At 38.4% G+C, this 72,089-nt stretch overlaps 5 protein-coding genes across 8 annotated transcripts in view; 3 read left to right on the forward strand and 2 right to left on the reverse strand.

Moving 5' to 3' along the window:
* Positions 1–1,222, reverse strand: part of LOC121971832 (peroxidase P7-like) — a 6,408-nt gene extending 5,186 nt beyond the window's left edge. The window contains exon 1 of the mRNA XM_042523290.1: positions 1–1,222. This exon is cut by the window's left edge and continues 2,891 nt beyond it. The gene's annotated coding sequence lies outside the window, so the exon portion shown is untranslated.
* Positions 1,223–30,357: 29,135 nt separating this feature from the next.
* Positions 30,358–30,696, forward strand: LOC121972962 (protein GRIM REAPER-like). Its single transcript, XM_042524571.1, has one exon. The coding sequence runs from the start codon at positions 30,358–30,360 to the stop codon at positions 30,694–30,696; it is 339 nt and encodes a 112-aa protein (XP_042380505.1).
* Positions 30,697–32,441: 1,745 nt separating this feature from the next.
* Positions 32,442–38,741, forward strand: LOC121971834 (proton pump-interactor 1-like). Of its 2 annotated transcripts, none has more exons than XM_042523292.1 (8): positions 32,442–32,610; positions 34,760–35,135; positions 35,350–35,544; positions 35,640–35,819; positions 35,956–36,150; positions 37,368–37,466; positions 37,534–38,055; positions 38,142–38,741. In XM_042523292.1, the coding sequence occupies exons 2-8, from the start codon at positions 34,764–34,766 to the stop codon at positions 38,460–38,462; spliced, it is 1,884 nt and encodes a 627-aa protein (XP_042379226.1). In that variant the 5' UTR covers positions 32,442–32,610; positions 34,760–34,763; the 3' UTR covers positions 38,463–38,741. The 2 variants fall into 2 exon arrangements, with proteins under 2 accessions (XP_042379226.1, XP_042379227.1); XM_042523293.1 differs by having other exon boundaries at positions 32,444–32,600; positions 34,756–35,135.
* A 2,505-nt stretch (positions 38,742–41,246) lies between these two features.
* Positions 41,247–51,143, reverse strand: LOC121971835 (ABC transporter G family member 42-like). 3 transcript variants are annotated; one of them, XR_006109261.1, is made up of 23 exons: positions 50,605–51,143; positions 49,612–49,821; positions 49,284–49,528; positions 49,114–49,190; positions 48,998–49,051; positions 48,580–48,670; positions 48,015–48,316; positions 47,653–47,934; positions 47,249–47,565; positions 46,962–47,122; positions 46,687–46,796; positions 46,441–46,591; positions 45,769–45,924; positions 45,502–45,668; positions 44,784–45,116; positions 43,955–44,245; positions 43,780–43,863; positions 43,487–43,620; positions 43,119–43,346; positions 42,414–42,585; positions 41,980–42,234; positions 41,495–41,824; positions 41,247–41,376 (listed from the first exon to the last, which is right to left on the reverse strand). XR_006109261.1 is itself a non-coding variant. In XM_042523296.1 (22 exons), the coding sequence occupies exons 1-22, from the start codon at positions 51,012–51,014 to the stop codon at positions 41,546–41,548; spliced, it is 4,461 nt and encodes a 1,486-aa protein (XP_042379230.1). In that variant the 5' UTR covers positions 51,015–51,143; the 3' UTR covers positions 41,247–41,545. The 3 variants fall into 3 exon arrangements, 2 of the variants coding, with proteins under 2 accessions (XP_042379230.1, XP_042379229.1); XM_042523296.1 differs by having other exon boundaries at positions 41,247–41,824; positions 45,817–45,924; XM_042523295.1 differs by having other exon boundaries at positions 41,247–41,824.
* A 19,604-nt stretch (positions 51,144–70,747) lies between these two features.
* Positions 70,748–72,089, forward strand: part of LOC121971836 (clavaminate synthase-like protein At3g21360) — a 4,094-nt gene continuing 2,752 nt past the window's right edge. Inside the window, exons 1-2 of the mRNA XM_042523297.1 lie at positions 70,748–71,254; positions 71,349–71,602. Coding sequence (XP_042379231.1) covers positions 70,763–71,254; positions 71,349–71,602 — 746 coding nt within the window. The 5' untranslated portion in view covers positions 70,748–70,762. The remainder of the gene's footprint in view (positions 71,255–71,348; positions 71,603–72,089) is intronic.

A 72,089-nucleotide genomic window follows, 5' to 3' on the forward strand; every position in this document is an offset into this window, starting at 1 on the left:
AGAGTCGATCAATAATTGAGACATGCAACATCCACACGTATACATTTGTGACCTCACCGAGACTAACAAAGTGAAGATAATGGTAAGTAATCTATCAATGTGTTTCTATATCTCCCAGACATTCAAGGTGATTGGAAGGATATCTCTAAAGTTGCTCATGGTAGTTTGAAAATAAACAACATGAGTAGTCATTTTGTGTTTCCCTGGTGTATCTGAAATAGACTACCAATGACATCACAAGCAGTCATCACTGCCAAACAACTCACCTTAACTAACCAAACATGGGACCCAACAACCCTTAACATGAAATAATGATCACTAACATGGCTACCTGGCCAAAGGCCTTGTATTGTCTTATCAGTGCGATGAATATCTGCATGCATGTCTTATACACAATTATGAGTTAAACTTGTTCATACAAAGCTACAAGTTTTATGTACTTTGGATATTCTAGCATGTATCAACAGTACACAAGGTCTACATGAATATACTCATGACTTCATGTAAATAATGCTATTATCAATCACACGATATGTGTCAGCTAGCATAAAGAACATGTACAATCAATCTCTATGGTTATCATGTCAATTATTAATTTCACCCAATTAGCATATTTGATCACGAACTAGTTATGCATGCATAATCATGATCTTAACAAATTACAATAACATAACATGGTTTGGATTCACATGATCATATTTTTCACACTAATGACTTCCATTATTCAGACTCTTCCGTTCCATACCTGTGTTTAAGGAGGCTGGGCGGTGACCCATTGTCAAATGGCATGTAGAGAGTCAGACACAAAGCTTATAGCAAACAAAGGATGAGGCACACGAGAGTGGAAATCATGGCAAAAGAAACAAAAGAACCCAAAAATCCTTTCCAATGTGAACCAAACTGATTCAGTTTGGTTCAACTATAGAGTACTTGATTTGATACGATTCACACCTGATTTGAACCTAAGGCAAAATCAACTTAATCATCATCTATTGGGCCAACAAAACTCAAATGGAAAATAAATGGAGTTCGACACATCAAAATTAGACTCTAAAAACTCTAACTGACCTTATTAAACCCCCCTTTCTATTAAATTCCACTAAGCAACATCTCTAATTCCTCAATCAACCAATAATGTTTAGTATTAGCGAAATAATTTTAGTTGAATATTAATTAATTTATATTACAGATCCATCCATCTTTGCCCCCTGCATACCTATATCAGATATCAACACTGGAAAACCAATACTCCAATTGGGCATTCAATATCCCAATTGATCACAAGTAAAATATTTAGAAATAGCATCTTCGACATAGACATAAACCTGTCCCAATACTTAGCGAGCGAACTTCCACTGGTTGCGTTTCGCCGACGTAGCGTTGAGGCGGAGGCGGCGATGGGATGAGGAGAGACTAATCGGCGCCGTCGCGGAGGTGTAACGAGGCGAAAACAGAGAAGAAGAAGAAGAAGAAGAAGAAGAAGAAGGGCGGAGCTAGGGCACGACAGTGACGCCACATGCTGGCAATGCTTTTGGCGAAAAACCCCCGGAATTCTCCTTATTTTCCATTTCTTCAAAAGTTGGACAAAGAAATTCATCACCATATATATATATATATATATATATATATATATATATATATATATATATATATATATATATATATATATATATTGGTGGCAAAAGATGAATATGCTCATCCCAGCACCCCGCATATATATATATATATATATATATATATATATATATACATAGTGGTTCGAAGTTGGGTGATTAAAAAAAAAGATAGAGTAAGTTCGAGTTTGAATTTTTTTTTTTTTTTTTTTGACAGGACAAGTTATAAGATTGATTAAACCCAGTCTGAACCAATCCCGTTGCCATCTCTAATTTATTCCCTCATTGTTTTTCTTTCTGTCCAAGTAAACAAGCTCTAAATGGACTACCTATATTGGATCATATATGCTCTTGAAAAACAAAAAAAACTCCTTCTACCTTTTAGTTAACTTAGCGATCAGTTATAAAATAATTTTTTGATTTACTTTTCTCCATATAATTTAGCAATGGACTAAGAAAGACTTTGGGTGTGGTAATCATCTTTGTTTATATAATGACTAGGAGAGATCTTAATATAATTTTAAATTTTATAATAAAGATAAGTACTATCATAAATATATACATTAATTTGTTGTTCTCATAGTTTTTTAAATATTTTAATTAAAAATTTTAAAAAACATAATCCATGACAAGTTTATAAATAATTTTAATTTATTCATAAGTTATTTATTAATTTTATTTATAAATATTGATGAACTAAACTAATTAGCCCAAGTTTATTTTGTATATATGTTTTAATATGAAAAACATATAAGTAAATTATTATCAAGCTAATTATCATATAAATTCATAAATATTATATTCATTACTATAGTAACAAGGAGAAGTGTGAAGTAATTATTCATGATTTATTTCCTTTTATATAATATGGGAATGGACTACGAAGACGTTTAACATCGTTTAACATCAGCACTGTTACCTTATACCATTGGAAAAATGAGTAAGGGAATGATAGATAAGTAGCAACAATATTTGCCAATGAAAGGATAAGTCCAAGAAAATGATAAACAAAGTTCCCTTCTTTTAATTGAGAGACTATTGGTACGTAGTTCGATCCAATCCACAAGTTAATTGAATACTTGATGAATAGACTATTTTTATTCGAGTAATAATTGATTAAATATATCTTTAAGTCAGCTAGAGGATTGAGCATTCGATCGATTTGATAAGAATTCTAGTTAATTATATTGGTGATATATGATTATTAGCTTTCAACAATAATATTTGTCTTATGATCAGTTGATTCGAAGCCATTGGACTAGACTAGAGAAAGATAAAAGTGGTGGTTAGGAGTCATTATTAATTCTATATAAGGTATCGAGGAGCTTTGAGTAGCAAAGGTTACATTAAAACATTCCTAATTTTCCTTAAACAAAGTACTTGAGTTATTCAAAGTTGTCCCTTCGGATGGGTCTAGTGGCTAGTAAAAGAGGTGTTACCACCAATGAGGTCTGGGATTCGAATTTCGGCAAAGCCGAGATAAATGCCTCCCTTATGTGCTAGTCACTATTCCAAAGGCTAGTAGCCGCTCGTGATTTACCTCCTCCGTGTTGGCCCTGGGACGAATTGACAGGAGCGCTGGGGGCGAGCGTATTCACCTTTTGCCACCAATTGAGTTATTTAAAGTTGCCCCCGGGGTTATGGTGTAGTGGTAAGGTATCTAGATTGTCATCCAAACACTCGTGATTCGAGCTCCAGCTATGACGAATTTGCAGGAATTTTTCCTCCAAATGGAGTACGTAACTAAAGCATGCTAGGCTTCTGGGCTGCCCGCTACGAGTGCTTCTCGATTTATCCTAGTGGTCGATGGGAAACTTTCGTAGGATTTAACTGATTATCCCAAGCTCAACGTTACCCAGTCTGATTAACTTTTTTTTTTTTTTTTAAGTTGCTCAAGGTTTTTGAAGTCTTGGACAAGACAAAGGTTTTAACTCAAGTTGTTGGTAGTATCTGTTAAATTAGCTTTGCATTTCATTATATCTTGAGAGGAGAGTTTTACCATAAACATCTTATGTTATATGTTGAAATTGTACGAGATTAAGACTCCCAATGTCTCTTATGGTTAGAAATGCTTAGGTATTCAAATATTTCTATCCTTTATTCACTTAGAAATTACTGAAACAATCTTACGAAAGTTTTCCATCTGCCACCGGATAAATTCGGAAAGTGTAAATGGATCCAAGGGGGCAGTTCATCACCATAAGTGATTCGAGCGTTGTAGACGTTTATTCACGATGTGTGAGAATTGAACCCTCATTTGTACTATATCACACCATAAGTGTTGGCGCAGCGAGACCAACAAAAGAGGGGTGAATTATCTATAAAAAAAATCACTTTCTCGATCCTTTGATTAGATTAGCCTAACACAATAATAATAATGAATTAATTGAATAACTACATAAAAGAAAATAAAGAGGATAATTCTATTTACTTAGTTACAACCTAGGTGGTTATTAATCCAAGATGTTGAAGAAAGCTCTACTAGAATTCTCTTTTATTGTAGGCAGATAAGCCGTTTACAGAAGTTGATAGCTCAAAAGAAAGACTAGGAAAGTGTGTACAATACTTATTGTTCAAGTTGTTGAATATTTCTTAGCTCTAGGGGTCTTTTTATAGTCCCTGAAAAACTCTATCCGCAACTTGAATGTGCCTTCAAGATGGTCCAAGGCACCTTCCATTAGTTAAGTTATATTCGTTGAGGATAAAACTCTATCTGCAGCTAACGGTTATTGGAAGGGGCCTTCAAAAGTTGGAAGGCGTCTTCGCACTGTTCATCGAAGGAACTTTCTGCCATGGAAGGCGCCTTCCAAGTGGCAGATCAACTCCTTACTGGCTAATCTCTTCACGTGGGTAATTCTCTGGCTAATCGAAGTTAAGCTCCCTCGAACCCAACTCCGACATTCTCCTCGAACAGGCTTCCTCCCCGGATTCTTGTCCCTTGGACCGCCACGTACGTCCTTCTTATCCACCGATATACTTTTTCGCAACATCTTATCATTCGGATGCACCGAGCCCATTGACTTCCTTCCTGTGTCATCCTTCTCGCTAGCTATGTCTTCCGCTCGACTTCTTCTGTTCCTAAGTTCCTACACACTTAGACACAAGGATCAAACACAATAGGACCTAACTGAACTTGGTTGATCATATCAAAACTACCTCATGGTATTTACAATCTTCCCCTTTTTGATGTGCATCAACTCAAATTCAAGTTAGGACTAAAATTACAATAACATAACCAACATTGCCAACATTACCAATTAAGCCAACTTAAACAAATATTTTTAGGGATACATTATCAACATTACTAGTAGGCTAATATTTTTTAAAAATAATTTTTAAATATATTCTATTTTTAATAATTAAGCTTCCATTTGAACACAAATAATATAAAAAATTACTTTTCTATTTAAAAAAATCTTGAAAATATTTCTTGAATCTAAACGGAATAAGTTAGATTAGTAGAAAAATTTACACGTAGAAATACTTTGTATTTGAAAAGAAATAAATTATTTCAGTACGAAAACTAATTTTTAAAAATAAATCTTTAAAAATAGTTTTTCAACTCTAAAAATTCTATTATTTTTCTTGGATTTATGAGATACATTGTTTAACAGTAGAAAAATAAAATTTTTAAAATTTAAGTTTGTAAAATAAATTTAAATTTCAAAGTATGATTTTTGTTAATAATTTTATAAAAAAAATAATTCAACAGTAAACAAAATTTAAAAAAATATTTGTAGATTAAATCATCAGATAGAGTAGAAAAAAAATTTAACTTAAAATAAGAATAGAAAAACTTAAAAAAATATTTTTCTAATTGAGATAATTTCTATCCTAATAATTAAAAATTAGAGTTTAATCTAAAAAAGATTTTGAAATCCAATATAAGTTCCTACCTACTGGATTATTGGATTTACTAAAAATTTGGGAGGTACATGCATTTTAGAAATTTTCTTAATTTGTCCATGGTGATATCTAATATACCAATTTATTCTACCATAATTTCTAAATTTCATTTTTCGATTTCTATTTTTCATTTTTCATTTTCTATCTTTAAATTATTAAACATATCTAAGGGGCATGAATTTACTAAGTCTAATTTTAACCTAGCATTTTCTCATACTAATTGTACTATATTCTTAGATAACATTTTGATAAATTGGAAAGACTGTTTGGGAGAAAGTACGCGTACCTCACTTATCTCGTATTCTGATGCTCCCCCTTCATCGCAACTTTCCTCTAATAATCCACCCCCTTCATCGATACTTATCTCTGAGCTACTTTCATTTTCTCTTTAGTGGTCTGTCATTAGAGCTAGTCCGGCGTAAGTTTCGATCTCAAACTTGGAGGACAAAGATTTATCCCATGTGACCTTCAGATTCTTGTGCTTCGATATTGTTGGTCTTTTGTCCTTGTCCTTCTTCTTCAGTTCGCGGTAGTCATCCTTGATGTGCCTTTCTCCTTGGCAGTTATAGCATTGGACCTTCCTTTCACTCTAAGAATATTTCTTATCCTGCGCTTTATCAAATTTGTTAGATTTAATAAATTTGCTAAATTTTCTTACCAATAAGGCTGCTTCATCTTTGTAAATTGATAGTTGGCCTTTAGAGCTATGTTGTGGGCTGCCTTTTCTTCTTTATTTCGTAAACATACACATCTTGACTCATGAAGTTCAAAAGTGGAAAATAGATTTTTTAATGAACTAACTTCAACATCTTTAGATATATAAAACAAGTCGACTATATATGTCCACTTGGGTGTGTCCTAGGAAATGCATTTAAAGTGTATCTTAATGAATCTCGATTCGTTTTCTTTTCTCCAAGATTCATGAGTCCGGTGATGAGTTCTTTGATCCTCAAGTGCAAATGTGCGACTAGTTCATCTTCTTCTATCTGGAGTCCACCATTTGGTCTATCTTGGCCAGTGAATGGAAATCCTTCTGACACACCTTATTCAAATTGCGGAAGTCGATGCAGACCCACCACTTGTTGCCCAGCTTAGAGACCAATACAACATTAGCGAGCCAGCTCAGGAAGTGAACTTTCCGAATGTGACCAGCCTCCAGCAACTTTTCTATCTCTGCACGGATGACTAGATTTTGTTCCGTGCTGAAGTCCTTCTTCTTCTGCTTCACTGGCCAAGCGTCCGGTCGGACATGAAGCTCGTGCTGAGCCACGCTTGGCAAGATGCCCAGGAGCTCATGTGTCGACCAGGCGAACACATCTTGGGTTTGTCTAAGGCAAGCCACCAACTCTACCTTCTTCTTGCTTTCCAGGTTGGCGGCGACAAAGGTAATTGCCTCCGATCAGCTTGGGTAGATCTGAAGCTCCTTCTTTTCTTCATAGTGTTGGTACAATTGACCTCTAAGGTTTCGATGTTTGACAATATGACCAAGGGTTGACCCAAATAGGACTTGATGTTTGAGAGAGAGAAGCCTAGTCAGGACTAGATGACCCAAATATGACCAAAGGTTAGGCAAGGTGGAAGTCCCGGTGAGTGAAGCCGGACCCTAGTGAGTGAAACTAGGTGGTGGAAGTCCCGGTGAGTGAAGATGGGCCCTAGTGAGTGAAGCTAGGTGGTGGAAGTCTCGGTGAGTGAAGTCGAGCCCTAGTGAGTGAAGCTAGGTGGAGGAAGTCCTAGTGAGTGAAGCCAGACAATGGAAGTCCTAGTGAGTAAAGCTAGGCAACCCTAAGAGGTAACCCTAGGTTATATTTTATTAACACCGTTGTTATCTGTTGTGCTAACTCAGTGTTGCAGGGAAGTTCAGCGAAGTTGATGGGCTGACCGGATAGCTAGCACAAAGTTCAGACGGGTCGACGGGCTGACCGGAAGTCTGGCAGGTAAGTGAAGATAAGTCACTGGAGGGGAGTGACTGTGAGGACGTGTTTCCGGCAAGGGAACATTAGGCGTCGATCCGACTTAGATCCATTTCGGATACCTAAGTCGAGATCGTGACTAGATTCCAATCTCGAGAAGACAGAATCTAATTACTATTCTGTTTTATTATAAACTGTGTTAACACTCTGTTTTGCAGTATATATATAATTTACATTGTCTCGGACTAACGTTTTCTTGCAGGAAGGAGATTGCTAGAAAACAAGGGTTCGGGTGTCCGGAGACAACTTTTATCCATATCGTCGCTTCGCCACGTGGAGATCACTGACTGGCTCGGCTACATCATATTCAAGGCACCTTGAAGGGATCCGGGCACCCCGAACCTCCTATATAAGAAGGGTGAAGGCTGAAACAAAGGAACAACAACGACAAGATCTTTCAACGCCTTCCAACTCTTGTGTTGTCGTGCGCTTGCGACGCCTCTCCAACAAAGTGTTGTTGTTTTCATTTTCTTATTTGTTAGGATCTTAGATGGCTAGAGGGGGGGGGGGTGAATAGCCTCTTTGAAAAATACTAAACACAAATTTCTTCAAGAACTTTGTTAGCACAGCGGAATTAGAAAACTAAAACAAAGAGAGAACACAGCACACTAACTCAGAGATTTACGAGGTTCGGGGATAACTTGCCCCTACTCCTCGGCGTGTCCGTAAGGTGGACGATCCCTTGATCTTCCGGTAGATCACACCCCGGAAGCTATCCGGTTAAAGGATTCTCCTTCTCGGTGGAGTAACCTCTCCACAAAGTCTTTAACAGCAGTAAGAAATTAAGCACAAGACTTACAGTAGTGGCTCAAGTGAAATGATCAAAGGAAACTCACAGCCACAATCAGCGAAGAATAAGCACAAGCAGGAACACAAGAATACAGCCTCTCTTCAAGCACAAAGCACAGCACAGCTTATTTCACACAATCAACCGAGAGCACTATTCCTTGCTTCCTCGTCTCTCTTCTTATGCCTCTGCTCTTTTTCTGCAGAAACTCTGCGTCGAATCTCTGCTGTAAACACAAGCATCGCCAATCACTCTTCCTCCTCAGCTAGTTCTCTGAACTCACACCAATACCATCCTTGGTCTTGCTGGTGTCTTCTGAGCTCCAACCAACCCACAGGAGTCAAGCTGATCGCGAACAGAGATTGCAGTCTGTTAGCATCAGTATCCGTTGATGCTCAATCTTCCCTCATCGCAGTGATACACAGAAAAAAGTAAGCTCTGTCTTATTCCTTTGATGAGGCTTAATTTGAAATTAAGCACTGGAATGGAACCTGCAACCTGCACCACATAAAGCTCACAGCAGAAGTTGATTAGTTCAAACGAATCATAAACCAGCAGAACCTGACAGTGTGTGCATACAGTGTGGTGGATCGGTCAGCGGACCGATCCACACCTTTGAATTGATGTTTGATCGGTCGTGAAGACCGATCAGGGTATGGCCTGATCGGTCTGCAGACCGATCAGGGCTTAATGAGTGCGGTTCCTCGCACTCCTAAGATCGTCACCTGATCGGTCCCAAGACCGATCAGGATATGGCCTGATCGGTCCTACAGACCGATCAGAGTGCATATGGATCGGTCCACAGACCGATCCCCTGCCTTTTTCCTTCTCGCGACATCATCTCCTGATCGGTCTACAAACCGATCAGATTACACTCAGTGTGCTACTGAGTGTTTCCTGATCGGTCACGATCAAAACTAGTTTCATCGAGGCCGGTCATGCACCGATCGTGCAATCAATCTCACTGGATCGGTGCATTGACCGATCCAACGCCTATGTGATACTAGGATTGGTCCCGAGAATGAGCTACCGAGCCCTCTCGACCTAGGTCCAGAACGAGCTACCGAGCCCTCTCGACCTGGTGAGAACGAGCTACCGAGCCCTCTCCGACTTCGTCCGGTCTGAGAGAACGAGCTACCGAGCCCTCTCCGACCTAATCCGGAGAACGAGCTACCGAGCCCTCTCCGACTTCGTCAGGTCCGGAGAACGAGCTACCGAGCCCTCATGACATTTCGTGCCAAGTCACCATACTTGGACTTTTCGTGCCAAGCTCCTGCTTGGACTTTCCACAGATGTCTGGTCAAGCTTGACCCATCTGGATTTCCTCCTGCTTCACTCACCAGGACTTTCCTCCCAACCGATCAACCTCGATCAGTAGTCATTCTGAGTTTAATTAATATCTGATACAAACTTAAATCAGTGTCAACATCAAAACAATGTCAGACTGTATCAACAATCTCCCCCTTTTGTTGTTTGACAACACGATTTAAGTTTAGATCAGAATTGTTCAAATTTTCATAATTTTAGGGAATCAAGATCCTCCCCCTAAGACGGATACAACACCATGTAAGAATACAAAATCATTCATCTAAACTTAGTTATCTTCTCCCCCTTTGTCAAACACCGAAAAGGTGGGAATAAGTTAAGATAACTTAAAGAACTCCCCCTTAACCCTTACTGTCTGTTTCTTAAAGCACTTAGAATTCCCTCTAAGTGTATTATAAGACAGTAATAAAGAAATAAAGGACAAACAAGACATGCAAGTGAACAGCATATTAATAGCCGATAGAAAATGAAGCATAATAAAGAGCAAGCAAATATAAAAACTGAGTAGCATAAATACATGAGTAGCATCAGAAGTGCAAACATCCAGATCAGACATAAAAACTAACAAATAGCATCCAAAATACAGACAGTCAACAAACAAACTGTATCAATCAATATCCTCACACTGAGGAACATCACCATCATCGGCAGGAGGGGTGAAATCCTGAGGCGGTACGCTGGAGGATGGATAGCCTGGGTAAGACTGCGGAGGCGGGTAGCGCGCCATCCATCCGAGTAGCAACTGCTGTGTCACCACCTGATGACTGCGCAGATCATCGAAGCGTTGGTCAATCTGCCCGCGCAGGTCATCGTAGCGCTGGTCTATCCGAATACGCAGGCCATCCAGCTCAGCAGATATCATCTCATCGTGCTGATCAAAGCGGCTCTCCAGCTCTGCAATCTGCCAGCGCAGATCCGGATCCGCCTCTCCATACTCAGCAACAGCAGCCTATCGTGGAAGCGCCCGTGGTAGCTCACCAAGTGCTCTCCCATCCTTCCACCGTACTGCCCCATTCTGGCCTATGATACCAGACTTGGAAAATGCCCGTTTCCCAAGTCGGCAATCCTATCTTACCATCTTCACTATCCTACCCTTGGACACATCTACCTGAAGGGACGCGAGCCAATCTGTAATTATATGCCCATAAGGCATATAAACAGTGAAGCTGCTAGGCTGACTATATGAGATGATCGAAGTGTAAATGCTCGACATGATATCAAAATCGAGACGCCGACGTAATCCATAGAGCATCAGACAATGAAATGATCGGATCTCAGCCAGGGGTTTGGATGTGATTGGTAGGAGACAGTTCGTGACAATCTTAAAAAGAATATAATCGGAGGCAGAAAGTTTCAAAGCTGCAAAAGAAGGGAACTCAGAATCTAACTCATCTAGCCCATCCGGTCTAGGATGTCCAAAGAAATACTCATGGATGGTGTCAGATGATACATCAAGTGGGGGAAGTAATGGGACTGGTAAATCAGGATAAATAGAAAAAGGATTTCCTGAACTCCTTCGGCAATCTAGATACTCAAAGAATTCTGCAATGGAGAAATCGATAGATCTCTTAGCGACTCTAGTTCTATAGATACCATCACCGGGCTGATGAAGATTGTTGTAGAATTCAGATACTAGGTCAAAGTTGATGTCCCTTTCTAGAAAAACCAAAGAATCGAGCTTGTAATAGGCAATGGTTTCTAAAATAGATGGACAAGGGAGTAGCTTGAATGTCCTCTGGTTAAATGCTTGTTCAAACTGTTGGTTAGAAAATCTACTGGAACTAGTTGGTTGGGGTCGAGAGGGAGCAGGAGCTTTGGATTTGGATTTCTTGGTCGATTCCTTAGAGGTTCCCTCACCACCAGTGGGTTTCTTTCTAACAATTAGGACAATGGGAACAAGGAAAGAGCACCGGCCATGGGCAAACCACCGAGCACAAACCACAGTGACAGTAAGAACATGATAACATGACTTGCCAAAGACAATAAACAGTAGAGATCGAGAGATTACCTCGGTGCCATTTTGACCTTCGGCTTTTAGAAGACGATGGGTCGAGAAGACGGGAGGAAGAGAGGGGCGTCGACTAGGTTATGAGTCGGTCGGCTAGGGTTTTGAGAAGGAAGAAGATCGGGAAGAGAGGAGGTCGGGAGGATTTAATGAGGGGATAGTGCACAGTGTGATCTGATCGGACGGCTGTCCGATCAGGATCGATTTTAATGCACAAAGGGGTCTGATCGGTCCCCCGGACCGATCAGGAAACCCTCTGATCGGTGCTCGGACCGATCAGGGGGCCTTCCTGCGAACCATAGAGAGCTGATCGGTCCTTGGACCGATCAGTTAGTGAACAGAGAGTTATGGATTCGTTCTGGATCTGTCGACAGACCGATCCAGTATCTCCTGATCGGTCCCCGGACCGATCAAAGGTCGAACAGAGAGGTTGAAACGTGCCAGAACCTCTGATCGGTCTGCAGACCGATCAGATGTCGAATGGAGAGGTTGAAACTCTCCTGATCGGTCGTAGAGACCGATCAGAGAACATCCTGATCGGTCCCTGGACCGATCAGTTACTGAGATCCAGTGATTTCAATCTCTGTAATTCGTATCAAAGACTCTGAAACTTTGTTCAACAACTTCTAAGGTCAGAACCTAGGATTTGGAGAGCCCACAGACTATATTCAGTGATACCAATGAATATTTTCTAAGGATTTGTTCTCCTGGTTTGGAATCATCCAGGGCTCGAAAATTTCAGATACTTAAACTTCTTCTTGAATCTGAAAGTCTCAAAACCAGAGAACTTTCAAGACCTGAGAAGTTTGTGTTATTTATTTGCTGAAACTATAATCTATAGTGAACCAAGGTACCAAAACTAACTTAGGCTATCTATAACCTGGTTCAAAATTCGTCCTTTCTATGAATAGTTTTAAGTTTATCAAAATATGTCTAAATTGCTGATATTTCTTCACCAACTTGTCCTATTTTCAATCAAGGTCACGAAATGTATCAAGTAAAGGTATCAATCAACCACATCAACCATGTTAGATGTTTTTTTTTTATTAGGCAAATGTCCAACCAAGATTCCTTGGTTGGAATATATGAGTAAGATCTAGGAACCAAATACACATAAATTATGTAATGGTCTTCCCCATACTCAATTTATATCTCGTCAACCTCATTATTCAAGGGATGCATGATACATTTTGAACAATTTGGTTGATCCTAGCATCTCACCCCATTTCTAGCAAGCAAAAATATTTTGTTCAACCTTATAGTTTGTGTGAGATGTTCCCAAGTTGCCCAAAATCATTCTCAATTTCTCTTGTCATTTTAATTGTCCTTATTGATCATGATGAAGTCCTAAGGACCTAAGGAGCCAAACACATTCCCAACTCCCTCCTTAAATGACTAAATTCATTCTCCGGAAGGGGTTTGGTGAAAATATCAGCTAGGTTTGACTTTGACTCAACATATGTGAGTGCAATGTCTCCCCTAGCTACGTGATCTCTTATGAAGTGATGACGCACTTCAATGTGTTTGGTCCTCGAATGATGGACTGGATTTTTAGTTAGGTTGATCGTGCTAATGTTGTCACATAGCACTTGTACACCCTTATAAGAAAGTCCATAATCCTCTAGGGTGTGTATCATCCACATCAACTGTGATACACTCTCTCCCATGGCAATATATTCGGCCTCGGTCGTGGAGAGAGCAACACAATGTTGCTTCCGACTTGACCAACTAACTAAAGATGAACCTAAAAATTGGCAGCCCCCACTAGTACTTTTCCGATCCAATTTGCACCCAGCATAATCGGAGTCGGTATAACCTATCAAGTCAAAAGACTCAGTACGTGGGTACCAAAGACCTACTCTAATTGTGCCTTTAAGGTATCTCAGAATTCTCTTAACTGCAATTAAGTGAGATTCCTTGGCACAGACTTGATACCTAGCGCACATGCCCACAGCAAAGAGTATGCCCGGTCGACTAGCTATGAGATATAGAAGACTACCAATCATGCTTCTATATTGCGTTAGATCAATTGGTTTTCCACTCTCATCATTGTCAAGGCGAGTGTTTGTTGCCATTGGAGTGGACACTTCCTTAGACTCACTCATATTGAATTTTCTAAGCATCTCTTGAGTGTATTTTGTCTGATGAACATAAATTCCATCTCGAGTTTGTTTGATTTCAAGTCCGAGGAAGAATGTCAACTCTCCTACTAGACTCATCTCAAACTCACTTTCCATGTGAGAAATGAATTCATTCAAATAATCCTTGTTATTTGAGCCACAAATTATGTCATCGACATATACTTGGGCTACAAAAATGTTTTCACCATCTCTTCGGATAAATAGTGTTGGGTCTATTTGACCTCTTACAAATCCCTTCTCTAGTAAATAAGTTGACAGCCTTTCGTACCAAGCTCGAGGTGCTTGTTTAAGCCCATAAAGAGCTTTCTTGAGCTTGTATACGTGGTTTGGAGCTTCGATACTCACAAACCCCGGTGGTTGCTCAACATAGACCTCTTCTTTGATGAGACCGTTCAAGAAAGCCGATTTAACGTCCATTTGATAGAGCTTGAAACCTCTATGTGCAGCAAAAGCTAGCATCAGGCGAATGGACTCTAATCGGGCCACGGGAGCATATGTCTCATCATAATTAAGACCTTCGACTTGGCTATAGCCTTTGGCTACAAGTCTTGCCTTGTTTCTTACAACTTCACCCTTTTGATTTAATTTATTTTTGAAGACCCATTTGGTTCCAATAATGGTGGTCTTCCTAGGTCTAGGAACTAAATCACATACTTGGCTCCTTTCAAATTGACCTAATTCGTCTTGCATAGCTATGGTCCAATCAGGATCGTGCAATGCTTCATCAACTAGTCTTGGTTCAATTTCTGAGATTAAAGCAACCTCATTGGACTCATTTCTAAAGAATGATCTAGTCCTAACCCTTTGTTGGATGTCTCCCACAATCTGGTCTTGGGGATGACTAGAGGCTAACCTAGACTGCCTTGGTGTTGGTGGTGCCTCATGAATGGTCTCACTATGCACAGGCAGAGACTCAGTATCAGGCAAAGGATCAGATTGAGTTCTTTGTTGCCTTTGCTCATCAATATCAGAGTCAACTTCGACTCGTTCTTCATTTTGATCATTCAAACTTAGATTTCTAAGTTCAAATTGAATTTCTCCTATAGCTCTTGATTGATCATTTAAGTTAGGGATTTCTTCAAAAGCTACATCAGAGGACTCTTCAATCAATTTAGTCCTATTGTTGTAGACTCGATAGGCTTTGCTGGTGAGCGAGTACCCGACCAGTATCCCTTCATCAGCCTTGGCCGAAAATTTTCCAAGATGGTCCTTGGTGTTCAAAATAAACACCTTACAACCAAACACCCTAAGATGTTTAATTGTAGGTGGTTTCCCAAACCAAAATTCATGAGGAGTTTTTCCTAAAAACTTATGTATCAGGACTCGGTTTTGCACATAGCAAGCTGTATTTACAGCTTCAGCCCACAAGTAACTCGGTAGTGAGTACTCATTGAGCATGCTTCGTGCAGCCTCTTGTAAGACTCGGTTCTTTCTCTCCACAACCTCATTTTGCTGTGGGGTCCTTGGAGTAGAGAACTCATGCCTATATCCCTTTTCTTGACAGAATTCTAGAAACCTATGATTTTGAAATTCCCCACCATGATCACTTCTAATGGTTTTAATCGTTGTTGATTTTTCATTTTCAGTTCTTCTACAAAAAGAAATAAAAATATCTATGGTTTGGTCCTTATGTTTCAAGAAGAAAGTCCATATGAATCTAGTAAAATCATCAACGATTACCAAGCAATATCTACTTCCATTCAATGATATTACACTACTGCAATCAAATAGGTCCATGTGCAATAAATCTAAAGCAGCAGATGTACTTACAATGCTTTTACCTTTATGAACAACTTTTGTTTGCTTACCCTTTTGACATACATCACATAGTTTGGTCTTGTGGTACTTGATGCTGGGTAAGTCTCGCACTAATCCTTGGTTGGCCAACTTCCGGATGTTCTTCATGTTTACATGTGCCAACCTTCTATGCCATAGCCAAGACTCTTCTTCTTTCGACATGAAACATTTAATCAAAGCATTAGTAGCACTTTTAAACGATACTTGATAAATATTATCAACCCTTGTGCCTACTAGTACCGTGTCAAGTGTGTCAATGTGTTTAACCAAACATTGACTTGAATGAAATTCAATTGTGTAACCTGTATCACACAATTGACTGACACTTTGGAGATTAAAAGTCATCCCCTTGACTAGAAGGACATTCTTGATATGGAGACATTCGGATATATGAATGTCTCCAACTCCTACAACCTTAAGGCTACCATTATTACCAAAAGACACATTACCTCTACTTTTGTTTTGAATGGTTGTAAACAGTGATTTATCCCCGGTCATGTGCTTGGAGCATCCACTATCAACAAACCAAGTTGATAGATACTCCCCCTCGACCAATGCCTACAAGACACGGAAGATAGAGGTTTTAGGTACCCAAATCTTGGGACCTAATGCTTCTACAACGAAAGACCTAGGAATCCATGCCTTGGTCATACCTTTCCTAGTTCCATGAGCCCTAGAAACATGTGATCTACTATTTTGAGTTCTAGACATTAGAGAAATGAAACTCGACTCCTTATATTGATACCCTAGCCCGGCCTTGTTGTAGACTGCCCTTTGGGCATTTAGAATCATGTCTAGAGTCTTAGAGCTAGTTGAGAACTTCTCAAACATTTTCTTGAGTTTCTCAACCTCACCCTTTAAAGCCTTGTTCTCATCCTCAAGGACTTCTAGATGTAGGTCATCGACCTCATCTTCCCTAAGGGTCCTTAAGGTTTTTACTTCTTCTTTTAACAATTTATTTTCTGTTTTTGACTTTTTAAGCAATGTAGATAAGTGAGTGATAGTCTTATAACACTTTTCTATATGAGAAGAGGTTACCTCTTCATCATCCGACGATGATGAAGCCACGGTTGAAGCGTCGCTCGAATCTCCCTCACTTCCGGAGTCCGAAACCTCCCTTGCCATGAGTGCTAACTGTCGTGTGCTCTTTTCAATCTTCTCTTCTTCCTCCGATGAGCTTGATGAGGACTCATCCCAAGTGGCCTTGAGAGCCTTCTTCTTCTTGACTCTTTCCTCCTTCTTTTTGGCTCGTTCCTCCTTCCTCTTTAATTTCGGACACTCGCTCCGAATGTGTCCTTTCTTGCTACACTCATAACATATAACATTAGATTTATCAAAATTTTGATCATTAGTTTTACCTTTTCCTTTGTATATTCGGCTTCTTCTCATAATCCTTCTTACGAAGTTCGCCATCTCACTTGATGATGATCCACTTTCATCATCGGATTCGGAGGAAGAGGTGGATGAGGAAATCTCCCTTTCCTTCTTCTTTTCCTTCTTTCTTCTTCCATCCTTGCTCTTTGGTCCTGCAAATAAAGCAATACCCTTCTCTTTTTGACCTTTGTTAGCAAGCTCATGAAGTTCCATCTCACAGAAAAATTCATCTAGTTTAACAATGGAAAGATCCTTGGATACCTTGTAGGCATCTACCATAGATGACCACAAAGCATTCCTAGGAAAAGATTTAAGAGTGTACCTTACTAGATCGCGATTCTCCACTCGTTCGTCCACAGAGTGTAGACCGTTGATGATCTCCTTGAATCTCCCATGAAGTTCACTTACCGTTTCATTGTCCTTCATGGTTAGATTTTGGAGCTGATTCAAGAATAGGTCCCTCTTGGCAATCCGAGAATCTCGAGTTCCCTCTTGGAGCTCGATGAGTTTGTTCCATAGGTCTCTTGCACTCGAGAACGGACCTACCTTGACGAGTTGGTCCTTGGCGATTCCACATTGCAAGGTGACCATAGCCTTGGCATCGGCTTGTGCTTTGCGGAGTTGTTCGGTAGACCACCTTGACGAATCGAGTTCCTTACCTTCTTCATCCTTTGGTGGTGTGAAACCTTCCTTGACTGAGAACCACATGGCAATGTCGGTCTTGAGGTAATACTCCATGCGGCCCTTCCAATATTGAAAATCTGCTCCTTCGAAGTAGGGTGGTCGATTTGTGCTAAAGCCTTCCTTCATAGCCATCCTTGTTTGCTCTTTTGGGTGTTAATCCGAATTAAAGAGCCCCTTGCTCTGATACCACTTGTTAGGATCTTAGATGGCTAGAGGGGGGGTGAATAGCCTCTTTGAAAAATACTAAACACAAATTTCTTCAAGAACTTTGTTAGCACAGCGGAATTAGAAAACTAAAACAAAGAGAGAACACAGCACACTAACTCAGATATTTACGAGGTTCGGGGATAACTTGCCCCTACTCCTCGGCGTGTCCGTAAGGTGGACGATCCCTTGATCTTCCGGTAGATCACACCCCGGAAGCTATCCGGTTAAAGGATTCTCCTTCTCGGTGGAGTAACCTCTCCACAAAGTCTTTAACAGCAGTAAGAAATTAAGCACAAGACTTACAGTAGTGGCTCAAGTGAAATGATCAAAGGAAACTCACAGCCACAATCAGCGAAGAATAAGCACAAGCAGGAACACAAGAATACAGCCTCTCTTCAAGCACAAAGCACAGCACAACTTATTTCACACAATCAACCGAGAGCACTATTCCTTGCTTCCTCGTCTCTCTTCTTATGCCTCTGCTCTTTTTCTGCAGAAACTCTGCGTCGAATCTCTGCTGTAAACACAAGCATCGCCAATCACTCTTCCTCCTCAGCTAGTTCTCTGAACTCACACCAATACCATCCTTGGTCTTGCTGGTGTCTTCTGAGCTCTAACCAACCCACAGGAGTCAAGCTGATCGCGAACAGAGATTGCAGTCTGTTAGCATCAGTATCCATTGATGCTCAATCTTCCCTCATCGCAGTGATACACAGAAGAAAGTAAGCTCTGTCTTATTCCTTTGATGAGGCTTAATTTGAAATTAAGCACTGGAATGGAACCTGCAACCTGCACCACATAAAGCTCACAGCAGAAGTTGATTAGTTCAAACGAATCATAAACCAGCAGAACCTGACAGTGTGTGCATACAGTGTGGTGGATCGGTCAGCGGACCGATCCACACCTTTGAATTGATGTTTGGTCGTGAAGACCGATCAGGGTATGGCCTGATCGGTCTGCAGACCGATCAGGGCTTAATGAGTGCGGTTCCTCGCACTCCTAAGATCGTCACCTGATCGGTCCCAAGACCGATCAGGATATGACCTGATCGGTCCTACAGACCGATCAGAGTGCATATGGATCGGTCCACAGATCGATCCCCTGCCTTTTTCCTTCTCGCGACATCATCTCCTGATCGGTCTACAAACCGATCAGATTACACTCAGTGTGCTACTGAGTGTTTCCTGATCGGTCACCAGACCGATCAGCAAACCTAGTTTCATCAGACCGGTCTGTGCACCGATCAGGCAATCAAAATCTCACTGGATCGGTCTGTTGACCGATCCAACGCCTATGTGATACTAGGATTGGTCCTGAGAATGAGCTACCGAGCCCTCTCTGACTTCGTCCGGTCCAGAGAACGAGCTACCGAGCCCTCTCTGACCTAGTCCGGAGAACGAGCTACCGAGCCCTCTCCGACTTCGTCCGGTCTAGAGAACGAGCTACCGAGCCCTCTCCGACCTAATCCGGAGAACGAGCTACCGAGCCCTCTCCGACTTCGTCCGGTCCAGAGAACGAGCTACCGAGCCCTCTGTGACCATTCTGTGCCAAGTCACCATACTTGGACTTTTCCCGTGCCAAGCTCCCTGCTTGGACTTTCCACCAGATGTCTGGTCAAGCTTGACCCATCTGGATTTCCCTTGCCTGGCTTCACTCACCAGCACTTTCCCTCCCAACTGATCAACCTCGATCAGTAGTCATTCTGAGTTTAATTAATATCTGATACAAACTTAAATCAGTATCAACATCAAAACAACAGCCAGGTCAGACTGTATCAACATTATTGTCGGTATTATTTTCTTAAAAGCAACTCTGTACTTTACTATTGTAACACTTTTCGAATTGCTAGTGAATTGTCTAATGAAAGCACTCGACGAGTGCGGGCCTTAGAGTAGAAGTCGTCGAAAGCTCCGAACCAAGTAAAAAATTACTTGTGTTAGCATTGTCTGTTTTTCACTCTTTCTACTGCGTATTTACTCACTTAAATTTTTAAATTGATATTCACCCCCCTATCGAATTCATGATCCAACACATTGACCAACGTAGAAGATTTCTTCGTGATAGCGTGCACCTCCAAGCAAGGGTTCTTCCAAGTGGCCCTTGCTTCAGATTTAACCATCTCGACATAACATCGCCGAGTGGCCAACTGGTCGCCATTGACTTCGCCCACCTTGTTGTCCATCGAAAATTTAATCTTTTGGAAGAAGGTGGACACCACCGCTCAGAACTCATTGAGTACTGGTCAACCCAATATGACATTGTAGGCCGACGACGCATCCACCACAATGAAGTTTGTGGTCCTTGTCCTCTTTAGCGGCTCCTCCCCGAGTGAGATGGCCAGGTGGGCTTGGTCGATCAGCAATACTTCATTGCTTGTGAATCCACAGAGTGAGGTTGTCATGGGCAACAACTTACTCCGATCGATTTGCAGAAGATCTAATGCCTTCTTGAATATGATATTCGCCGAGCTCTCTGTATTAACAAAGGTTCGGTGAATAACGTAGTTAGTGATTACTGCTCAGATAATCAGCACATCATTGTGAGAGATCTCCACTCCTTCTAAATCTTTCGAGCTGAAACTGATTTCGGGTCCTTCGGCCTTCTCCTTGCTGCAGCGAACAACATGGATCTCGAGTCGCCAAGCGTACAATTTCCTCGCTCGATTGGAATCACCGTTGGTCGGCCCACCAGCGATCATTCCTATTTCTCCCTAAGCGGCATTACTCCTGTTCTCCTCCTCTCGAACCGAAGGTCTACTTCGTTCGGTAGATTCTCGAGCAAAACTTTGGTTGTTCCTCCTCTGAGATTAATGAGGGTGTGGTTCGACTGCCGTCATTTCTTCCTCCCTTCTCTCGGATGATCGACGCTTATGTCCCCGATCAGGTGATGGTGATCAATGGCGATATCCCCGCGGAGTCGACCTGCTAGCTATTGACGTCAGGTCACAACAGTCCCGTGTGTTGTGCGTCGCCGACTGGTGGAATGAGCATAACAGTGACATCCACACCTTGCCTTTTGTAGTCTTTGGGCGATTGGCTACCACATGCTACACATCATGCGTCCTGAGCTCGTGGTGTGGCTGTGCTCCCACCAATCGAGGCCCCTTAAGAGGTTAATGGCTGCTCGATGGACGCCGCTCAGGCATTGCCATGGGTTCGGTCGACACTTCCCTTCTTTTGGCGGCTTGGCCTTCCTCCACATTTATGTATTCTGTTGCCTTCCTTTGTAAGTGGTCGAAGTCTCTCAACGGCTTCCAAATGAACGATCGGAAGAACTCCCCCCTCGATGAACCCCTGGGTGAAGGCGTTCACCAATACATCTGATGAGACCGTTGGGATGTCCATGACTACTTGATTAAAGCGTTGTATGTAGGCCCTCAATGCTTCCCTGGGTCCTTGTCTCAGGGAGAATAAGTTGACGCTTGTCTTTTGGTGGCGGCGGCTACTAGCGAAGTGGTGTAGAAATGTCACTCGAAAGTTCTTGAACTTGTGGATTGATCCGTTCAGAAACCTTTTGAACCAACATTGTGCTGATCCGGAGAGAGTGGTGAGGAAGACCCGACACTTCACCCTGTCAATGTATTGATGAAGTGTGGCTGCATTGTCTAACTTAGCCAAGTGATCGTCCAGATCGGTGCTTCCGTTATATTCTCCGATCGTCAGCGGGGTGTAATGTCTGGGCAAATGGTCGTTCAGAATCCACTGTGAAAATTATTGATTGATCCGCTTGGGCGAATCATCGTCCCTTGGTGCCTTCCCCTTTCTTGCATCCTAAACGAGCGCGTCGTCCGAGGAAGATCCTTGGTCCTTATCTGTTCGGCCCCGTTCCTTAGAAGGAGTTTGAAACAACACTCGGTGAAAGGGGATCGGCGCATTGGGAGCCTTCCCATATGTGCCGGTCAACTTCTTGTTCTTTCCTTAAGCAGATATTTGGTCCGCTTGGTCTCCGGGTTCGACCTGCCGACCCATGGCTGATGCTGCTGACTCTTACATTTGGCGCTCGGCCAAGGCCTGTTGTTGTTGTTGCTCTACTATTTTTGTCGCTCGGGCTTGTATCAGCATGTCGAGCTCCTCTTGCGTCAGCGTCACCATGGTGAATCATCCAGCATCCTCATCTTCTAGTTCGAATGCAAACTACGTTCCCATAGACGACACCAAAATGATCCTGTTTGAAAGCGGGAAGGTAGAAAGCTGGGGATGTGGCGACTTCGCTGACTGAATGTAGACCTCACTCCGCTCTGCAAAACAAGTAATGTCAGTGTCGAGCCAGGGAAGAGGATCTTGACATTGACCCTCCGACGCAAAAGTGAGTCACCGGAATAGTGGAAGAAAGTTGAGCAACAGTAACTCTAACATAAATAGTAAATTATGCATACTTTCGCCGATGATGGACCCCCATTTATATAGAGCTCTGGTGGGCGACGTACATGCTTCTTGAGGCATGTGCACATTCTCCAATATGTCCCATGAATAGACCTGCCAGAAAAGTACCTCTGACATTATATTTTAACAGGGCATGCATATCCCTAACAAGACAATATAAGTTTTCGTCGTACGATCTGCATGTCGATCATACCTCGTGTCAGCGGCACTATCTCTCAAAAGGATATTAAGTGATACGACCACAGTCCCACTGCTTGGCCGAGCGGGGTAACCGCTCGGTCGGGACTCAGCTCAGTTAATGGCCAGGTCTCACTGTTTAGTCGAGCGGGGTAGTCGCTCGACCGAAACCCCTCCGCTCTGTCAACATTAGTTGCTCTTCCCTGTGGTGACTGTGTAGTAGCGTTACCTCCCCATGTGAACAAGCTCTCCGATCTCCTCAGCATCCTGTTGCTCCACCTTGAGCGTTCGATTATCTTATTATAATATCTCGAGTTGGACGGGTGGCCCACTCGGGACATGTCTCTTGCCAATTGGACACTGATTGTCTCGATCGACCATTACAATCATTCACCGTTCGCCCCTTTGACACTCTGGCGTTGACCACATTGACTTTGACTTCCACTTGGCAGTTGACCCCGTGCCAAGTGAGCCTCCCTATATCGCCACATCAGAAGAGATTGTAAGTACCCTGTGATAATTTTGATGTGATCAATCAAATTAAGTTAGATCCTGTTATGTTTTGATACACTGTGTCTGAGTGTGCAGGAACTTAGGAGCATAAGAAGTCTAGCGAAAGACGCAGTTAGCGAGAATGATGTCACGGAAGAGAGTCGACGGACTCGGTGCATCTAGGGACGATGCGCTATGGAAGAGTACACTAGCAGACAAGAAGGAAGCATGCGACGATTTCGAGGGACAAGAAGTCGGAGCAGAAGGATGCTCGAGAAGATCGGAAAATGAGTTCGGGTGAAGGATGCTCGAGAAGGTCGGAAAATGTGTTCGAGTAAGCTATATTTCGGATGACCGAAATCACCCAAGCAAATGGAGCGGAACGGGGAGACGCCTGGAACAAGTCCAGGCGCCTGAATCCCCTGGGTGCCTCACTCAAGGGGGGCATATCAACACCGTCCGGGCGCCCGGAACCCTTCTAGTCGCTCGGACTAGAAAGTTTATCGAAATGCCAGTTGTTGCAATCTGTTGTGACGTGGATAAAATTATATCCACATCTAGGCGCCCAAAACCCTTCCAGGTGCCTGGATCAGTACTATAAATTTAACTCTGATCTCAGTAGTTCAACACAACACTTATAAATGATTCTCATTTTGTTCAGTTTTGTATTCGAGTGCTTTAACTATTGTTAGAGGTTTCTCCGCCTGAAGGAGATTTGTTAGTGAGCTTTTAATATTTTGAATTAATAATCCTCTGATTGCAATCTAAGTAAAAGATCTGCCTCTTCTTTCTTTTTGTACAAGTGTTTGTATTAATCAAGCTATAAGTCAAGAAAGGTTTGAGTTTATTTGTGCAGGGCAATTCACCTCTCTCTTGCCGCCCGCAAGAGACCAACACATGCTCTCAAATCATAATGTGTTATCTGGTAGTATGTGAATTCTGTTCTAATATAAGTTGCAAGTAACTAGGGTGGGTCAGTTGAGTTGGAAGGAGATCTCGTATGATCCTCTGGTATCGGTTCTTACTCTCCACACTTCTGCCCTATATCCTTTGTTGTTTTATTTATAGAAATATGCTCTCAAACCTTAACAGGCTATTGGGTCTCAGGTTTACAAGACATTGCTAGCTAGTAGTACATGGATTCTGTCCCAATATAATCGGGAAGTAATTAGGTTGGATTTGCTCAGCTGCAAGGAGATCTTATCCCCTTATATCAACTTCTATTATTGAGTATTCTCGAGATCATCTTAGTTGAAGAAGCATGTTAGTGTATTTCATTATCCTTGGGATACAATACGATGGTAAGAGGTAAGACCAACTTCCATACAATGAGTTTGAATCTTGCGCAAGGCATATCATATGCTGATGGTATTCAAACCACTCATAATGCTGGGTCATCCGCTAGGACTCATTTATGTTTTATGAATTTATTTTGATGGCTAATAAAATTAATCTTTTTTATAGGACAAATCAGTCATCTTAAAATTAATTGCTTCGAATAGTAGTTGAATTAAAAAGAAAAGCTTCTTTCATCAAATATATTATCAATAATATGACACAACATATTTTATATATATATAATATTTTATGGAAGCTATTCGAACCAATTAATTCTAAGATGACTTATCTGTCTTATGAAAAAGATTTTACTAGCCATCAATAAATAAATAAATTATATATATATATATAGAGAGAGAGAGTTTTGATACCCTATGTGACAATCACCTACGGGACTATCTGCGACGCCTGTCGGGATACATGAATTGAATCCAAACGCTTGGACACCCCAGTAGGGACACCTGAATTCAATCTAGATACCCCGATTATTTTTTTTATTCTTTGATTTTTTTAAAATAAACATTTCTCGGATATAAACCTCAAATATATTATTATACCTTGTGTAAACACCTATTTTTTTTTTCTTTTAACTTAATCACTATAACCTAATTGAGAAACTTGAATCTTAGAAGTAAATCTTAAAATTTTTTAGTTTCAACACGATAACATAACTGGGAAGTCACATTATTATACCCCGTAAACACCTAATTTTTTTTATTTTTTATTTTTCTTTTAACTTATTCCTACAATCTAATTGGGAAGTCTGAACCCGGTAAAATTTTAAATTTTTTTAATTTGGTTTTAACATTATAATCTAATTGGGAAGATTAAATCCTAAGGATAAAGAGTTTTTAAAAAAATCATATCAACCCAGGCACGTTGATCAAATCTTTGTTGAAAATATAAACTAGATTAATTAAGTATTTAATATTGTGTGTATGAATATTAGAGGTCTTTTGGAGGATTCATGAATGACTCTTTGGATGATGCATGTATATCATTTAACATTGGTTCATGTATTTATGTAGATACATCTTGGGTATACCCTATAAATACCCTATAGATTTAACAATTTAGATATGAAGAAAAATATGAAGAAGTAGTTTCCTCCTACTTTGAGTGTTATAGTTTTTTTAGTTTTTGCTCTTCATCTTCTAACAAAGTGGTATCAGAGCCACCATTTGTGTTTGGAGACAAAGCTTGAAGAAGATGTCGAATGGAACCCCATTTGTTGTTCCATCTCTCACCAAGGAAAATTATGATAATTGGTGCATAAGAATGAAGGCTTTGCTTGGATCATATGAAGCTTGGGATCCTGTGGAGAATGGCGTTGATGAAAATGTGGCATCCGCCAAGAAGAAGGACCAAAAGGCGCTCACCCTCATCCATCAAAGTTTGGATGAAAAGATGTTCGAGAAAGTTGCTGCGGCAACTACTTCCAAGCAAGCATGGGAAACTCTTCAAGCTTCATTTAAAGGTGTTGATAAAGTGAAGAAGGTACGTCTCCAAACATTGAGAGGAGAGTTTGAATCTCTACGCATGAAGGATTCCGAATCCATTTCAGATTATTTTTCAAGAGTATTGGCTGTCACTAATCAGTTGAAAAGATATGGAGATGATATGAAAGATGATCGAATTGTTGGAAAAATTTTGAGATCTTTGGATCCAAAATTTAATTATATCGTGGTTGCCATCGAAGAGTCTAAAGATCTAGACACCATGACCGTTGATGAACTTGCCGGATCTTTACAAGCACATGAAGAAAGATTGATAAAACCGGTTCAAGAATCGGTTGAACAAGCTTTGAAAGCAAAGCTATCATTGAAGGACACATTCCAAGGCACATCCCAAAGAGGCCGCGGACGTGGAGGATCTCGAGGGCAAGGCCAAGGTCGAGGTTGTGGTCATGGAAGAGGTGGACGAGGTGACAAAAACACCTCATATAATAATGAGAGGAGTCAAAACTTCAATCAAAGAAGAAGTCGTGGAAGAGGTAGAAGTCGTGGAGGCCATCAAATGAGGTATGACAAATCTGAAGTTGAGTGTTTTAATTGTCATCGTCTTGGCCACTATTCTTGGGAATGTAGAAATAATATGGAGGAGACAAATAATTTTGCGGAGTGCAATGATGCAAAAGAAGATTTGGGTCCTACTTTGCTTCTAGCTTGCAAAAATGATCAAGATGAGAATGAGAGCACATGGTATCTTGATTCCGGTGCAAGTAACCACATTTGCGGAAGGAGAAATTTGTTCGTGGAACTTGATGAATCAACCGATGGAGATATAACTTTTGGCGACTCTTCGAAAGTTCAAGTGAAAGAAAAAGGTACGATTTTGATTCGTTCAAAAGATGGAAGTCATCAATTAATTTCCAATGTGTTTTATGTGCCGGCCATGAAAAGTAACATTTTGAGTTTGGGCCAATTATTGGAAAAGAATTATGATATTCACCTAAAAGATAAATACTTGGCATTGAAAGATGAAAGTGGAAGATTGCTTGCTAAGGTGCCCATGACAAAGAACCGAATGTTTTTGCTAAATATTCAAAGTGATGTTCCTATGTGTTTGAAATCTTGTTTCAAAGATTCATCTTGGCTATGGCACATGAGATTTGGGCATTTGAATTTTGATGGGCTGAAAATGATGAGCAAAGGAAGAATGGTGAAAGGATTACCTTCCATAAACCATCCTAATCAACTTTGTGAAGGATGTCTTCTTGGCAAGCAAGCGAGAAAAGGTTTTCCCAAGGAGTCTTTAACAAGGGCTCAACATCCATTGGAGTTGATACACTCGGATGTGTGCGGACCAATCAAGCCATCATCACTTGGTGAGAATAATTACTTTGTGCTTTTCATTGATGACTATTCTCGGAAAACTTAGGTGTATTTTTTGAAGGCAAAATCGGAGGTGTTTGAAACCTTCAAAAGGTTCAAATTAATGGTGGAGAAACAAAGTGGCTATCAAATCAAAGCTCTTCGGTCTGATAGAGGTGGAGAATTCACATCTAATGAATTCAAGGTTTTCTGTGAAGAAAATGGCATTCATCGAACGATGACGACTCCATACTCACCACAACAAAATGGAGTAGCAGAGAAGAAGAACCGAACTATTCTCAACATGGTAAGGAGTATGTTAAAGAGTAAGAACATGCCAAATAAATATTGGGCCGAAGCTGTCTCTTGTGCAGTATACTTGATGAATCGGTGTCACACCAAAAGTGTTCATGGTATGACACCTCAAGAAGCTTGGAGTGGATACAAGCCAAGTGTTTCACACTTGAGGGTTTTTGGAAGCATTGCCTACACACATGTTCATGATGAGAAAAAGAACAAAGCTTGATGATAAAAGTGCAAAGTATCTCTTCATCGGCTATGATCAAAGCTCCAAAGGGTACAAGTTGTATAATCCAATCAATGGGAAGATTGTCATAAGCAGAGATGTGGAGTTCGATGAAGCAGGTGTTTGGGAGTGGAGTACTACAAAGAAAGAGAGGGGATATAGTTCTTTCCTTGATGATGAGGGGAAGAAGGCATGGCACTACCTAATACTCCACCACCAACACCACCGCCACAAGATTCACAAACAAATGAAGCAAGCTCAAGTGAAGGGCCTCAAAGATTCAGAAGTTTGAGTGACATTTATGATGCCACTGAAGAGGTAAATGTTGGTGATTTTACTCAATTTTGCTTACTAGCAGAAACTGAGCCTATAAGTTATGACGATGCCGCTCATGATAAAAAATGGAGAAATGCCATGAATGAAGAAATCAAGGCAATTACAAAGAATGATACATGGGAGCTAGTATCATTACCGAATGGAAAGAACACAATTGGTGTGAAGTGGGTGTACAAAATAAAGAGAAATGCGCAAGGCGAGGTTGAAAAATACAAAGCAAGATTGGTTGCCAAGGGGTACAAGCAAAAAGCCGGAATTGACTATGATGAGGTATTTGCACCTGTTGCTCGTCTTGAAACAATTCGGTTGATCATTTCTATTGCAGCTCAAAACTGTTGGAGAATCCATCAAATGGATGTAAAATCCGCATTTTTGAATGGAGACTTGGAGAAAGAAGTCTATATTGATCAACCTTTGGGTTATGTAGTGCCTAACGAAGAAAATAAAGTGCTAAAATTGAAGAAGGCTCTCTATGGCTTGAAGCAAGCCCCTCGTGCTTGGAATAGCAGAATTGATAAATATTTTCAAGCAAATGGTTTTATCAAGTGTCCACATGAACATGCTCTCTATGCAAAGAATGATAAAAAATGGTGATATGTTACTTGTTTGCTTGTATGTGGATGACTTAATTTTTACAGGGAACAATCCAAAGATGTTTGAAGATTTCAAGAGAGCTATGACAAAGGAGTTTGAGATGACGGATATTGGCATAATGTCCTACTATCTTGGGATTGAAGTGAAGCAACGAGATGATGGCATATTTATTTCTCAAGAAAGATATACTAAAGAAATTCTCAAGAAATTTGATATGAATAATTGTAAGCCGGTCGGGACACCCGTGGAGTGTGGAATCAAGCCACACAAGAATCAAGATGGTGAAAAAGTTGATCCAACTTTATTCAAGAGTCTTGTTGGAAGCTTGAGGTATTTAACTTGTACTAGACCGGATATTCTTTTTGGCGTTGGACTTGTGAGTCGTTACATGGAAGCTCCTACTACTTCACATTTGAAAATTGCCAAAAGAATTCTTCGCTACATCAAAGGTACAATTAATTATGGTATCTTGTATGCTTTCTCGGACAACTTTATGCTTGTTGGCTATTGTGATAGTGATTGGGCTGGAGATATTGATAGTCGAAAAAGTACTACTGGGTTTATTTTCTTTATGGGAAACTCAGCTTTTACTTGGAATTCTAAGAAGCAACCTATTGTGACTCTTTCTACTTGTGAGGCGGAGTATGTAGCTGCTACTTCTTATGTTTGCCATGCTATTTGGCTAAGGAGTTTGTTGAAAGAATTGAATCTGTCACAAGAAGATCCAACGGAGATTTATGTTGATAATAAATCTGCAATTGCATTAGCCAAGAATCCGGTGTTTCATGAAAGAAGCAAGCATATTGATACAAGGTATCATTTTATTCGAGATTGTATATCGAAGGAAGAAGTGAAGCTTGAATACGTGAAGTCACAAGATCAAGTTGCTGATATCTTCACGAAACCGTTGAAATTTGATGATTTCAAGAAGCTACGTTTTTTACTTGGAGTAATAAATCTAGTTTAAGAGGGGATGTTGAAAATATAAACTAGATTAATTAAGTATTTAATATTGTGTGCATGAATATTAGAGGTCTTTTGGAGGATTCATGAATGACTCTTTGGATGATGCATGTATATCATTTAACATTGGTTCATGTATTTATGTAGATACATCTTGGGTATACCCTATAAATACCCTATAGATTTAACAATTTAGATATGAAGAAAAATATGAAGAAGTAGTTTCCTCCTACTTTGAGTATTATAGTTTTTTTAGTTTTTGCTCTTCATCTTCTAACAATCTTGACGCCTGGATTTATAAGGTTCAGGCGCCTAAATTCAATCTAAGTGCCCTGAGCATGTACTCTGCATATTAGACGTTTCTCAAAAATGAATCTGGACGTCCACAAATACTTCCGGGTGTCACACATACTATTCGGTATCCTGATTCTTAAAGTGAATCAGGCCGTCTGGAAATATATCGGAGCGCCACACACACACACTAATACTAGTCAACAACCTAGGGTCCTAACAACATTAAGTGTGATCTACGCCTACAGTTCGACAATGGCTGAAACTTCAAGAAAATATATGATGGCCTCGGATGACTTTAACTGAACGAGAAATCGAATGCAGATCTAGGTTAAGACATAAATGCAAAGAGTGGGAAGAAAGCAACCATTGAATTACAATTGCTAAGCTTTGCATTATATTTAATTTCAAGCAGGAGAGAATATATTTAAACGCTCTCTAGGGTTTAGTCTGGCAGAGTTTAGGGACGTACTGAAATAGAACGCAGGGTAAAAGTCAACTCTCGGAATTTATAGCTCGAACACTTCACGTGCTCCTTTCAATGGCCGCCGGTGAGCAGCCAAATTCATTGCTATATAGTAAGTAGAGTGAGAGAAAGAGATCGAGTCAGCTGGGAGCTAATTAGCGCAGTAACCATGGCCGCAGCAGCCGCCGCCGCCACCTTCTTCGTTCTGGCGCTCGCCCTCTCGGCGTCTCTGCAGTTCCCCGCGTCGGCAAGGAAGGGCGGCCGGTGCGAGCAGTCGGGGAACGGCATGGCTTGCCCGGGGGCGCTCCACTGCTGCAAGCGCCGCTGCCGCGACGTCCTCTCCGACCGCCACAACTGCGGGCGGTGCGGCAACCGGTGCGGCTTCGGCCGGCTCTGCTGCGCCGGCGGCTGCGCCGCGGTGGCCTACGACGTCGACAACTGCGGCGGCTGCGGCCGCATCTGCCCGCCGGGGCAGCGCTGTGAGTACGGCGCCTGTGGCTATGCTTGATATCTATGCAGTGATCAAATTACCTACTTACTGGAAAGAAGATTAAATAAAAGCATTTGGACAATATCGATCGAGAGAAGATAAGAAGATTATGCCAAAGAAAGACTGTTAATTAAATATTCGCAAAGTTGGTTTTTTTTTAAGTATGTATAAATTGTATTTTGAATTTATCTAATAAAGAGAAGATCTACTAAACTAATTGACTTTTGAAAATATGAATTATTTGAATTTTTGAAAATCTGAATTGTTTGGATTTTCAAATGTCACCCTGACTTTTCTATGGAAAAAATAATTTAATTTAATATTATACTTATCTTAGTAAAAAAAATTTAAAAAAATATATTTTTTAACCTTGTTAGTTTAAAATATTTATAGAAGCTTCTTTGATTATAGTGTTGTCAATTCTAAGATTTGGGACTAAAGAGAACTATATTTTTTATATAAAACAATCAGAGAAAATTAATGATGAGAAAAATTCATAATAATATACCGCAACTGAGTCTCGAACTCTAGATCACTGATTGTTTCACTTGTGGAATTACTAATAAACCTTGAAATTTTTTTAGTGTGAATAGAAAAAAGGATATTAACGTAAATTCATTTTAGGATTCACCAAAATTAGTTAGTAAAAGGGAGAGATTTTTAATAAAATAGTAATATATATATATATATATATATATATATATATATATATATATATATATATATATATATATATAAATAAATAAAGACTTATATATATATATATATATATATATATAAATAAAGACTATTAAACATTTTATTTAATCATACTTTGAGAAATGCTGCATGTGAAAACAACACTTCCTCTCTTCGTATGCTTTGAAGTGTGTCCTCATTGACACAATTGTTATATACATAAGTCCTTATTTTAATAATTTTAGAATTAATTTTTAATGGATATAAAATATTTTAGTGAGTGTGAGATTGTTAAAATGACGACTTCATTTTTACTATTAATAATTTTTGAAGTGTGTTAAGATAAACATCGCTTGGTGTATATAATAAAATTTGTTCGTGAAATTTAATCAAAATTGTTATATACACTAAATTGATAAAGATTATGATGACAATCAAAATAGTATAAAAAATAGATTTGTTATTTTAACGGTCTTTTCAGTATTGATTTCATAAATATAGAGAAAAGTAAATATAGATATATAGATCATAGACATATAATAAAATCAAATAAAATATTTTTTTTCAAAAAATAAAAAATAATCAAATTAGACGTGATTGACAAAAGGTGATCGCGGTCTCCCAACATTTTTGCTAACCAATTTTTATTGTGAAGAAGATAAATTATAAATGATTATTATTAACTTCTAAAATAATGATTGAAACACGAGGAAGTTCATCTTATCCACTGAAGTATCCACAAGGCTGCTAACGAGGGAAAGCTTGAAAAAAACACATTCATCCATCTGAATGACAATAGATACACCTGTAAAAAAAATTAATAATAATAAAAAATGTACATAACTTGTTAAATATCTAGCGATGCTTGAAAAAAAAAAAAAATCCTTGACACAGCTGGTCGAAATTAGTTAGGCAAATTTAGCCGGTTCGCCAGATGGTCGATGCAGATTGTTATTTCCTAAAATCGAACGGCTCGATGGCTCAACCGAAATTTAGAGGGCACTTAAACTTTCCGCATGGCGGTGGTGGGGCCATCTGCTATTTTACTCATTTTCTCTCTCCACGTCGCGCCACCCGAAATGGAAATTCTACCGTATCTGCGACCCAACGTATTTGCGACTCTGAGAACGATATATAGAAATCCTCAATTAGGGCCATCTCAATTGGGGATCTTCCGTCCCCTATCTGTCCCTCCTTCGGCGTAGGCTGCGATCTCGATCACGTCTCCCCGATCTGCGTCCCTCACAGTCACAGGCAACTTCTCCTTCCAACGATTTGCTTTTAGATCGATCGATCGATTTCAGTGTGCTTACCTTTTTTGACTGCATGAGTTCGTTTTCTTTTTATCGATGCTTGTTGTCCTTTTCTTTTTTTTTTGTTCAGATTTCGTCTGTATCTTCTTATTGTTGGAAAAAAAGTTGAGGCTTTGAGTGTTCGATTAATCATAGGTATCGATGGATCTTGGGATTATTGGTGGAGTGGAGGATAGGGTTTAGGGATATTAAGATTTTCTAGATATTTTCCGCTTTTGTGCTTAATCTTGGGAGTGTCCGCTCGATTTTGGACCTTCTCCGTATTCTTTAGGCATGCATCTAAATGTTTCTTTCCCACTTGATAGTGATTGAATAGAATGATACTTGGATGATCTTGATCCGAAATACTGATGTTGTAAATTGTACCATCCATCCGTTTAAGATTTTTATTGCTAGAGGAATTGAACTTTGTTTCTGTTTTAGCTTTCTAATCCCTTGACTTTTTTTTTTGTTTTATTGCTTGCGTTGACAGGCTAATATAATTGGAAGAAAACAATTCTGTACTATCAATTTTTATGATATGGTGTTTGTTGGTCATGCACAGCTGCTTATTTTTATATTGAAGTGATCTTTGGTTTAGAAAGAGTTTTTTTTGAGATTTTGCGTTTTAATGTTGGTTTTGGTGTTTTTTTGTTTCACTAAGAAGTTCTTAATGACTACATGGGTAATCGGTTCAGACATCCTTGGTCCTGATTGTCACCTGCTTACATAATTGAATGTTGACATAAACTGATCGTGATCAGCTATATTCCACTAATGGAGTGACATGAACTGTCGATTAGGGTTTATTTTGCAAGAATATCTTGTGTTACAACTTGAATTTGAGGTATCTAGCTCATTGACTGAACCTAGTTTTGTTCATGGCATCCATTTTACTGGCCAATAATTTAAGGTTACATCGAAATGTATGATTACAATCCTATGCTGAATGCTGAGCAACACTTTTCTTGATCCTTGATTCCTCGTGCATATTTTAACATGTTACTCTCATTGTTAGTGTTTTGTTTTGAGTCAAAGCTCCTTGCTGTTTTGCCTTTATAACTACTTTGTTATCCATGGCATCTACAATCATGCCGTGAATGACGTGCACTGTATTGGAAATCTAGCAACCCAAAAGCATACAATTGTTTCTTCCAATCTAAAGAGTCTGGATTGAGTGTTGATCTTGTGCAATCTCGCATTTTGAGCTCTTCATATGCAAAACATCACGATACAATTGTAGGCAGCATCATTTTAATCTTGTCTTCATCCTCTTATTTATTTGGTTCTTACTCCCCTAGTGTTTCAATCCTTTTGATAAATAAAATTTAAGATCTGAATGTTTCCTTGGGCATTTTATTCACTTTCTGATAATTAATATTTATCTGTGATTACCATTTACCATTTTGTATCCTGGAAATAGCCTCTTGCAAAAAGCAGGGTAAGGCTGCGTACAATGGATCCTTCTTCGGGACCCCGCATGGCGGGAGCTTCGTGCACCGGGCTGCCCTTTACCAATGGATCCTTTACCATTTTGTGTGGAAAGACCATTTTTTTATGAAGTTGGAATAAGTGTAATGGTATACAAGTTTAAATTGGGAATTTAGTTTCTGCTACTACAAAATTACTAATTTAACATTATTCCAGGCAGATATTCTCTTGATTTTATGTGTGGAGGGGAATATCATCTGTGAAAAAATAACAACAATTTTGCGTTGAGATAACATTGACCAAGAATCACTAATCTTATTTTGTTCTAGTTTATCTAGAGAAACAAAATAGGGACAACAAAAATCCAACTACATATTGTTCTTCAGTAATTATATTTTTTGCAAGATACTATGACAAACCATATAGTTAAGTTCAATTCTTTTGTACTTACTATAAAGGACAATGTTTTGACCATGTCCTTTACGTTGCCACTTGTATTGGTGTTTTTACCTATCCAAAGATTATTTGAAATCACATGTTTTCTACTGACTCATGGATTCTTGGGAGCAATATAGGGCTTCGAACTTTTTTTCAATATCATTCTCTACTTGCTTGATTCATTTTTTCAGAAAGAATTTTTTAAGATGCGTACCAAAAGAAATTCATTTAACATTTGACAGAATCATGGTCATGGAGATCCTAGGGCATGAAACTACTCAAGAAAACATCAACGAAGGAACTGAAGAGGATAACTCTTTCATTGCCATAAGAGAATGCATGTCAGACACTAAACAGGGTAATGGACTGGATGAATTAGTGAGACTAAATGTAGCCAATGGAGAAGTTAAAGAAGGGGACCAATCAACCAATGCAAATTTACCAATGGATGCTGTGGAAGAGTGGCCTGCTGAAAAGAAAGTTTATAATTTCTATGTTGCAAGGTACAGGACCTTTGAAGACCCTAAACTGAAGGCAAGAATTGACCATGCTGACAAAGAGGTCACTAAGTGCACCCAAACCAGGGTTCAGATTATTGAAGCCTTAAAGGCAAAAAGGGTATATCATCATAAATTAATTCTATTTGGAGTTGTATCTTCTTGTTGTGTTCCACTATTCTTTTTTGTCTTCCAAATTATAGTTCACCATTAGCAATCTTTTATAATTGTGGAGTGGTGGACTTGTGAGATAATCATGAGAGAATTGGATAAAAACCATTGATAAAGCAGTTTTTAGTCTCAAAACTTATTTGTATTTAATGCTTTAATTGCAGTCTGAAAGATCAAATTTGATTGTGCAATTAAAACCTTTGACTGCTGAAGACAAACAGTATCGAATGACAATGGATGAAAAGAGAAAGTCAATGGAACCACTTCAGGATGCTCTTGGAAAGCTGCGTAGTGCAAATATTGCTGTGAAGGAAAAGGGCATGGGTTTATGTTCTTCAGAGGAAGAGCTCAATAATCTTGTAAATATTCACTCATAGATTTATTGATATTTTCCATGGGTTGATATTTTACTCAGGGTGCCATGTAGCTGATTTTTTCTCTTTTGATGAGACAGATTTATGGCTTGAACTACCAGATGCAGCATGAGAGTCTAACTTTAGTTGAAGAAAAACAGATGATTAAGGAGATAAAAATGCTTGAAGCAACAAGGGATAAGGTTATTGCTAATGCCAGTGAAAAGGCTAAGATTCAAGATTCATTTGGTCATAAAGAAGCTATTCAAGACCAGGTCAAAGTAAGTGGCATATATTTCTCTGACTATTATACGAATTCAGATGTTGATTAATCTCACCGGAATATTCTTAGCTTTCTTGGAAATTCTCAATTAGAAACAGGTATTGATATTATTTATTTTGATTGTGTGCTCACAGCTAATAATTGATGACATTGGTGGAATAAAAAAAGAGAAACAACCAATTCGTATGAAAATCAAGGGCCTCAAAGATGAACTCAAGGTTTTAGATGATGATATTAGTTCCTTACAGGAGGAGTTGGAAAACATCAACAATAAAAGAAACAAGGCATTTGAAACTCTTGTGGAGTTAAGAAAATCTCGCGATGATGTGGTATGAGTTTATATATACAACTTCAGCTGCATGGATTACTACTTTAAATATATTATGGATTTCATTGTAGACTATATTCATTTTGGCATGCTAACTCTTATTAATGGTGGTAACCCACTGACAACACTAATCAAGGTTTTAAAATGGTATACAGGTGGTACGCAGTTGACCTACTTTATATATGGGCATCTACACTAAAGAAGATATATAGAATGTTTCCTATATGTAGCATACATTTAATTCAATAATGCAAAATGTTTAAATTAATCCTCAAACTACCAAATTAATATCATACCTTATAAATTGTAAATAGTTTTGACTTTTTTTTTCCAGTTCATCTTTTATATGCTTCAACAATCTGCTTAAATAAATGAGACTTGTGTTTTGACACACCCCTTTATGAATTATCTTAATTCATTGCAGTATTGTAGTTTCCTTTAGGTTCTTGTGAGAGTAATAATGGATTTCATTGTGCTAGACTGGTATTTTTCACGACTTGAGTTTGTATTCATAATTACAACTGCTTGATTCTATTACTTGTTTCTTAGTTTTCGTTCATTTGTGAGTTGTTTTTCTCATCCTTGAGGTGTTATATCAATTTGGAAGCTTTGCATTATACTAGCTTTAACAAAACCTTCCTTTAGGAGTTTGGCCCTGCACCAACAATTGGAATCTTTTGTATATTCGTTGTCACTGGCTTTCAAGTAGTACTTTGTGTGACACCATTCTTTTCTCCATTTACTAGTAGTTGGATTGATATTCCCAATCTCCTTGTTGGAAGACATTATAAAACTGTAGTTTAGTCATGCGGCTTTGTTGGAAGAAATAGGCAAAAAGGATTTAAATTTTCATGAGATTGACTATATTTGCTTGCTCATTTCTGCCTTGCATGAGAATCAACATAATTCTATGGCATTTAAAACTATTTTTTTTCCCTCGCTTCTCTTTCCAAGGCCAACTTCAGTTGTCATTTTGTCTCACTATCATTCATGTTTCTTTCTGCTTAATTTTTGGGCTTCTACTTGGCCTTTTCATTATGCTGGAATTTATTTACCTTAAGTTTCATTCTTTTGTTTACTATTTCAAATACATAATAAGTATGGTTGCAATAAAGAGAGCTTGTTGGGTTGCTGTTTATCCGTGATCGGCTACCCAGTAGATTTACTTCAGTAACCAGTTATTTATCCGTTTCTTTATCCTTATCTCTCTGACTCCAGAATGCTTGCTTCTTCCAAAACCGTGCTATGTTAAACCGTGCAAAGGATCTTGCTGCAAAGAAGGATATAGCATCACTCCAAGACTTTGTGTTTAATGAGGTGCGTTGATGCCATCTGTCATTTCATTGTCACCCCATATTTCTTTTGACCGTCTTTTCTATGTCAGGTTGAGAAATTTATGTCTGAATGGAGCAGTGAAAAAGCTTTAAGAGAAGATTATGAGAAGAGAATTTTGTCATCACTTGATATTAGGCAATTGAGCAGGGATGGCAGGATGAGGAACCCTGATGAAATGCCAATTATTACAGTTGAGCGTCCAGTGACCAGAGAAGTGGAGGCCACACCGGCAAAGGCAAATGCCAAACAAGCTGCGGACGTACATTTACCGCAGCAGGACGTTATTCCCAACAAAAAGACCCAAGAAACCAACCTTAAGAAAGCACCCAAGGTTGTTGAATCAAGAGTAGAGGCTGAAGATCCTAAGAGCACTGCCAAGTCACCAGCACTCGAGAAACCTCAGGAGATTCAAAAGATGAATGAGATTGATGCTGCGAAACTCAAAGAGATAAAGAGAGAAGAGGAGATTGCAAAAGCTAAGTTGGCCTTGGAAAGAAAGAAGAAGCAAGCTGAGAAAGCAGCGGCAAAAGCAGCTATTAGGGCTCAAAAGGAATCTGAAAAGAAACTGAAGGCATGTGTTTGTGTGAATTATGATACTGTTTCTCAAGCTTTCTCTCTTATGTCTGAAAATAGTCACATTTCGTTGAAATTTGATAGGAAAAAGAGAAGAGGCTTAGAAAGAAGGCCGGGGCATCAACACCTCCTGCACCCGTCGAGGAAGCTGAAGCTGAAGCTGAATCCAAGGTTTCAGAGCCAGAAGAAGAAGCTGTCAATACTGATGCCCTAGTTGCTGAAAAGAGCAAGGTTGAGAGGGGAAATGCTAGATTCAGAAACCGACCAACTGGAAGGGTCAAGGCACCTAAGATCATATTGAAAAAGAAAAAAACATCATCTTATTGGATATGGGCTGCATCAGCTGCAGTAGCTGCCGTGCTATTAGCGACCCTTGGATACTACTTGGTTTCCACTAGAAAGTGAAGACGACATCAACGATCATTCCCTCAAGAAGTTCACCAGTTTTGCAGATGGGATAACTTAGTCACTAATGGAATCTTCTTCTAGTAAAAAACACAAAAAAAATCTTATGTCTTTCTCCACAGGAAGACATCGGGTAATGTAAACTTATCAACACTCGGTTTAGCTGCATGCATCCTCGTTGGTATTCTTTTTCGTCTCCCGGCAACTGACTGTTTCCCTTGTTTTAAGTAGGTATAACTTTTGTCTCTAAATGAATAATTTCTATATTTTCTTCCTTTATCTTCGTTTTGTTTACAGATCTACTCTTTTGCGTAGGGATTATTGGTGTTCCTTATCTACAGGAATTTTGTAGAAAGCCTATTGGCGTTCTTAATTTGAAATTTCACTAATAAATTGACTCCCAAAATTTCGTTAATGCATCTTTATCAGAGGTGGAAAAGAACTTTGTACAAATATATCTATATCTTATCTCGACGCACACAAATTATAGTAAAATGAGAAAAAAATACCAACATCTAGAGAATCTGCACATCTCTATCAAGCCAAAAAAACATGGTTTCCATGATTAGTTTCAATCGTCCAATTGATTGGTGTGTAGCCAATAGTTTAGGTGAAATCTTATTGGGTGACTTACCGCCTCATGCAATAAAATAATTTATCTATCTGTATTTTACTGGGGCTGATAATACTGAGCCGTTGAGCAATATCATCTTTTCTCCAATTGACTAGAACTCAACCCAATCAATTGAAACTTTAATAAAATCATTTTGTTCTTTGAAAAGGGATTTTATACAAGTCAATTAATTTAAACCTACCACAAGTTAACACTAATTTAAATCTTTTTCTAAACACATTAAAATAACTTTGTTGGAATTCTCATTGTACCAACAAGTATTACATGTCATTACAATAATTATCTAAGTTTGCCAAAAAAAAAAAATAAATAAATCAATTGACAGATCTAATTTTCTAGAACTATCTCAAAAATTTGAGGCTATAGTTTATACTAAACCATGCATTTTATTACCCAATAAGATTCTACATATTATTGTGAATAATATTTAAATTAGCTTTGTTTGTGCACCTACGACATTCTTTCATAAACAACGCACGACAATGCAAGGCTTTGCTCTTTTGTCTCTTTAAAAACTGCCAATGAATATTATAAGGTAAGTCAAAGAAGCCATAACCCTCCTGACTCTACAAAATAAATGAAGATGATATCTAGTGCTAACAAGTAGAGTTACATTTGGTCTGCCCTTTATACATCATAAGAACCTTCATTCAAGTTCTAATCTATTTCCATGAGGCTTCAATGGCGAGTGGCAAACCACAATGTGGCATAGTGGTGCACATGCAACAATGTTAGGTTATTTCCTTCATTTTTTTAAGGGATAGTCAGGTAGAGGACATAATTAATATCATGATTCAGACTACTTTAACATACAATGAAACCCTTGAACCTTCATAAGTTAAATGTAACTATAATTTCATGCATCCCAGTTTTAATCAAATAGAAATAATCTATCGTAAAATGTGAAGATTTCTATATAAAGGAACTTATGTATATTGCCTGATGGTTTAATGCATTTGTTGGAAGTTTTTCTTTTCAAAAAAAAAAAAAAGAAAAAGAAAAATGGCAATTCTTATGAGTTAGCTTAGGAACCATGAGATCCTTGTTTATTATACTGACAATATCAACAATATAGGAAGGCAAGGACACAGTGGCACACTCCATCTGTTGGTTGATGTAAGACTACCTAAGCTGGATAGAGTTGGCAAGAACAAAAAGCAGATGTGTCCTGAATGGTGGTGTGTTGGAGTAGTCCTTGTGCCACCTCTTTCATGACTCTGGCTATACTTTTGATAGTTTGAGCTGAGATCTCCAAGCTAATGTAGTAAGTTGAAGGGATGCTGTGATATATAAGCTGACCTTTGATGCATATGGAGGGAAAATAATTTAAGACTTTTCCAAAGTATGAGCAGAACGTATGCGGGGTGGTTGCTAAGCGATAACCCGTTTAGCAAGGAAAGATGTAGTAGCTAAAACTACTGTCAAATGGCTCATGTAGCAGGACGGATGAAGGTTTTCTGCATCCCAACTAAAATGGCTGAAATTGTTGGAATGCCATTTTACAAGATAGCAGAAGCTACTTCAAAATTTGCATGTCAGAATAAGAGCATGATTCCTGTGTGGCTACTGAGCTGACAAGCAGAAACAATCCACTGAACTGTATACTCAGGTGTAAGTCCTGTTGTATTTCTTGTGGCGATTTTCCAGGACCTACTATCCTTGCTGGGGTGATGATGATTGCTGAAATGAAATTCCAAAGTTGGCTTTGGTTGGTAAATGTTTTTGGAATATGCAGTAAGCTTTGCTGTAGAAGTGGTTGTACTCAAATAGTTGCTGAGTTCTGATGACTGGTCTGCTATTTGATGGATTGTTGCTGCAGAGCAGACTTAATGATTGCTGAAAATGCTGGAACTATGAAACTCAGAAATGCAGAAATAGTGTGGTTGTATCTGGAGTTCTAGCTGATATATTTATTCCTTTGCTGCCTAGTAATTGCTACTATTTGCTATTTGCTTGGACTGTTGTGGTTGCAATCTCTGAAGAGCAGTTTACTACCATCTGTAAAATTATGTTAGGAATGTAGTTGCCGAAGGAAGTGCACAAGCTGGAAATGCAGTTACTAGGATTCTGGTGTTGCAGGAAAAGCAATTGTTGGAATTACAATTTGCTAGAATTTATTGCTGCTGGAAATGCAGATGTTGGAAGCTGCCTTGATGCTAGAAATTTCTCTCTATGATTAATGCACACTCACTTGCCTTGTGCAAAAGGAAACAAGACTATTCAGAGCATTGACAAGTAAGCTTTAATTACTTGGATGCCTTATAGTTGCACTGAGTATATCTACAGCAATTGCAAAACTATATATAAAAAAAAATTTAAAAAAAAACACCTACAGAATCCTGAGATCTTTGGTTCCTGACCTTTTAAAAAAAAAATGCAAAATGAACCCTTTACTCACCATCCAATACTTCACTCCTTTTTTTGGTCTTCTACTTCCTATTCACTTCTCCTACCTGTTCTGGAAGTTCAACTTCTTGATACAGAATGCAAACATGAAAGCAAAGAAGATGGCAAAGGCAACTAGCACAATGGCAACTACAGGCATGAAGCCAGTATTGTATCCATAGTAGTCCTTGATATAGTCTTTAATCCTTTGCTTCGGTTGCCCTACAGATCCAGTCACTGTGATACTAGTTTCCAGGTCACCATATTGGGTTGCTATGAGTCCATAAACTGTCCATTGAAGTGGGCAAATCCAGTAGTACCACAGCCACCACTTGGGAATTCTCTGCAATCCAATTACACAGCATTCATTGATTAATTACAAATACAAGTCCATGCAATCAAAACCTTTGGAAGCGTGACAGTGAAACTACTATCACTTGAACAAATTAGAATCAACCCCGACAAGAAAAGCAAAAAATTTGGGCAGGAGAGACTTACTGGTTTAGGAATGAAAAAGCCAGAGAAGAGATTGAAGACCGAGTAGAATGTGGATGCTAGGATTGCAGCAACTTGATGATTTGGTGAGAGTGAGACAGTCATCATTCCATAGTAAGTGAAGTACAGGAAAGAGAAGAAGGAGATGAAGTAGAACCAAAGGAATTTTGCTGCTGTCCATTGGAAGCTCATCATGGAGTATATAATAAGAGAAAAGTACATGGTTTGAACTAGCACATATGGTATTTCCACAAGCACCTGCAATGTAACATATGAACTATTGTTCAGCATTTGTCCAATAAAGTGTTCTTACTGTGTCTAACTTCCATTTATGAAAATAATGAATGATTTCACTAGAATCACTTTGTTCTTAGAATAGAATAATACTTTTATCTGCAAAGCATTCCATCTTAGGAAAATTAACACAGCACTCTTACCTGAGCAAGGGCATATGGTAAGGCTGAATACATTCCAGCTGCTCTTTCCCTATAAAAGACAGTCCTCTCGATTGCAACAAGTGGTTGCACAGTGGCACAGTTAGTGACACCAACGAACATAACTGCTACATACATAGCTCCAATGACAATTCTAAGACTGTTTGAATTATCCCTGCATCATCAGACAAACAATTGATGCATCCATATTCACATAAAGCACTATTTCTATGATGAATAACCTAAGACTCTTTCTATTAACCAGGATAGGAACTCATGACCTGATCTAGTATATTAACGTTTGGATGGAAACCATCCTCCTGTAACCATCAATGATAGTCTAACTAGCCTAAAACAAACAAGTACTGTATGAATTGCTATGGTATGAACCAGGCTTTAGAAGCACAACCTGATCTAGTGTCGTAACTAAGATTTCATTGGTAACCACTTTTGCATTTCAAAGAAGGATTTGTTAACTTAGGTCATCCTTCAATCTAGGTTCACTTAAATAGAATCTCTATTGCCTTGCTGGTAAGGTCGAATATGAGACTTCAAACATCTTAAAGTCCAAAGGGCAAAAAGGTGTTTTTTGAGTTCCTTCTTATTCCTAGCACTGAATGGCTGGGCTATGACTTGGAATGAAAGATATCGGCTACCACTGTATTCCAGAAGCTCATAACAACAGTGTGATATTGTTTGTGTATTTACCCCTTATGACCAATCCTCCAACATATGGAGCCTAACAGTAGAGCAGTGACCAAGGTGTAGAAATATCTGACAAGGTTGTAATCAGGGCTTCTCCAGTAAGTCCACCACTGCTTCCAGAGGCAAGCTTTGAACTGTCCCCACGATGACTGTGAACACTGTGTACGGAAGTACAGATCACTTGTTTCTGCAGCCGGTTTACTGAGCTCATTCACCAATGCTTTGTTGCACCTGATCATAGAATTGCAATGAAAACAATACAATCAGCATTAATGTGTAAATCTCATAAGGCTACTAAATCAATTACTAAAAGAACTAATGGCGCAACTAGTTTGACAAGCTAGTTAAGATAAAAGTTGCATTTCACTCACTGGAACAGATTTGATGATTTATAATACTGAGCAGTGTCCATTCCCAAACGTACTTCAGCAGCAACTGAGCTGACCTCTAACATCCATGTTGCAGGATTATATTTGTCCTTGATTTTTGGAACTCCAGGAATTGCCTGAAACAATCAAATTATTTTCCTTTACTCTTTGAAAGTGTTATGAACTTAATTAATGCCATGATAGACAGTAAATGAATGCAGCAAATTGGACAACAATTATAAACTTAATTTAAAGGATAAAACAAACAGCCTATTTTTATATATAAGAATTTGTACCTCAAAGTATTCGATTATCTTGTGAGAATTTCTTCCCAGGGGTCCAGAGTATATCACTTGACCACCTCTTTTCATTAGCAGAAGCTGTTTCAGTAAAAAGTTTATTTTATTAGCTTATAAACAGGCAAAAATTTTAAACAATATGTTCACTTATCACTGGCTAGAGATTCTATACCTCATCAAAGGCCTCAAATATATCTATGCTTGGTTGGTGGATTGTGCAAACAACAGTTCTTCCAGTATCGACTGTGTTCCTCACAGTTCTCATGACAATAGCTGCTGCTCTTGCATCAAGACCAGATGTCGGTTCATCCATGAAGATGATAGAAGGATTAGCAACAAGCTCTACTGCTATTGTCAGTCTCTTCCTTTGTTCAGTGGACAACCCAGTTACTCCTGGAAGACCCACTAAGGCATCTTTCAGGTTGTCAAGCTCCACTAGGTCCATCACTTCATCAACAAATTTCTGCCAAGAAGAAAGACCTTTAGTTAATTGCATTCTCAGTACTAAACTCACTATAAATACACAATGCTTTTAGAAGTTAATTAATAAATACCATTTTTTAGCACAGATGCAACTTAGAAACTGTAAATTCAGTTCTGAAAAATGCATTTTAAAGGGAAAAGAGGGAGGGAGTCAGGAAGGATTGAAGGAAAAGAGAGTAGAAAGAAAACAGCACCTTCTTAGATTTAATAAATAGGGAATGACTTAACATCTCCTCAGTCTAAGTAGCTGAGAACAGATCCACACAAACTCTCATATAAGTGAAGCAATGAGACCCAAGAGGATATGTGGAGAATCTCAATAGGTAATAAGAGAGGAGAAATACCTAGAGAATTCTTGAACACATGAATATTAAATTATTGCTTTGACTTAGTGATCACTAACTGCAAATTTGACATCATAATGCAAGGTCCTAGTAATTTATGTGAGATTTAAGGAGTCAAGATTATGATTTAATATGAAGATCTAGAAATTTTAGAAAAGAAATAATTAGTCTTACCATTTTTTCTTCATCACTGACTTCATGTGGAAGGCGGAGAAAAGCAGAAAATATCAAAGATTCTCGGACTGTCACCTGAGGTGAGTGGATATCATTTTGCTCACAATACCCAGAAATTCTTGCAAAAGTCTCTTGTTTCTTAGGGTACCCTGAGATTCTGATGTCACCCTCAATGTAGCCACCAGTCTTTCTTCCAGCCAAAACATCCATCAGGGTGGTTTTACCAGCACCACTAACTCCCATAAGGGCTGTTAAGACTCCTGGTCTAAAAGCCCCTGTAACATTCCTTAGCAATTGGAGCCTATCTTCTGTGACTCCTTGCTCCTTCATTTCCTAAAGAATAGTAAATTATAACTTCAGTCAATGGCTAAAGTTGCATTCAATTGACTTGACAGGCCTTTAGGTTTGCTTTGATTAGATTTTATTTATTTTACATTAGAAGATCTAGAATGGAAAGAAACAATTATCCAACTTGCAATGTCCCAATCACTAATGAAAAAAAAAACAGATTGTTCAAAACTTCAGCTAATTGGTAGTAGCTGGGTGATTAACTGAAACTAATTAGATGGGAGGAACAAAGAATTACACAAGTAAGAGATTAGAATATTTAAAGAGGTATAGTGTCCACCTTTTGTGTTGAAAATATGCAAGTTCTAAATGTTTCTTGAATCAAAGAAAGTTTGAAAAGTAAGTGTATAAATTAAAGATAAAAACTCACTGGAGGCATATCGACAAAGTAATTGATTTCATCAAAGGACATGGAAAGAGGTGTAAAAGGAAGAATCATTCCTCTCTTAGGAGCAACACCTGTGGCTGCATTGATGGACATTTCATGATTAAGTCCATTTGAGAGATTAGGACTCATTCGAATCATCATAATTTCACCTGTAGAAGGTGATCATTTTTAGAGCATAAAAACAATAGTGATATCACAAATCAGAGTGAAGTTTAGTTGGAAATTTATGGGTGGATTGTGTCTACATACTGGTGTTGTTTCCATCCTTTTTTGACAAAGCATGAGATATAGACTCACTCTTAGAATTTGTCCTTCTAAGTCTTTGTAAATCCTTTCCTTCCTCTTGGACTTCTTCCATCTCCCTTGCCGTTTCTTCAGATATAACAGCTTGTCGTTTTCCAATAGCTATGTCAAATTACAGACTGATCATCTTAGTGCGAAACTAACCTTCTAAGACAAATAGTTTAGCACAATTGGCAATAATAATATTACACCATATGCAAAACATACATCTAAAAGATATGAAGGGAATGAAGGTCAAATCAGAACACCTGTTTTTAATTCTCTTGGATGGCAAACTAAAATTAAACCCAATTTTAAGGGAGAAAACAATTCAAAGAGTATCAAAATTTTGGAACTTTTTTATCTTTAAATTAAAGGTAAATCATGTTGGATAACATATTTAATTTTTAAATGTATGAATCAGATAATTTTATAATTCTATTAATGTGTGGCCTGGCCAAATCTTTTCTTTTTTGAATTAATATCTAATTCTAAAGAAAAAATCATAACATTCTGATCAGATTGGTTGGATCATTAGTGCGGATCCTTGTAAGTTCTCACAGAGGTGACTTTGCTTCCGGTATGCAATAAAAAAAAGATGTTCTGATCTTTTATGCAGTTAGATGAACAACAACTTACGGTTCAAAAACATCAGGCACACTGTGAATAGGACATTGAAGATGATGCTAAACCCAAAAAGTACAGCGGCTCCAATCCAGTACCACCTTCCCTCTGCAAATACATTGGCATTTTGAAGGATTGCCGTTCCAAGTGGTCTATTATTTGGAGCCTAGCATGAAATATATAGAGCTCTGAGTCATCCATAAGAAAGTCGTCATCAAATCTTTGGAATAGAGATGGAAGTGACTGCAAATTGATAGTTACCATTTGAGTCATCCACCTTGGAGCCAAAAACTCATTCACGGCTAGAGCATTATAACCATAAGTAAGTGGTGAAACCCAATATCCCCATATCCACCAATTCGGAATCATTTCTGTAGAAGAGAAAGAAAAGAAGTAAATCAGACAGAACGTTGCAACAAAAAAGTATCAATTGGAAGCCATGATTTCTTAAGATCCTCTTCAATGCACTTATCCTATGTTTCATGAAGTGCGAACGCCTAAACACATGGACCAAAAGAAGAGCCATATACAAATACCTTTAGGTATAATGAAGCCTCCAAGAACAAACATGGCGAGAACAGATAGTGCCCCACCAGTGTTGGCTATGATCATGGACCTACAAAGACCAGCAATGCTTCTGAACATCCCTGCTGCCATCTGCTGAATCAAGAATATTAGCAGCAGCTGCTTGAAAAATCTGCAATGTGAAAATGATTTCATTAAGTAGGTTGTAAATCCTTGGCAATGCAGAATAACCACTTATGGTGTATGATTTAACAAGCACACAAAAGAGAGAAAAAAAAGTCTTTGGGAAGCTTTCTACCTGCTTGCTTCTGGCGCATATCCTATGGTATAGTAGGTCATAACAGTCCAAACAATGGTCTCCAAGATTGAGATAGGTATCCGAAGAAGAAAATTGGGCAAGGTGAAGACCCATGCTGGGTAGAAGAGGAGGTCCCGGTGCTTATAGAATACTGGCAGACGGTCGATGGCAATTGACAACTCCGCGAGACCATTGAAGACATTGACCATCAAGCCAAACAAAAGAGCCCCTATGTAAATGACCCCATCGTCTTCGTTCCTCGAGTGCATGCGTGACCTCAGCCACACGGTCGAGGCTATGAGCCCTATTATGACGATCTTCAAACAAATACAGAAAGGAGTTGAAGACAAAGTAGAATTACCAAGAAGATGGGGCTTGGTTGGCAAAAAGAACAAAAATGGTACCATAACGGTCTTGGAGATGTAGACAAAGGAGTTTCGCTTGATGAGGAGCCACTCCTTTCCGAAGGAAGCCTTGAGCAGCTCCGAATAGGAGACGACCTTCTTAGAGAAGACGAGAGCCGCCTTGTGGCTGCGGGCCTTGTCGAATGGGACGGAGAGCTCGTTCTCCAAGCGAAGACCGACGTGGAATCTCCGGAATCGCTGGGCGAATTCGGAGACCGAAATGTAGCGGTATGGCCGCTGCTTGTCCGCCCAGTACTGCTCCTGATCCTTCCTCGAGGTCACCTGTTCACGTACGCAAGGAGTCTCAAATACTGGATCTGAAGCAGAAGCAGCAGTAGAAATTTGAAAGTGTAGTTTGGCACCTCTTGCAGGAAGTCGGCGGTGCCCTTGCGGGTAGGGCAGCGGAAGCCGCAGGATTGGAAGAAGTCGAGGACGTGGTCGCGGGGGCCCTGGTAGACGATCTGACCCTCGGAGAGGAGGAGGATGTCGTCGAAGAGGTCGAAGGTCTCGGGGGCGGGCTGGAGGAGGGACATGAGGATGGTGGCCTCGCCGAGGTGGACGATCTGCTGCAGGCATTTCACGATCTGGTAGGTCGTGGAGCTGTCCAGCCCCGTCGAGATCTCGTCCATGAATAGCACTTTGGTCGGCCCCACCATCATCTCGCCTGCAACATTGAAATTCAAATTCCAGTTCCTCCCCGCAAAGCAAGCTTTCACTAATTTTTACGATATAATAACTATAAAATTTATAACAGTTAAAATTTCATAGCCACTAGACTACATCCTATTCTATCTGAGAACACCTGAATCATTTTATGGATAGTTTTTTTATTTAAAAAATAATTAATAAAAACACTCATATAACAATTTTAAAAATAGAAACACTTTTTTATTTTTGTCCTTATAATTTAACACTTTTCAAGTACACCTGTTGTGACACGCTTCTTTTGACCTCCAGAAATGCCCCTTTGCATCTCGTCTCCCACGATAGTATCAGCGCAAATGTCCAACCCCAGTATCTGCGCCATTATCCCATGGTTAAAATATTTACATAAGATTAAGACACAGTAGCTACATAGAATATTTAATATATCTGTAGCAATTAGGAAAAGCATAGAGACTTGATATAATCATCGTTGTTAACAAGTCAAATCACTGCTTATTTATTTATTTCTTTATTTATTGTTCACCAACTCCACCTCTATAAACATTGTTGGCAACGACTTGTTGAAATGTACACTGTCAACTCAAGTGGGCAGGTGGCTTGGCATTAAGCAACTGAAGGATAAGTCTATCTACTAGTTTGACTTCCTTCCCGATCAACAAATTAGGCGTGTCATACTTACCCTGAGTGTGTAGTCCGTCTGAAGACTGCTCTCGACTCCTTCAATTGCTGTGGCCTGAAATTTAAGGGAAGATTAAGATCACTACGAAAATTAGTGAATCAGGCAGCAGCAGTGACCTTCATGAAGAGATCCACTTCGGCTTCCGGAAATATTCCTGCTTCTTTCTCCCTCTTCGCCAGCTCCGAGAGAAGATCTAATTACAAAGTCGTTCATCGCTTAGAATTAAAAAGAAAGAACGTTCGATCCTTTGTCCATGACTAATTAATAGGCTCCAGGGACCATATACCGTATCTTACTCCTACTCCTTGGCACCTTGCTGAGAAATCAAGTGTCTCTTTCACAGTCATTTCTCCTAAATGGACATCGTTCTGGCTAATGTATGCTGCAGTTTTCTGTGGCACAAACTCGTCCAATCTGTGCCCGTTGTATGTTATCTCTCCACTAACCTTTAGAGTTGGGTCGAGCTTCCCAGCTAAGGCCAACAAGAGGGTGGTCTTCCCAGATGATGGAGGGCCTAACAAGAGTGTCATCCTGAAATTAAGCGTTCACAGGCAGGTATCAGTTATCGAGACTACTATGGTTCGTCAGTTTAGCAGCGTGCATGATTTATTCACCTTGAGGGTTGTATGATTCCCGAAACATCCTTCAAGATAGTGAGAGTGGTTCTCTTAGTGAGGCGGATGCCCAAGAGGGCGAGGGCGGACTCCGCGATGTCTCTTACTGTATTGGTGAGCGTCGGAAGAGCTCTGTCTCCGGCATGGCACTTGGCCTCCACGTTTAGATGCTCAAATCTCACTTCTATTGTTGGTAACCGGATGCCGACCCTGCACCAAAAGTCTCTTTAGTCCACTTCTTTAGTTGGACTAGACTACAGGAGGGTTGTATCATTCAAAGGGTAAAACTTAATTAATTGGTTTTGAATTTTGATTGACTCAAATGATTGGGGGTAAGAAAACTGTGGATCAGAAAAATTCACAATTGTCAATGTATGTGGTGAGCAACTCTTTTATCAAATCAAAAAATTGACATCCAACCACCATCCTATCATGGCCACCACCTACTTCTAGCTGCATTAATTCATTTGGCAAGAACTTTTGTACTGTATTGATTGTCAAAATTATCCTTTTTCTACATGGACAATATGCATGTATTGTATTGTAACATACAAAGTATAATCTTGTAGTAACTAAGAAGACTCAATAATAGATAACTAATAGACCATGCAATTTATAATTTTCCCTACACAAGTAGCTTGGAGTGTAAAAGAGATGAAAATGACGGGCAAAAGACCCAACGTCGAACATGGGAAAGCATTAGTAATACATTTATCCATGAAGGGCAAATGTCAAGCTCATGCGTCAATTAATCCAACTAAATTAGCTAACCAACAAATGGACCTTCAACCTAAAAGACAGAATGATCAGCTGGAATAGACTTGCCGGCCTCTCTTGGATTTGCATTTTACCCATCATAAAGAAGAAAAAGGAAGAAATTTTGTGGTGTGGAGATAAATTTTGTTGTTCATTTCTATTTCGAAATGAATTAATTAGTTTAAAATAATAATTTATTTTTTTTAAAAAAAAAAAGTGAAAGGGGATTAGGAATACTTGTCGATCCGGTCTCGAAGCTTCTTGAGGAATCGCTCGTTGCCCTCCTCGGCGACCTTGAAGACGCGATCGATGAACTCCTGGCGCTCGGCGGGGCCGAGCTTGCGCACGTCGACCTCCTTGTGGCGGTACTGGCGCCGCGCCTCGCCCGGTCCGCCGCCCGGATCGGCGGCCGACCGGAGGATCGCGGTGCGGAGGCGGTCGTAGGTGGGCAGCCTCTCGAGGGCGGCCCAGCGCAGGGCCTCCTCGTCGTCGTCGCGGCTGCTACCGGACCGCCTCCGAGTGCTGCTGTTGCGCGAGAACACGTCCTCCACTCCCCAGCCGCCCATGTTCATCCCTCGGCTAATGTTGTGGCTCAGACTCTGGCTGGCCCGCCGCCCCGAATCCCACACCCGCTCCACGGCCTCCATCGCTTGTTGACGGAGCAACCGCTAGCCACTGGATCTGCCCTGGCTCGGATGAACGGAGTTGGATTGAAGCTTCTGGAGAGTGGAGTCGGGGAGGAGCCGAGGAGGGTTATGGCTGCCCCTGCCCCCATTGCCTCTGGATTTATATATAGAGAGAGAAAGGAGAAGGAGGAGGAGGAGGAAGCAGGGGATTGGGCGATGGCTTTGACTTGAACTTGATCGGGTAGGGCAGTTGTTGGTGGAGATTAGCTGATTAGGGGTTTGAAAGGTGTTAGGTGGAAATTTGAATGAAAAAAAAAAAATGAAGTTACAGTTCGGGGGACACAGGAATGACGTCATCCCCACCAATCCCACCGTCATCTTCTTTAAAATGACCGGCCGGGCCGGTAAAGCGCGTCGTAATAGTAGTAATAATAATAATAATAATTTTATTGCCAAGAGGATATTTGTTTTTATTTATTTATTATTAAAATGCCCAATTAAATTTGCACACCCAAATAAATTATATTGGCGCATAAACAATTTAGCGCGTGCATCCAAGTAATTCATGTAGCAGTTTGGATAATTGTTATACAAATTATAAATTAAAAATAATAATAGAAACAAAGTAACTTCAGTTGTAAATTACAAAAATTATGTTATGAGTTATATATCAAAAAGAACTTAAAGAATGACATAAAAAATTAATAAAGTTGAAATCACACATTTTAACCTTTTGGCATGTCTAGAGATATTTCTTATAGTGATAATTTTTTAATGGTAATGATTGTTGTGTGTTGGAAAAGATCTTCACATTGTGGTCAGAAACAAACTCTTCCTGTGATCATGGCATGGCCATAGCTTGCAGCGGGCATGACATGCATGATTAAATGACAGTTCCTTAGATAGAAGGTTTAATATCCGAGTATGATGTTAATTTTATATGTTTTTATTGAATACTGATAATTGGATAGAAAAAAAAATTTATATAGAAGATATTTGATCCTTTAATAATATGAGCATGAAGATGAATGTCCGATTCCAATGAATATGAGGATGAAGAATATGGAATCTGACCTAAATATGATCCATTGTCGTCCTTAGCCAAGGAGATGACTATAAACTCGTAACAACCGTGGTATGGCTATGAGCTTGACTGCTCTAACTTGTAATGATAACCTTGTTATAGGATCACAAACACCGTGATATTCATGTGATAACACTTTTGGAGACGAAATTCACTGAAGACGAGCTAGATGCTATTGTTCACAAGCGGTTCATGGATATGAGATCAACAAATAATTTTAATTATTCTAATCGTGGTTGCATTTTGCTTCTTTCGGATAAGCATGCAGCACACAGATTTTCTTGGAGGTTCTTATTATGATGGCACAATTTATGTATTGTCATATACGGTGTCATATCATGAGGCAAGATTTTTTGGCTACCTTTATTTATTATTTCACTCGATTATCACTCGTCAGTCTTTTTGGAGTGACCTCACTAGACTTGGGGAGGGTATATTGAAGTTGTGGCTTCTTATGAGAGATTTAACTCTCTATTGACATTTCATGATAAGGAAGGAGGACAATCTGTTACGAATTACGAGCTACATGATTTAGAGCTTTTGGTTCAAGCATGTGGATGTTTCATTCGATCGAATGCCACTTGACATAGTCAAATGCTATGTTTTTTTGTAAACTTGATCGTGCTTTAGTTAATTCACATTGATTCTTGAAGGATTATGATAGTTTTACGGAGTTCATCGCCCCTAGTTGTTTATCAAATCATTCTTGTGGTATTTGTTGGATCAAAAAGAATTTAGATATCTCTACAATAGCATGATATTGTCCACTTTGGGCCTAGACCCTCATGACTTTGCTCTTGGGTTCTCCCCAAAATGCCTCATGTCAATAGAAATATCATCCATCCTTTTAACCCCATGATCTTTTCCATGTGTTTTCAATGTGGGACTATATTTGCAACCCCAACAATCCCCCCCCCCCTCAAACAAAATATCACAGGCTTCCCACGTCCGATCCTCGACCCACCAGGTCTTCCTGCCCCTTGATCCACCCGACCTACGGACTTCCTGTCTGGTGTATGGTCCTCTTGATTCGAACATAGGACCCCTCACTTTCTTTGTTCGAGGTCAATATTGTACCCACATGACTCAATCAGACCATAGCTCTTGTGCACAGTCGACGGTTAAACCTTCTGACAGTCCGGGCTCTGATACCAATTGTAGGATCGAAAAGAATTTAGATATCTCCACAATAGCATGATATTGTCCACTTTGGACCTAGACCCTCATGGGTTTGCTCTTAGGCTCTCCCCAAAAGGTCTCATGTCAATAGAGATATCATCCATCCTTTTAACCTCATGATCTTTTCCATGCGTTTTCAATGTAGGACTATATTTGCAATCTCAACAGTATTGTCTCTATGCTTAATTCGGACCGTTCCTTTCGACGCTCTTTCAAATTCTACAATATATGGATTTTGCATGGAGATTTTCGAGATTTGGTAACCAATTTATAAGGGAGTTAGTCTATGACACAGCTCAATTCATGCTCAAGGCCAAGCTCACAAGGCTCAAGGTTAGTTGCGTCATCTTGATAAGTTGCCCTTCCATCACATTTCGAAGCAAGTTTTGAGGGTCAAACAAGCTTTAAAAGTGGTACAACACACCATCTTGTCGGGTGGAGGCTCTGATGGATTATTGATTATTATTAAGACGACATGTCATCATACTTGCGAAGGTGGAGAAGAGCTTCTATCAACAAAGGGCGAAGAACAATTATCTTAAGAATAGTGATAGATGTACCAAATTCTTCCATAATTTGGTAAAGCACAAGAGGAATATTATTGTCACTATCACTAAACAGTCCGAGGAACAGGCTGTTAGTATTAGCTCCCTAGAGTAACTTATGAAATGATTGATAAAAAAACTTTTGTATCATATTTCATTAATAAAAAGTAAATTTTATAGTTTTTATATTTGCCTCATATCTATATTAGATGAATAAGTATATTAATGTTCTAGGGTAGTAGGTTATAATCTATAACATATCAATTGATTGAATTGATAGTGAAGGTTATAGATATATATAGAACACTACTTTTAACTATTCCTAGTCAAACATTAATATACAAAGACAATATTAATGTGTTAAAACTAGCATGTAGATCAACTAATAACTTAATCTCACAAGTCATGTATATAAGATATCAAGTTGACATATGAGTATATATTAGAGAATGTTGGTGCAGGGAGCACCAGACGATCGAACCTAAGTTTTGATTATGGCAAAGGGTCCAAAGTTAAGGTTACTTATTGTCTAACAAGTGTAATGAACTTGCGGAAAAATCCTAAGTGTTTTTAGGCAAAAGTCCTAGTAGATTCTAGGTAGGTGAAAACCGCTAAGGGGAGGTAACCCTAGGTCCTAGGGGGTGGTAACCCTAAGTTAAAGAAAGTCCTAGTTGCGGTTAGGCAAGGTGAAGTCTTGGCGGGTCGAGCACTTTGGGTGAAATCCTATAGTCGGGAATTCTAGGTGAAAATCCTGGTGTCGCGGACCAGATAGAAGTTTAGACGGATCGTGGAGTGGACATTCAGAATGAAGGCCTGAAGTATTGAACGCCGAGCAAAAGTTCAGATGGTTGTGGAGGACCAATCTGGCAAAAGTAAACTCTTTTGAGAGGAGTAGGTGAGGACGTGTTCCCCGAAGAGGGAACAGTAGACGTTGGTTCGACCTAGAGTTCCAGCGAAACTCAAAGTCAGAACCAAACAGTCAGAAGCTATTAAATTCATATTTTATATATTATTTATTTCCTAGACTAACTTGTTGGGGTTGCAAGGTTGCAAACATAATCCTACATTGAAAACACATGGGAAAGATCATGGGTTATAAAGAGAAAGATATCTCCATTGACATGAGGCCTTTTGGGTAGAGCCCAAGAGCAAAACCATGAGGGCTTAAACCCAAAGTGGATAATATCATACCATTGTGGAGATATCTAAATTATTTTCGATCCTACAATTGGTGTCAGAGCCCGGACCACCAGAAGGTTTAACCGCCGACTGTGCACAAGAGCTATGGTCTGATTGAGCCATGTGGGTACAATATTGACCTCGAACAAAGAAAGTGTGGGCTCCTATGTTCGGATTAAGAGGACCAGGCACCAGGCAGGAAGTCCTAGTTGCGACTAGGCAAGAAAGTCCTAGTAGGTCAGGTGGACCGAGGGGTAAGAAGACCTGGTGGGTCGAGGTTCGGACATAGGAAGCCTGTGGTCTTTTGTTTGAGGGGGGTTGTTAGGGTTGTAAGGTTGCAAACATAGTCTCATATTGAAAACACATGGGAAAGATCATGGGTTTATAAAGAGAAAGATATCTTCATTGGCATGAGACCTTTTGGGTAGAGCCCAAGAGCAAAACCATGAGGGCTTAAGCCCAAAGTGGACAATATCATACCATTGTTGAGATATCTAAATTCTTTTCGATCCTACATAACTTTGTTTTGTAGAAAACCAAGGTGGCTGAAAAGTTGGTCTGGGACCCGGAGATGGTCAGGGTGCCCGGACCAGCCTCGTCCAGGGCGGGCCTGGGGTGCCTTAGCGATCCGGGCACCTGGAGTCGCTCCAAGCGCTCGGACCGTAAAAGTCATCCATAATCTTATGTGGAGCGCATTGATTGGCTGAGACATGTGGTCCAGGCGCCCGAACAGCTTATATAAGCAGCATTTGACCAGGGGCTAAACAACAACATTCAGAATGACTTTTGCTATTGCACGCTGCTCAAAAAATTCTTTCTCAATGCTCAGACGTTGCTTCGACGATCGAAGGCTTAATTCTTCAGATCTGTAGTTGTCGGTATTCTTTATTTACAAGTTGTTTTAACATTGTAATTTTATACTTGCATTTATTCAGAATTAATAGTGGATTGCCTATCGAAAGCACTCTCACGTACGAGCTTTGGAGTAAGAGTCGTCACAAGCTCTAAACCAAGTAACTCTTGGTGTTCGCGATTGCTTTCTTTCTGTCTTTTCTTTCTTATTTCGTTGCACTTTACTCGAAAATTTCTAAACGAATGTAAAAGCCACGAGCGCTATTCACACTCCCTCTAGCGCACCGATCCTACAGAGAATATGTACTGAATTGGCCCTCAATGAGAAAATTTCATGGATCATTTTATGAGTGTCATAAATATTCTCCTAATGACTATTAGTATGAATAATCCTTAGACCTGAAATCACTAAGGTTCTCTACATAAGGAGGTATGTACTTTAATATCGATAAAAAATCATCTGTATAACAAGGTGACTATTAAGTCTATCACTGGGTATGCAATAAGTTATGTAGAGAGATATGAATGATGTAGATGAGATATATCTCTTCCATATGACAGAAGTGATATCTATGGGCCCCTTGAATAAGTAGGACACAAGAATGCATGACTATGCTCAAATTAGTTAATATAATATATTGAGTTTATTTGATTGTGTGTCTACTTAGAAATCAAGAAATACAAAGATTGATAAAAGAATGACATGACCTATGCCTTATAGATCAATATAGATATCAAGTATAGAAGCACCAAGTTATATAAGAAAATAGACATAAAAAGATTAGGTCAGATCTCGACATTATCGTCATTTGAGTAGCAATGATGTATTGCTAGATGTCAATCATTACATATTTATATAAAAGGTTTTAGAGATATTGCCAACATTATGAGAACCTATTAGATCACAAACAAAGAACATGTTGATTTGGAGATGAATTTATTTTAGTTTGACTATAATATGATAGACTTTAAGATTAGTGGGTTAATCCAAATGAATCCGAATTAGACTCAAATGAATTCGAATTAGACTCATTAGATTAATGGGTTAGACTTATTGACTTATTGCATTAATAGCTTATTGGTTAATAGTTAATCCAATATATAAACATCCAACCCATTAAAGAAAATGAATGGTGATTAATGAAGATTAATGAGCATTGATGGAAGAAGATCAAAAGGCTTCTCTTTGGTATTTCATGGATGAATACCAAAATCGAAGTAACCTTTTGGCGATTGTCATCTTTTTCATTTTTTGCTCTTCTTCCTCTTCTTCTCTTGGTCCAAAAAAATCTTGTGTAGTTGCTAGCATGATGAAGGTTGTTCTTCTCCGGAGGCTGAGTTCGTGAGACGAATGAAGGATATATTTGTGTGAATACTGAAGAGGTGCGATCACTCTAATTGCACTGAGATATGTGAAAACAAAGTTGCTATCGGGATTGTTCCATTCACGCAACAAATGTAGCAAATCTATCAAACTTTGTATACTATATTCGCATGGATCTTTAGAGGGATCAATTTTTTCACTGCGTATATTTATTATTTTTCACAAAAGATCCCTACACAAACCACCAACTTAAGAGAGGTCACGACAGAGTTTGTAGGATGTTTTTGGGAGTTATTGGGCAAAAATGAGTTGATTTTACCTCTGCATAGCAAGAGGTTGTCAGATCACAGATTGTCTAGTATGCAGGGGCAGCACTAGTTTGGGTAGTTACCGTCGAGGAGATACAAGCTGTGATCTTTAGCATTGGGAAAGACAAAGCCCTAGATCCAGATTGATACAATGTCAGGTTCTACACCTCCACTTGGGACACAGTGCGTGCTGAAGTCATAGATGTAATGCAGGAATTTTTTCTACACGAACAACTACTCAAACAATGGAACCACACACTGATAGCCTTGGTTCCAAACTCTAATCATGTCATCCGGTATTAGTAATTATCAGCAATATCTTATTGCATGATTTTTCACAAAGTGATATCCAAAGTACTAGCAGAGCACCTAACAGGAGTCATAGGCTATTTATTGGATTCAGCACAAGTGACTTTTTTTAAAGACCATTCCATATGTGAGAACATTCATCTAGCTCAAGAATTACTTTGCAAATACACGCAAATGAATCTTTCCTCAATGCATGATCAAGGAGGACTTGAGGAAAATTTTTGATACTGTGGATTGAGATTTTCCTATCGTAACTCTTGTTGGTTATGATTTTTCCCAACAATTTCGTGATTGGATTCACGAATGAGTCACCACGATTTCATACTCTATTAGCCTTAATGGCGGCTTATATGGCTTCTTTAGTAGATGGTGTGGCTTGCGACAAAGTGACACTTTCTCTTTTGTTATTCGGGCTTTGTGTTGAGGTATTCTCATGGTAATTGAAGGTAGCATCGGAGCAAGAGGATTTTCACTTCTATCCTATGTGTGAAGTAGTCCAAGTCACCCATTTAGCATATGTTAATGAACTTTTGATGCTTGCAAGAGAAGATGCATCCACCATCTCTATAATCATCGATTGTTTGAAGGAGTTTGGGGACAAAGCAGGGCTTCAAGCTAACCCATTGAAGTCCAATATCTACATGGCGAGTGTTAATGATCGAACAAAGGGTGAGCTTCTACAAATTATGGGTTTTCAAGAGGGTACCTTCCGCTTTAGATACCTTGGTGTTCATTTAGCTGCGACAAAACTTCGGATTGCAAATTATGTATCCCTTCTTGATGTGGTGACTAAAAAGATTATCTCTTGGTTGAAGCACACTTTGTCTTATGCGGGGCACTTGGAGCTAGTATGATCAGTTCTACAAGGTGTTAAATGTTATTAGTTATTTATTCTCCCCATTCCAAGTGGGACGATTGACAAGCTCTATGGAATTTGCCGGTCTTTTGTTTGGTCCACCAAGCATCCACTGATCTCATGAGCAACTATTTGCTTATCCAAAAATAAAAGAGGCTATGACATTCGGGACTTGCATGCATGGAACAATGCTTTTCTATGCCGCATTTTATGGAACATCCTGACTAAGAATGATTTACTTTGGGTGCATTACCATTATCTTAGGGGTACGGATTTTTGGCAGTGTCAATGAAAAGCATCGACCTCTCCTTTGATCAAGAAGTTGGTTTACATTCGTGACCAAATTGTGCATTGAGAAGGAGGCTATGGGGAGGCCAACATGAAGCTTTTAGAATGATTTGTAACATAAAAGAATGGCATAGCTAATGTCTACTGGTTTTTCTAGCCACGGGCATCTCTTGGGTGCCAATTGTATGGAAAGCTAGCTTGCTACCCAAGCACCAATTTTGTTGTTGGATGCTTGCTTACCAATGATTGCAGATAGCGGATGGATTGGTGTTTGTGTTGGATCGTGATAGACAAGAGAGAGGGGGTGAATCTCATTCATTAAAAATCTTTTCTCATTTCGTAAAATCGAATTAGAGTGAGCAACGGAATAAGATAACAAAAGTAATACAAGAGACACAATTGGTTACTTGGTTCGGAGCCTATGTCAACTCCTACTTCCAGACCCACGATCCTTGATCGTACTATTAGATAACACTAAAATTATTCTTTCCGAAATGTTCAAAAAAAAGGTAATTCGTACAATGAAGTTTACAATGAGTTATGTAATCTAAAAGTAAATATACTGACAATTAAGATATAAGATGAAGATCATCGGAGCTCTTTTGTGTCGTATCTTGCACACAGAGTTGAAGTGTAGAGTAGCAGTAGTACAAATAGAGTGGAAGAAGATCAGAAGATTGCACAGAAGTTCTTACTGGCTCGGAGCTTGAGATATACTTTTATAAGCGACGTTCGATCGATCGAAAAAGCCTTCAGTCAACGGATCCTTTCGGTCGACCAATCTCCCTATCGGTTGACTGATCATGCAGCCTTCCTTCTTTGACGAGATCTAATCTTCATGTTATTAATGTCATTTAATGTATGGTCGAATGATCACCTTTATCGGTCGACCGATCCATATGTTTTCAACTTTGTCGAGATCCAATTTGCCACTGTGTTTACCAATTAGGTTCGATCGACTGATCCGCGTGACTTCCAAGTTTATTCTGTGTAATTTGTGTAGGATCGAAAAGAACGCAAGAGGGGGTGTCAATAGCGATCGTGAAAATCGATAGTGAATTAATTGAAGTACGCAGCAGAAGAAAAAAAATGAACGAATGCTAACAAACTGAGTTTTACTTTGTTTGGAGCCTTCGACGACTCTACTCCAAGGCTCTCACTCGTCGAGTACTTTCGTTGGACAATCTACTAATAGTTCGCAAAAGATTACAGGAGTTAAGTACAAGAACTGGAAATAAAAGTTACCAACGACAACAATAAAATGGAAAAGTCTTGGTCGTCGGTTGTTGGTGGAGCGTAGCAACGTTGCGGGAGCCTTTTCAGAGCACCGAGCAAGAAAAAAACTTGTAGTAATTGTTGTTCTGAAGCTCCGAGTCGAAGGCCTTTAAATAGGTCAATTGTGGGCGCTTGGAACCCCTTCGGGTGCCTGGACCACATGGCTCGGCCAATCGACACGCTCCACGTAAGCTTGTGGATAAGTTTTCGAGTCTGGGCCCCTAGACCGAGTTCGGGTGCCCGAACTGCCTGGGCGCCCATGGCTGCGCCAGGGTGAGCCTGCTTCGGGCACCCAAATCAGCTCCAAGCACCCAGAGTCTGGGCACCCGGATCCATTCCAGGTGCCCGAAGTCCTTTCTCCAGCATTTTTCTTCCTGCAAGAAAAGGTTAGTTCGGGCAATCAAAGATTATATCTACCTTGCAAAACAGAGTTAGCACAACATAGCAGATAGGGTAGTAATTAGGTCTTGTCTCCTCGAGACCAGGATCTAGTTAAGATCTCAATTTAGGCTTCCCAAATGACCCTAAGTTGGATAGACACCTATAGTTCCATCAACGGGGAACGCGTCCTCACCGAGTCACTCTCCTTTAGAGACTTACTTTTACTTATCTGTCAAACATATGATCCTTCAAACCTCTTTAGACTTTCTCTGGCCTTGCATAGTATCTGACCAATCTGATCTACTAAAACTTACCTGCAATATTGAGTTAGCACAATAGATATAAAAATGGTAAGGAAAAACAGTGTTAGCATTATTAATAATTTGTTGGTTCGGTCAACCGCATGCGGTCGACCGAAAACCAGTCGATCACATATTACCTAGGGTTACCTCTCCCTAAGGATGCCCAGCATCACTCACTAGGACTTCCATTGTCTGGATTCACTCGCCAAGACTTCCATCACCTAACTTCATTCACTATGACCCAACTTCACTCACTAGGACTTCAACCATCTAGCTTCACTCACTAGGGACCAGCTTTACTCACCAGGACTTCCACCACCTTCACTCACTAGGGTCCGACTTTACTCACCAAGACTTCCTCTTGCCTAACTCCAGTTAGGGCTAGTCACTCAGTAGACTTCTCGCTTGCCTATCATTTGGTTAAGACTTACCCTTGCTAGTCAATTTTTTCTTCGAAACATTAAACCCTTGGTCAAACTGACCAAACTAAGCTACATTGTCAAATATTGAAACCCTAGAGGTTGATTGCACCAACAATCTGAACCCTTCCACATCGGTTAGGTTCGGTCGACTAAAACTCCTATTCGTTCGATCGATCCCTTTGGATTATGCAAAATCGAGTTAGTTCCACATTATAAAAATATCACCGTAACACAAATTTAGCACAATAGCATAATACTGTAGGAGTAAAAAAAAAATAGTAAAACCTATCTTGATCTCAATTTAGAAACCTTCCAGTTTTTTCAATTGGATCAGCGACCTAGGGTTTGTCTCTTTCCAGGACACGACCTCCCCGTCACTCCACTCTAGTTTCTTACCTCAACCTACTTGCCAAACATTTGGATCTCCAGACTTGTTTAAACTTTTTCTACTCAATGTCTGATCATCTGATCCACTAAGACTTTTCCTGTAATACTAAATTAGTCAATAGCAATAATAGTAATGTAAAATACTATGGTAAAATAAACTTAGGTTTACCAAGATCCACAGTCCGATCGACTGTGTTACCTCGCCCTAGGGTTTTCACCACCTGACTTCACTCATCAGGATTTAGGGTTATCTCTCCATAGGATTTTCACCACCTGGCTTCATTCATCATGACCTAGGTTTACCTCCCCCTAGAGTTTTCATCATCTGACTTTACTCACCAGGACTCAGCATCAGATTGGCCCTCCAGGGATTCAATATCGGGTTCTTCAGACCTACCGAATCCTATATGATTTCCACGATCTATCGAGATTTCCCTTATCTAGCCACAATTAGCTAGGACTTTCCTTGCCTAACTATAGTTAGGACTTTCTTTGCCTAACCGAAGTTAGGACTAGTCACTCGGTAGACGTCTCACCCTACCCTTGCTAGTCATCCGGTCAACCTTGACCTGATTAGACTTCATTAAACATATTATCAAACAAATATCAAAACCCTGGAGTTGATTGCACCAACAATTTGTACCTCACAAGTAGTGCTTCATAGGCCAACAAGCTGTGAAGTCAAATGATCATATTTTCTTTCGTTGCCCTATCACGAGACAACTCTGGGAGACAAAGGTTCGGGAGTGACTAGGCATCCGACCATCCATCTACACAGTGAGAAGTTTGTTTAAAGTTTACGGGAGGCAAATCCGAGGCAAAGGTCGGCTGACAAAGGCTCGTTATTTAGCGGCAGCTTGTGTGATCTTTCTTGTATGACAAGTTTGAAACTGATTTTATTTCGAAGGTGAGGTGATCTTTCTTGTATGGCAAGTTCGAAACTGATTTCATTTCGAAGGTGAGGTGTACTCTTGTATTGAGAGGATGTTTTTTAAAGTCCAGACTCATGTCTTACATCTAGTACATGTAATTTCCTTAGTTTATATATATATTTTTATCGTTCCCAAAATAGACTATAGATGGCCAGATTAGCTAATGGCCTAACTAGCAATTATTGTTGGAGATTGTCGATATTATTCCAACAATTAGGTCTCATCAATCAACTTGACAATGAGCCAACGACTCAAACCAGTGATGATCGATATGACAATGTGGAATTTATTTTATTTTTAATTTCAACATACTCTTTCGATTATCGAGACAAATCTTTGAGTAATAGACATTTCCTTTTTAGTATTGACATTACCGATTTAATTACATCAGTTATTGAGTTATCTCTTCGGATATCATCTCGTGAAGGTGAATTTTTTTTCTTAAGATTATATGGCCCGCCAAAGTATTTATGATTTATCCATAATCATCGTCGACTAAGATATAATGATCTAACATGGAAATAGGAGTTGTCAACATTTTAAGTCTAAATAATCTTTCGAACCATTGGAACTAAGAGAGGAGAGTGAGGGAGAAGATAGCTAAAGACAAAATTTTACAATTTAGATTTAATCTGGAGAGAGTTTTTTTTTATTTAGGTATTTAATTTTTACAATCTTACTAATTTTGATGATAGCTCATCTGATCCTATAGAAATTTTTAATTGCCATCGAAATAAATACAAAAGTGCAAATGAATACGGTTCAGCTTCACGAAAATTTTAAATTCTTCAAGTGTGATGTGAGGTTTCAACAGCGGCTGACCTCTGGTTCAAGATGAATTGTGGCCGTGTGATTCGAGATGTGGGAAGAAATTTCTCCCGTGTCTGATTTTGGCCAGACAAAAAAAAAATTTAAAAATTAAAATTAAAATGAATCCACGGAAGGATTTGCATCAACGAAGGAAGGGAAGGCTAACTGGACTTTGCAATACTTTCTTTTCGTCCTTCAAAATTAATAAACAAAGTCAAAAAAAGAAAAAAAATACAAAACATTTAATTATCAAAATAAATATTTTTTTAATCCAAGTATTTCGCTCTAAGAATCTATTAATCTCAAAGTGTCAGATTTGATTAGATAATTTTTTTTTATCATCAGAATAAATCTAAACGTATGAATAATGTGCCGCTCCGTAGTCTTCCTAATTAATCTGTGTGTTACAGTTAAGAATTAAGAAGAGAAAATTATATTTTCAGTCATGTAATTTATATCTTTTTAATTTTAATCCTGTTATGAGTTAATTTACGTTCTTAGTCCAATAATTTATAATATTTTCTAATTTCAATCCTTTTTTTTCAAAATTAAAATTTTTCAACGAAAAATGTCTAGTTTATGGTTGAATATAAAAATCACATGGGTCATAAAAAATCAAAATCCTCAAAATCAATTTACAACTCATCATTTTCCATTGAAAATTTTTAATTTTAGAAAAAAAATGATTGAAATTGAAAAATATTACAAGTTACAGGATTAAAAATATAAAACAACTCATAACAAGATTAAAATTAAAAAAAATATAAGTTACATAATTAAAAATGTAATTTTCTCGAATTAAGTATTGATCAACGAATATTAACTGTGACAGTTACTTGGTGTATAGCATGCGCAATCATCAAAATATTATTGAAACGTGGTATCCATGCATTTGAACCTTATCGATTAATGGAAATCAAATTGGGCAAGAAACTACAGTATTGTTGGTTGGGATTAATTTAATTAAAAATATTTCCATTAATTATATTCCTCAATCCTGTTCAACGCACAAACAACATGCCAAAGGGTAACTGCTTTGAATTAGTTTTTTTTATATTATTTTATTTTCCAAGTGAATTATAGATCTTGAGTGTTTTCTAATTATCTTATCGAAATGGAAACGAAGTTCTTGAGATCTTGTGTCTCCTTTTAAGTGATGAGCTTCTCGAAATTATTGATCCTTCGATAAGCAACGGCCCAAACTTTTTTTCTTTTCTCTCTCTTTCCTGTGTTTTATGTCACTAATTTTTCTTTTGGAAAAATAAAAAGTACCTTTAATTATCAAAATTACATGCCTTTTTGAGAATTAATACAATATAATATAATATATATATATACACCGAGCGGAAACAATGAAAAATAACTGACGAGAAATAACGAGGAAACTATTCTTCCAAAATATGTAGATTTAGTAACTACTGTTGAAAAATATTATTTATAACTAGTGTGATCATGTACATGCGCATTGCATGTATAATATAATAATATATAAATTATTTGGATATTTAAAAATCTTAATGATTTGGATTTTCTAGTGTCATCCTAAGATTCGTCAGACCCATGCCCATTCAAACAATAAACTACTACAACGACTTCCTATGCAAAAAATTATTTTAATTTAATATTATACTTATCTTAGTAAAAGAAACTAAGAAAAGTATATTTTTTAACATCGTCAGTCTAATATATTTATAGAAGCTTTTTTGATCATAGTATTGTCAATTTTAAGATGTGGGACTAAAGAAAACTATATTTTTTTATATAAAACAACCAGAGAAAATTAATGATGAGAAAAATTCATAATAATACGTTGTAGCTGAGTCTCGAACTCTAGATCACTGATTGTTTCGCTTGTGGAATTACTAATAAACCTTGAAATTATTGTTAATGTGAATAGAAAAAAGGACAGTAACGTAAATTCATTTTAGGCTTCACCAAAGTTAGTTAGTAAAGGGGGAAGATTTTTAATAAAATAGTAAGATTACTATTTAAAATTACGATTTATAATTGCTATTCATAATTTTTTAAAATACAAAGAAAAATATAACTTCTACACGAAGCACGTAAAAATCTACTATTATCCTGGGTGAGGCGCTACCTCTCTGCATAGGAGGCATAGTTTTATATATATATATATATCAGTGCGTGACTGTGCGCATTGCGTAGGATATCAGCTTTATTTTTTTATTATTTTTTTTTCAAATTTTGAATTAAAAAATAATTAAAATATTTCTTTAAAATTTTATTTTAGGATTGATGATTCTCAATTGGGTTATAATTTGTAAGATAATTTTATAGTATTTAGTAAAAGGAAAAATTAAAAATAAAATAAATTTAAGTATTTACGGAGTATGGAAATATGTTTAGGGGATATGTTCAGGATTAGGGATTTATATAAGAAAATATTAATTTTTAAAAAATTTAAAAACTATTTTTTTTATATTCAGGATTAGGGATTTTATTTTAGGTTCATGCTTCTCAATTGGGTTATAATTTTCAAACTATTTTTTTTAAAGATTTTATCTCTAGGGTTTAGGCTTCCCAATTGGATTATAGTATTTAGTAAAAAAAATTAAAATGAAATAAATTTAAGTATTTTAAATTAAAAAATCAATATTTCTTTATATAAATCTTAAATACATTAATATATCCCCTAAACACATTATAATACTCCTTAAATACTTAAATTTATTTTATTTTTAATTTTTCTTTTAACTAAACATTATAACTTAATTGGAAAACATGAATCCTAAAAGTACAATCTTTTTTAAAAAAATTAGTTTGATCATTAATTATAACCTAATTGGAAAACTTGAACGCTAAAAATAAAATTTTAAAAAATATTTAATTGATTTTTAATTTAAAATCACACACACACACACACACACACACACACACACACACACACACACACACACATATATATATATATATATATATATATATATATATATATATCCTACACATTCATGGGTGACCTTTTGTGGTTCGGGCGCTTGGACTACATAGGGTCAACTATGAATGTGCAGGGTATCATTTCTCTTTTTCTATATAGATTTGTTAATTTGGGCGACACACATGAGCGACGCACGTGGTCATGTCTTAGGGGGGAAGCACCTCCAATCATTGGAGGTGCCTCAGCACGTCGCCCGAGCCAACATTTTTTTTATTTATTTTTAAGCTACCAATTATGCCAATGAGATTTTTCCTTAAGGTTTTAGGATTGATTTATAGTATTATATATATATATATATATTATTTGTCATTAAGTCATTTAGGATTTTGGGATTGAATTATAATATTAAGTACAAATAATTTTTCAAATTGATTTTTTTTTGTTGCAAAATAAGGTCCTTAGCATTTCAAACTAAAAGGTATACGTAAAACCCTTGAAGACATAAAATATAAATGAATAAACTGAATTTTAAAAATTCATACTACGAAGAAGCATTAGAATTTTCTAAATAATATTCCAAAAATCACGATAACGGGTATAGTAAACTAGGAGTTATTGGACAAGGAGATCAAGTTTTAATTCAACTAAACAATACTATACTAGCACTATTATCATCATTACACCATATACTTACACTACTAAAAGACAAACTACTCTAAGTGAAAACACAAATACAAAAGACAACCAAAGCTACAGAGTCGAGAGAAAACATATATAACTTAACAAAAGACCTAAATAAGTTATCCACTGAATACATAATCCCCAAACGACAACCAAAACTTATTCATTCCTAATTTATTCATCAAAATGAGTTTGATAAGAACTCATACTGAATCATTTGCAAGCCCATCACAAATAGTGAGAGGACAAACAAAACCAATACATCCTGAATAAATACTATAACTAGATGGCGTAACAGTACATCCACGTATCAGTTGGAAGAACTGATAGATATAGAAAGAAATTTAGTAGTATTTTACAATGAAGTATTAAATTCACTTAATCCTAGAAGACTATACAACCAAGGAATATTATCCTTTTCTATGTCACTTTACAAATATTATAGAATATAACCACTTCATCTTCCGGATGGGGGAAAGAAAGATTAAACCTTATAACTAAAGTCTCTTACGGTGAAGGCATAATTATGTCCACTTAAGACTAATTGTGTTCGGTCTTAGAGGATTAACGAGAAAAAATATAGGAGCTAAAGTATTTTTAGTCCTCTATGACTCGATTTTCAGATAATGAAAAGATAATTATATGACTTATTGAGATAGAGATGAATAGAATATATGGACATTATGTACTTCTGTTCAAACAATATGATTATTTTAGATTTCATCAAACATATTAAAATTACTATTCAAGCAAAAGGATATGGAAATTTCCAAAAACAAAACATGCAGATTGATATAATTTTTTTAGGCAAGACAATGACTCAAATTAAGAATAGTTTCAAGGTACAAATACATAACATCATTGAAACCCTTACTATAAGAGGAATTTATTTTCTAAAGCCTAAAGACTTCTCTTTAGAAATCCTAGCAGGACTAGATTGGAGCCTCAATTTAGATTTAAACACTCAACTACAAACTTTTCAACCAACTGACTCAATAATCTATAACGATAGGCATGACAACTCGATAGTTAGATTTAACAATTATAAACCCTCCACATCACACAATGAGTAAAACGAAGAATATGATAATATCAATCTAATGAATATTGAAAATACCAGTAATAATATGTTAGACCAACAAACATACGATATAAATTACTTATCACAACAAGGGTTTTTTTTTTATGACTTAGATGAATTCATATACATGTCCACAAAAATAGCAATCCATCTAACTCCAAGAGACCTAGTTGAACTTGAACACTTTGAAAAACAACAGCACAAACTTGATAAGGATTGAGAATTATATTTTGATGAAGAACAAAATATAATTGCTAAAAAATATGCAGAAGTCAATCTTATAAATCCTACAGAATCCAGTAACCCAAACACATCGAGATCACAACCATTACAAGTTCGATACCCCTAAAGTTCAATGAGAACAATGGACTAGGGAGAAGTACATCCTCCACGGATAAAAATAACTCCATATACAAACAATAATCATTTACTTTGAACCATAGGAAAAACAAGGCTATTCGAAATAACCTATTTTGGGAAAAACTCAGTACTTCTAAACATAGTTGAATGTGATGATCCTTAAATATATGATACCTACCTTGAACAATGGATTGTATCTGTCAAAAGAAATTACTAAGCAAGACATGAACTTGACATAGAAACTAGAGAAGCTATAATGAGGGCAGGAGAAAATTACTTAAGTGATGTTGCTAGAGCTACTTGGGAAACTTGTAAAACAAATTTCCCAGAGGAAATAGCTCGTATAGCCTCCCAAGGTAACAACATATTAAGCTTTTGCTATACCAGCCATAAATTATTTATAGCTAGAGATGCCAATATAGGCTTAGATTTATGACAGAGGGAAGCTATGAGAGATTTGAGACAACTCCAACTATTTAGTTGGAATTTGATTAAACCATTTTGTAATGACTTCCTCACATTTATAGTAGTCTCGAAAAATTATTGTAATCCTAAACTAGGAGAAAGGCTATTTAGTAAATTACTAGGTGATCTAGGAAAAGAAATTCATAAGGCATGGATAGATATGAAAGTAGCACCCCAATACGATAATATAGAAGTACACATACAACATATCATATCAATCCTTAAAGACAAATGCACATACACTCAAATACAGAAACAACTTAAAAATCGATAGTATGACTTCTGTAGCTAAATATATACTCCGCAACAATATGGACTTAATCAACATAGACAGTGTCAGAGAAGAAGAAGCTTATGTTATATTATGTGCTAGTGTGATTTAGTGTAAGTGCGATTTCAATTTCCTGTGAGTATTGTAAGTATCTCTTGTAAATTTCTTTATGTAAGCTTATACCTTATTTATATAATTTCCTTATGTAAGTCTATAACTAGCTAAGTATACTTTCAATTTCCTAATTTATATATTTTCTATAAAATTTTTACGGCAGCTTAATAAAAAGGTTCTATTTTCATCTCATTGTCTTCAAAAATTAGGATATGTCTCGTAGTTTAAGCTTATAAAATCTACGCTAATTAAGAAATAAGACAAACTGATGAAAAATAATGATAATAATATCCTTCTAAAATGATTAGATTTAGTAATTCTTATTTAAAATTACTATTCACTTTTTTACCATTCACAATTATTATTCATAATTATTATTCACTTTTCATAATTAATGTTCACTTTTACTCTTCACAAATTTTAAAAATCTCTTAAAAACAAAACTTAGACACGAAGCACATAAAAATCTTTTATATATAATATTAGTCGACACACTCGTTCGATGCAGACGACCACCCTCACAACTAGGGTTGTAAACGAGTCGAGCCGAGTCGAGTTTTGGAGTGTTCAAGCTTGTTTGATAAGATAACCGAGCCGAGCCGAGTCGAGCTTAAAATGAACCAAGCTTTTGAAATGAGTGTTCAAGCTTGCTTGATTTATTTTTTATGAGCTTGAGCTTGTTTGAAGCTTGGCTTGAGCTTGGTTCGTTTAGATGTTATCAAGCTCTCAATTCAAGCTTGGCTTGAGCTTGGTTCGAGCTTGGCTTGAGCTTGGTTTGAGCTTGGCTTGAGCTTAGTTCGTTTAGATGTTATCAAGCTCTCAACTCAAGCTTGTTTGATTGTTTGAAACTTTTAATTGTTTGATTGGTTATTAAGATTGATAATTTAAATTTATTTATTTATTTAATTTAATTTAATTATTTATTTAGGATATTGAAAAGAGTTTTATTAATAAATATGGTTCGTGAACATTGTTCACGTGTTCGTGAACAATGTTCACGAACGTTGTTCACGAACATTAACAAGCTGAACGCATATGTATTCAAGCTTGTTTGTTTAGCTTAACAAGCTGTTCAAGCTTGTTTGTTTAATTAATCCTATGTATATTGAACGAACATAAACAAGCTCTTACCAAACTGAACACTAAACTTGTTCACGAACACTTAATTTATTTACAGCCCTACTCACAACTCCCAGCACCTGGGCGACAACTTTCTACATCACTTGCATGATTTATCTGAGAATCAGTAAACAATATTTATGAAATTGTACCAGTCGTCTCCCGAATCAGTGAACTTGACATGAAAAAAAAACTTTAATAAAAACACATATAATAAAGTATTAAAGGTTCTTTTTTACCAGCTTTTTCTTAATCCTTATCCACCTAAAATCTCTTTCGTTCCGATTTCCGTAGTAATCCTTATACAGAACCGTAAGCAAGTATAAACCCGTGAAGATTCCCTGCTTCAATGAACACAGACGCACTCCCAGACCACAATCATTTTGCTTTTCTAACCAGTTTTATTTTGCCTCCCAAAAATTTATTTGCGGTCTCAATTTCCGCCTCCGACGGCGAAAGTGAACTAACCTTGATGGCTGCCGACGATGACGTGTTCGTCGAGACCCGCATCCCGGAACAGAAGGCCGTCGGCGTCGGCGTCTTCCCGGCGGTCGTCTCCCCCAGTCCCACCGCCGATCTCGACCAGACCTCCTTCGCTGCGGCCGTTTCGTCCCAGAAACCCCGCCTCGAAGCGCTCCTCCGTTCCAGCGGCGCCCTCCTCCTCCGGGGCTTCCCTCTCCGGTCGGCCGCCGACTTCGACCGCGCAGTCGCAGCCTTCCGCTACGACGAGCTCCCCTACGTCGGAGGCGCCGCCCCCCGCACCAACGTCGTCGGCCGTGTCTTCACCGCCAACGAGTCTCCGCCCGACCAGAAGATCCCCTTTCATCACGAGATGGCTCAGGTCCTTAAGCTTCATTAGTTCGGAATCGGATTCCTCTCCGCCCCAATCTTTTGCTTACTGAACACAGATTTCTGCGAATTTTTTTTCTGTCCAGGTACCGGAGTTCCCGTCGAAATTGTTCTTCTTCTGCGAGGTGGAGCCCGGAAGCGGCGGGGAGACGCCGATTGTGCTGAGCCACCTCGTGTACGACAGAATGAGGGCGAGATTTCCCGAGTTCGTGGATCGGTTGGAGGAACAAGGATTGATCTACACGAGGGTTTTGGGGGAAGGAGACGATCCGTCGTCGCCCATCGGCCGAGGATGGCAGTCCACGTTCTTGACCAAAGATAGAAGCGTAGCAGAGGAAAGGTTAGTAGGTGTTACTTTGCTTAGTTTCATCTTTGACACTACAAAAATCACACGTTTATGCTATGCTTTTCCTGATAAAATAAAATTCTATGGATACACACGCTTTTAGTGTTTGGTGTGCATGTAGTTACAATTACCACACAACAATAAAACAAACTTTAGATTCATGTTGAAAATACTCAAGCTAATTAAACTATATGATTTGAATAATCAAACTTCATTGTTAATGCAAGTTTTTTTTTTTTTTTTTTTTAAGTTTTCATTGTTAGAAATGGGATTTTCAAAATCTTGCAGGAGGTGAATTTTTTGTTTTTTAATCAATGAACTCAAAATCCAAATAGAAGATTAAACCAAAGCTATCCTAGCTGCAAATTTGAAAAATAAGCAAGGTTTAGAGATTATGTAGTTGAAGCTCTGGTAGATTCAACCCTCTTTAGAGAAATTATTGTCTCCCTCATGTGCAAAGGATGCGGATGTGACAATCAAC

Source organism: Zingiber officinale, chromosome 4A (genome assembly GCF_018446385.1).
Source record: "Zingiber officinale cultivar Zhangliang chromosome 4A, Zo_v1.1, whole genome shotgun sequence".
NCBI lineage: Eukaryota > Viridiplantae > Streptophyta > Magnoliopsida > Zingiberales > Zingiberaceae > Zingiber > Zingiber officinale.

Bases quoted from the DNA above. Each gene is read 5' to 3' on its own strand.
- LOC121971835 (XM_042523295.1), bottom strand. From the start codon at position 51,014: ATGGAGGCCGTGGAGCGGGTGTGGGATTCGGGGCGGCGGGCCAGCCAG. The intron at 49,052-49,113 runs GTCACTGCTGCT...CTTAAATTTCAG, and splicing joins AAGTGGATCTCTTCATGAAG to GCCACAGCAATTGAAGGAGT. The intron at 46,592-46,686 runs GTAACTATCAAT...ATTTCATGCTAG, and splicing joins CAAGGTGGATGACTCAAATG to GCTCCAAATAATAGACCACT.
- LOC121972962 (XM_042524571.1), top strand. From the start codon at position 30,358: ATGGCCGCAGCAGCCGCCGCCGCCACCTTCTTCGTTCTGGCGCTCGCC.
- LOC121971834 (XM_042523292.1), top strand. From the start codon at position 34,764: ATGGTCATGGAGATCCTAGGGCATGAAACTACTCAAGAAAACATCAAC. The intron at 37,467-37,533 runs GTGCGTTGATGC...TTTCTATGTCAG, and splicing joins AAGACTTTGTGTTTAATGAG to GTTGAGAAATTTATGTCTGA. The intron at 38,056-38,141 runs GCATGTGTTTGT...GAAATTTGATAG, and splicing joins AATCTGAAAAGAAACTGAAG to GAAAAAGAGAAGAGGCTTAG.